The 72089-nt window shown below is 38.7% G+C and overlaps 1 long non-coding RNA gene across 3 annotated transcripts; it reads left to right on the top strand.

Annotated features, from left to right (window-relative positions):
* Nucleotides 1-47981: 47981 nt before the first annotated feature.
* LOC145110225 (uncharacterized) lies at nucleotides 47982-49930 on the top strand. 3 transcript variants are annotated; one of them, XR_013709622.1, is made up of 4 exons: nucleotides 47982-48187; nucleotides 48402-48459; nucleotides 48545-49334; nucleotides 49605-49930. It is a non-coding gene; the product is annotated as an uncharacterized LOC145110225 (long non-coding RNA). The 3 variants fall into 3 exon arrangements; XR_013709616.1 differs by having other exon boundaries at nucleotides 47983-48187; nucleotides 49446-49930; XR_013709610.1 differs by having other exon boundaries at nucleotides 47998-48187; nucleotides 48545-49930.
* The last annotated feature ends 22159 nt before the right edge of the window (nucleotides 49931-72089 follow it).

Genomic DNA, 72089 nt, shown 5'->3' with positions numbered 1-72089 from the left:
CTCTGATTTTATTTAAAAGCATAAAATTAAATCGGTCTTTTTTGGCCGTGATTTTGGGGATGTCACAGTTGGTATCAGAGCATTAGTTTAAGCGAACTAGGAATTTGTAGGATTTCTAGACTTAAACTGAAAATGCTAAGTAAAGATTATGAGATGAGTGTCTGTTATATTTTAGACACGAGCACTAGTTTATTTTAGGAAAGTTGCCTAAAATGATTTTATGTGCTAAATGTTATATGTTTGCCATATATGATTATATCTGTTCGGATCTATGGTTTGTTGCCAACCGGATCTGGAAACTTCATGTGTTTAGGATTCTAAGCGTAGGATTACAGTATTAGAACTAGCATGTAAACGTTTCGGAGTGATAAGGATGATTTGATTATCTATCGTGATTGAGGATCTAAATTCACCTTCTTCGGTGTATAGATCAACGATGGCAAGAACAAGAAGTGGCGTTGGAAACGCAGACGAAAACAGGGATCAACGGCCTCAACCACCAGTGATTGAGCAAATACTCGTTGTATCAGCAGCACCTGAGCCAATGACAATGGCTGGTGTACAATTGATGATTCAAACGATGTTGGATCGTCTGATGGAGGAGACCAGACGTCTGCTTCAGCAGAATCGTGAAGAACCTTCGATGCCGATTATGCAGCCGGAATTAAGTGAAGGGCAGTCGGAAGGAGGAAACTTCAGTGGGACTGTTGGTCAAGCCAACCCACCGATTGTTAGGCGAGTCAACCAGGATGGAGGAAATGATGGGCGTGGGTGTAAGTACAAGGATTTCATGGCATCAAAGCCACCATGTCTATCCGGAAGCCCGACACCGGTGCAAGTTATGGACTGGATCTCCGAAATGGAGACAATGTTTGAAAGTTGCGAATGCAGCAACAGACAGAAGACCGGTCTTGCGATCCCTTTGTTGAAATCTGGCGTGTTGAGTTGGTGGAAGCTGTTAGCTGACTCTATACCCAAGGGAGAAGCGAGCAAAATGTATTGGGAAGACTTTGTGGAACAACTGAAACTGCAATACTGCTCCGAGCAGGACCTTCTGGAAATCAATAATGAGTTTCAGAATTTGAAGAAGGGAAAATTGAGCGTTACTGAATACGCTGCTAGTTTCACAGAAAAGATGAAGCTTATCCCATATTTAGTTCCAACTGAACTCTCTAAGGTCAACAAGTTTGCCCTCGGACTACCAGCGGACTATGGTCCAATGGTTAAGCAAGCAACCACATTGAAAGCTGCCATCTGGGCTGTTAAGAATGTTGAGACTCAGATTAGGGAGAAGGGTCTGGAGAGATCAGAGGTTGGTGAGAAGAGGAAGGTTGATGGGCCTTCAGGTTCCAACAAGAAAAATAAATTCTCGAAATCTGGTTCGAGAGGAGCAGGAGGAGGCGAAGCGAAATGGTGCGACAAATGCAAGAAGAAGCATCATGGGAAATGTGACGGGGAAGTCACATGCTTCAAATATGGAAAGCCAGGGCACTATGCCAACGAATGCACCCTTACCAAGAAAGTTTGCTATGGTTGTGGTGAGGAGGGGCACATCTTGATGGATTGTCCGAAAAAGAAGGAGGCAGCAAGACCTAATATTCCACCAAAGCCAAAGGCGAGAGCCTTTCAGATGACACTGGAAGCTGCTAAAGAAGAAGCTGATGTCGCTTCAGGTACCTTTCTCGTAAACGAATTGCCTGCCCAAATTTTATTTATTTCTGGAGCCAACTACTCCTTTATTTTGCATGAATTTGGTAGAAAACTAGCTTTGCCTGTCAATAGACTAGATAATGCTTTATTAGTCGAAGTTTCTAGTGGCAAGTTTGTACCTGTTAGCCATCGTATGAAAAACATCTTAATTGATTTGAATGGGAATAAGTTCCACGAGGAATTATTGTCTATTCAGCTAAATGGCTTCGACATCATGCTGGTAATGGATTGGCTTAGCGCCAATGATGCCGAAATATTGTGTCGGAAGAAGATAGTAAAAGTAAACCCGCCAGGGAAGGAGTCATTTATGGTGTATGGGGACAAACGCAGGGTAAATTCTGGAATCATTTCTCTAATGAAATCCAGAAAGTGTTTGGCCAAAGGATGTACATCATATTTGGCATTCGTGATTGACGCAAAGAAGGAGAAAAAGGAGATGCAGAACATTCCTGTCGTGTGTGAGTATCCGAAAGTATTTCCCGAAGATCTTCCTGGATTACCGCCTGATCGACAAGTAGAATTCTGTATTGACTTGTTACCAGGAACGATGCCAATAGCAAAAGCACCTTACCGATTAGCACCAACGGAGATGAAGGAGCTGATAATGCAACTTCAGGAGTTATTGGACAAAGGTTTCATAAGACCTAGTTCATCACCCTGGGGAGCTCCGGTGTTATTCGTGAAAAATAAAGACGGGAGTATGAGAATGTGCATTGACTACAGAGAGTTGAATAAGGAAACGATAAAGAATAGATATCCATTGCCAAGGATTGATGACCTGTTCGATCAACTACAAGGTTCAAGTTATTTTTCAAAGATAGACCTAAGGTCAGGATATCATCAGCTGAAGGTGAGAGAGCAGGATATCGAGAAGACTGCATTCAGAACACGATATGGACACTACGAGTTTTTGGTTATGTCGTTTGGACTAACCCATGCTCCAACAGCATTCATGGATTTAATAAACAGATGACACTACGAGTTTTTGGTTATGTCGTTTGGACTAACCCATGCTCCAACAGCATTCATGGAGTTTTTGGTCAGGATATAATCTGTTCCTTGATAAATCTGTGATAGTGTTCATAGATGACATTATGATTTACTCGAAAAGTTAAGAGGAGCATGGCAGACACTTGCGAAAAGTGTTGGAAGTCTTGAAGAAGGAGAAGCTGTATGCAAAGTTCTCCAAATGTGATTTTTGGATTCGAGAAGTCCAATTCTTGGGTCACGTGGTCAACCAAGAAGGGATAATGGCTGATCCAGCAAAGATTGAAGTTGTGATGAAGTGGGAACAACCGAAAAGTCCCACGGAGATCCGAAGCTTTTTAGGATTAGTCAGATATTACAGAATCCAAGGCTTTTCTTCGATCGCTACTCCACTAACAGCTTTGTCCCACAAGGGAGCTACTTATGCTTGGAGTGATAAACACAAAGAAGCATTCGAGTTGATAAAGAAGAAGCTATGTGAAGCACCGATTCTTTCTCTACCCGATGGAATTGAAGACTTCGCTGTCTATAGCGATGCGTCTGGTGTTGGGTTGGGTTGTGTGTTGGCCCAAAGAGAAAAGGTGATAGCATATGCGTCTCGACAGCTGAAAGAGCATGAAAAGAACTACCCCACTCATGATTTGGAGTTGGCAGCGGTAGTATTTGCTCTAAAGATATGGAGGCATTACCTCTATGACTCTAAGTGCAAACTTTTCACTGATCATAAGAGTCTCCAATATCTCTTTAATCAGAAAGAATTGAATATGAGGCAACGACGCTGGCTAGAGTTACTTAAGGACTACGACTGTGAGATACTTTACCACCCTGGTAAAGCAAATGTTGTAGCTGATGCTCTAGTCGGAAAGTCAATCTTGAAAGAAAAAGGCCAAGAGTGTTGAGAATAGAAGTTGTCTCGACAATCGTGGAGAGTATAAAGAAAGCTCAAGAAGAAGCTTCTAAGAAGAATGACCGGAAGGAAGAACGTTTGGGCAAAACGTTAGTGTTCGATATAAACAATCACGGACTGAAGGTATTCCAAGATCGACTTTGGGTGCCTAAGTCAGGAGGAGTAAGAGATCTTCTGATGGAAGAAGCTCACAAAACCATGTACTCAATTCATCCTGGCAGCACTAAAATGTATAGGGACCTAAAACCCTATTACTAGTGGCCGACAATGAAGCTTGATATTGCGAAGTATGTGGCCGAGTGTGTGACCTGTGCAAGAGTCAAGGCACAACATCAGAAACCATACGGGAGTTTAGAACCTTTACCTATGCCTATGGGTAAATGGGAAGACAGTTCTATGGATTTTGTCACTAAACTGCCCAGAACAAAGAATGGTCACGACATGATTTGGGTGGTCGTTGATCGCTTCACTAAGAGTGCGCACTTCATAGTAGCCAATGAGAAATGGTCTATGGATAAGCTTGCGAATTCTTACGTGCAGGAAATTATGAGGCTTAACGGTGTTCCGTTAACGATTGTATCAGATCGTGACAGCCGTTTCACCTCGCGATTTTGGAAAAGTCTACAAGAGGAATGGGTACCAAGTTGTGTTTGAGTACAGCTTACCATCCACAAACTGATGGTCAGAGCGAACGAACGATACAAACACTTGAAGATATGCTGAGAGCATGTACCCTGGAATTCCAAGGTAATTGGGACGAACATTTACCTTTGGTAGAATTTTCCTACAATAATAGTTTCCACTCGAGCATAAAGATGACACCTTATCAAGCTTTGTACGGACAGAAGTGTCGTACGCCGTCTTGTTGGCTTGATGCTGGGGAAAAGCAGTTTATGGGGCCGGAAATAGTCCATCAAACTGCTGAAAATTAAAAATAATTAAGGAGAGAATGTTAGCAGCTCAAGATCGTCAAAAGAGCTATGCTGAAAAGAAAAGACGACCGATAACTTTTGAAGTTGGAGATTCGGTTTTGCTTAAAGTCTCACCGTGGAAGGGACTTATAAGATTTGGTAAAAGAGGAAAGTTAAGTCCAAGGTTTATTGGATCGTTTAAAGTTCTGTAGAGGATTGGGAACCAAGCTTACAAGCTCGAATTACCCGAAGAACTAAATGGAATTCATAACACTTTCCATGTGTGTTATTTGAGGAAGTTCACGGGAGAAGTTCCCGATATAATTCCAATTTATGAGTTAAGAATTGATGAGAACAAAAGGTTAATTGAAGAACTAGAGGCAATCGTTGACCGAAAGACAAAGAAATTACGATGCAAGATGGTCGAATTGGTGCTTGTCCGTTGGAAACATACGAATGGGCCAAATGTCACCTGGGAAACGGAGAGTGACATGATGAGTCGCTATTCGCATTTGTTTGTTGATGTGTGATTTCGGGGACGGAATCATTCTAAGGTGGAGAGAATTGTAACGCCCGTGTTTCTGGGCTAGACATTAATGTTGATGTAATAGTCTAGGTTAACCTTTGTAACTCATTTTGAAATAATAAGAATGTATTATTTGAGTATTATGTGATTTATGCCTAATTGTTGTGACTTAATTGAATTAAGGATAATTTAAGCGTTAAAAATAAAATGTTAGATAAACCCGATATCGATACATGAAGTTGTAGTGGTCGTGTCAAGGTTTCCGAATATATAAAGAATGCGGAAATCCGAGTTATAACGAAGAAGTTATGACCTGTCGAAGTTTCGCGACAGAACCGGCACGACGTTGTATGACGTAAAATACGAATTTAAGATAGAGCGATATTTAGCCTTAGTGATCTAAACGAAAGTCGTAGAATACATTAAACCGAGAGTGTGCATAAAAAGAACGTCTAAATCTGACTTCGTATGAGGAAGTTATGATTTTTCGAAGTTTCGACTTAGCAGTATGCAGCCCAAATCTCGAAATTGAGATCGAGTGATAATTGGCCGAAACAATCTAAACGAGAATCGAAGATCTCGTCGATAGTAGTCCAACGGTGAAAAGACATACAAAAACGGACGGCAGATGAAGAAGTTATGATTTTATAACGGAGTTTTCCTGTCCCGGCCTACTAAAAATAATATAATAAAAATAAGTTCAAAATTAGCCGACGGAGTCTAAATGAAAGTTGTAGATCTTAGTCTCACCTACGCGTGGATATAAAGAACGTCGAAAACGGAGCCCGTATGAGGAAGATATGATTTTCTGAAATTTTTAAATAATTAAAATATATAAATTTAATTATTTATTCGGATAATATCAGAATCCGTGACTCACCTGACCTGATCCGAAGGGTACGCCCAGCGTACTAGGTGTACGCCCCGCGTACATGTCAACACCGAAGTACGCCCTGCGTACGAGGAAGTTATGCGCAGCGTACTGCTGCATTGTGCGGTCCGAAGAAGAGCCACGTTCCACCACCGAGACTTCGCCACCTGGCACCTTATCCGAAGTACACCCAGTGTAGGGCCTCGGTACGCCCAGCGTAGTCCGAGGTCTCGGTGCTATAAATAGAAGGCCGAGGGCCGATCTTTTTTGCTCAAAATCCTTCTCTCTCTCTCCCATATTTCCTCGTTTTGCGTGCAAGAAATACCCCCGAAGCCCCGGTCTCATTCCCGAGACTCGAAGCAAGTCCCGAAGCCCCAAAGATCCCGAGAAGTAAAGTTTCCGAGCCGAAACTCTGCCCGCGAGAAGCCCGGTTTTCAAGAAAAGCATCCCGGTTTTATCGGAAACGATTGTTTTAAGAGATGAGGTGCTGTCCGATCATCGTCTTATCAAGTGAGTGCATATTCGTTTTCTTCTAACACATAGATATGAAGTATTCTTTATAAAATACGTGTTATGTGTTTATATATTATTTGTTTATTTAAACTAGTTGTTGAATGGATGTTTTGTACAGGTTTTAAGCTGTATATAAATATATATATTTTATCTACTAATATGTTGGGTAGAACATGGGTAGACAGTTGGTGTGTGATAACATAAAATGATGAGAGGCCTCGATGTTGTTGTTGATCTAGTCATCTAGCGGAGTATGGATGACGACCACAGACTATTTCTAGACAGTCCAGTGGAACGCTAGAAGGTTCATAACCTGTAGGTGTTTGTGAACGATGTGTTCACCGGTGTACTCTATCCCCCTCATGGTTGCCTTTAGGACATTTATTGTGGAGGAAACCCCTTCGCAGTAATGTCCACCCCGATGAAAATCCTTAGACTAGGTCCCTTGTGATAGGTGTTTTAGGGACGTAAAGTGAGGATAACGGGAATGGGTAATCGGGTTATTGTTGGTTGGTGAAATCAAATATAATTATTTATTGTGGGTTGAAAACCCTATATGCTCACCAGGCTCCCAAGCCTGACCCACTCAGTCTTTCTTTGTATTACAGGTAGTTGCACGAGAGCATAAGTTGGATGACATTGTCAAGATATTTTTTGGATTATAGACCAGTAGTTATATGTAACTGTTGTAAGGTCTATTTTGTATTGTTTATGCTTTTGGTCTGTATCGGAACATGAAATCCCGAGGTTTTGATATATAATGAAAATACATTTCTTTATGAAATGCTTTGATAAATTCTTATCATATTTTGTTTTGGGAACAAATTCCGCAACTCTTTTAATCAAAGGATTACTCTGGTTTTATTTAAAAGCATAAAATTAAATCGGTCTTTTCTGACCGTGATTTTGGGGATGTCACATAGTAAAACGATCCACGACTACTCAAATCATGTCGTGACCGTTCTTCGTCCTGGGCAGTTTAGTCACAAAATCCATGGTGATGTCTTCCCATTTACCCATGGGTACATGTAAAGGTTCTAAACTCCCATACGGTTTCTGATGTTGTGCCTTAACTGTTGCATAAGTTACGCACTCGGCCACATACTTTGCAACATCGAGCTTCATCGTCGGCCACCAGTAGTATGGTTTTAGGTCCCTATACATTTTTGTGCTACCGGGATGAATCGATTACATGGTCTTGTGCGCTTCTTCCATCATAAGTTCTCTTATTCCTCCCGTCTTAGGTACCCAGATTCGATCTTGGAATACCTTCAGTCCTTGACTGTTTGTACCGAACACTAACGTTTTGCCCAAACGTTCTTCCTTTCGGTAATTCTTCTCTGAAGCTTCTTCTTGAGCTTTCCTGATACTTTCCACAATCGTCGAGACATCTTCTATTCTCAACGCTCTTGGCCTTTTCTTTTCAAGGTTGACTTTTCGACTGAGAGCATCAGTGTAACATCCCAAAAATACAACCAAAAAATTTTTGTTTGAAACCTTTACTAAACCATAATATCAAATATTAAAAGATAAAACCATGAATCATGTATCTCAAAATGTCATAATAAATTTATCAAATCGAAACTAGTGTCAAGATCATATCAAAATATCAGAGTTTAACTCACAGGCTAAAACTGTGGTGTGTGCCATGCCATCATCCCGAGCCCTTCCCTTTGCAAGCTGAAGTACCTGAAACCAAAACTGAAACTGTAAGCACGAAGCTTAGTGAGCTCCCCCAAACTACCACATACCATACAATAACATATAAAGCACATACTGGGCCTCGCCCACTGCATCGGACCGAAGTCCGGAACTGACTAGGGCCTTGCCCACTGCATCGGACCGAAGTCCGGAACTGACTAGGGCCTTGCCCACTGCATCAGACCGAAGTCCGGAACTACTAGGGCCTTGCCCACTGCATCGGACCGAAGTCCGGAACTACTAGGGCCTTTCCCACTGCATCGGACCGATGTCCGGAACTGCATCGGACCGAAGTATGGAACTGACTGAACATAGCATAAAATAATCATCGCATATAATATGAACACATATACGACATACTGCATCGGGCCATAGTCCGGAACACATAACACATACCATGCCTGTATCACAAAGACACCAAGCATACTGAACTACTGCATCGGACTGTAGTCCGGAACTACTGCTAACTAAATGGGCCGGCATTGTGGCCGTAGACCCGTTCCTACTGGAAGGAAACTCACCTCCTAAGGCTGGCTGCTGAAATGCTGCTCAGGAACTGTCTGACTGCTGCTCCGGTATCTCCCCGGCTACAATTGCCAAAAGACACTTAATCAGACACTGATAACTAATCTTAGGGTAAAATGACTATTTTACCCCCTGGTCAAAGTCAACTATCCGTTGACCTGACTCGCCGAGTTGGGCCGCCAACTCGTCGAGTCCCTATCTTTCCTTCTACTCCCCTTCCCGACTCTACTCGTCGAGTTTAGCGAAGACTCGACGAGTTCTCCTTCTATAATAACATCAAGTCAACCTTTATCTGACTCGCCGAGTTGTATGAACAACTCGTCGAGTCCTCCTTCATCATATGAACACGTCCAGTCTGTGACTCGCCGAGTTGTATGAACAACTCGTCGAGTCTGTTCTTACGGGTAATGAGATTGACTTGGACTCGCCGAGTCAGGGCGTAGACTCGCCGAGTCCCTCTACACTCAGATCCATGTCTTAACTCACTGAGTCTTTACTCCACTCACTAACGGACTCGCTACTACTGAACACAGAATCTAAGACTCGCGACCGGACTCGCCGTGTCCGAAGAACGACTCGCCGAGTCCTTTGCATGCAGTTTGTATTCAGCCGATTCTAATCAGTTTCAGTGCATCCAATTCATAGATCTGGGTTTCTGGGACAATCTGAACACGTAAAGTTGCTAACTTTACGTGTATTTATGATGCAATGAAGCAATAACACTCAAACTTGGCTATAATGGGGTTTACTTGTCTAGAACAAGGCTATGGCTGCCAAAAGGTGGCCTTCTTGAGCTCCTGGAACTCAAGAGAGGCTAGATCCGAGATATGGCTTAATTACAAAGCTTCATCACTAGAGATTTGGGGTTTTTGAGCTCAAAACCATCAATTTGGGGACAAACTAGATATAGCAATACAATAACCAAGATGAAAGCTTTATTACCAGAAAAGATGGCCAAAGAGGAGTATAATCTGGATCTACTTCTTCTTCCTTGAGTTCTTCTACCTTCTCCTTCTTCTTCTTGCTCAACAATGCACCAAGATTCCTTCACAAGGGCAAAATCACTCACACACACTTTAAGGAGGCTAGGGTTTCGGGAATAAGTCTCTGAGAGGTGAAGGAGGTTGGTTTGGGGCTATAATGGTGTTTAAATAGGGTACACTCCCTAAAATTAGGGCTTCATCCAGACTGGCGGACTCGCCGAGTCCGGAATATGGACTCGTCGAGTCTCCACGCCTACTCCACGTGCTAACTCGCTGCTACTCGACGAGTTAGGGCCACTGACTCGTCGAGTAGCTTCTAAAATAAAAGAAAATTAATGTTTTAAATGCATACCAGGAACGGGGTGTTACAACTCTCCCCCACTTATCTTAGACTTCGTCCTCGAAGTCTGCTGCTACTGAATCTGAAAATAACTCCGAATAATGCTCCCTCATCTCCTCCTCGGTCTCCCATGTCCATTCCGAACCCTTCCGGTGTTCCTCAAGGTCTTCGTCTTCCGATCCAAGATCGCAACTGGTCTCTCGATGTATTTCAGGCTGCTGTCAACCTGAATATCCTCCAACAGTACAACTGATGACTCATCCACCAAACACTTCCGTAACTGAGACACATGGAAAGTGTTGTGGATCTGGCTAGGCTCTGTTGGAAGATCTAACCGATAAGCAACCCGAACCACCCGGGCCAAAACCCTAAAGGGACCAATGAATCTGGGGCCCAGCTTGCGCCTCTTCCGGAACCTGATGACACCCTTCCATGGTGACACTTTCAGGAGGACCATATCGCCTATCTGGAACTCCAAATCAGAACGCCTCCTATCGGCGTAACTCTTCTGCCGACTCTGAGCAGTCTGGAGCCGGCTACGGACCTGCTGTATCAACTCCGTGGTCTTAAGCACCACCTCAGTGCTCCCCATGACTCTCTAACCGACCTCGCCCCAACAGATTGGGGTCCTACACTTCCTCCCGTAGAGCATCTCAAAGGGAGGCCGGTCTATACTGGAGTGGTAACTGTTGTTATACTAAAATTCTGGTAATGGAAGGTACGTATCCCAACTGCCACCAAAATCTAGGACACATACCCGAAGCATGCCCTCGAGAGTCTGAATCGTCCTCTTGCTCTGCCCGTCCGTTTGAGGGTGGAAAGCGGTGCTGAAAAGGAGACGAGTCCCCATCTCCTCATGGAACCGCTTCCAAAACCTGGAAGTAAACCGGACGTCTCGATCTGATACTACTGAAACAGGCACTCCATGACGTGCCACAACCTCTCGCACGTAAATATCGACTAACTTCTCAGCCGATATGCTCTCCTGGATCGGTACGAAATGCGCGCTCTTGGTCAACCGATCCACTATGACCCAAATCGAATCAAATCCACGTGCAGTCCTAGGAAGCTTAGTAAGAAAATCCATAGTGATATTCTCCCATTTCCACACGGGAATGTCTAATGGCTGCATCTTGCCGTGGGGTCTCTGGTGCTCTGCCTTGACCTTCCTGCAGGTCAGACATCTCTCCACGTACCAAGCTACGTCCCGCTTCATGCAGGCCTACCAATAATCGGGTCGAAGATCTCTGTACATCTTCGTCGCCCCTAGGTGGATGGAGAACCGAGACTTGTGGGCCTCATCCATCAACACCTGCCGTACTCCTCCCAAGTACGGCACCCAAACTCTCCCATGAAGGGTCAACAATCCTCAACTGTCATAATCTAAAGAAGCTACTCGGCCCACGATCCTCTCGCACTTCTGTCTTTCCTCTTTTAGGCCCTCAACTTGTGCCTCTCTAATCTGCTCCAATAATGGAGTAATCACTGTCATCCTCAGACATATATCTCTGATCGGGGCCGTCATCGCCTTGCGGCTCAGGGCGTCGGCCACTACGTTGGCCTTGCCCGGATGATAAAGGATCTCACAATCATAGTCCTTAACCACATCTAACCACCGACGCTGCCTCATGTTTAGATTCGGCTGATCCATAAGGTACCTCAGACTCTTGTGATCCGTGTAATTGGTACAACGGACCCCATAGAGGTAATGCCTCCAAATCTTGAGGGCAAACACCACTTCCCCCAGCTCTAAATCGTGCGTCGGATAGTTAGCCTCGTGAGGCTTCAACTGTCTAGAGTCATACACTATCACATGCCCTCGCTGCATCAACACTGCTCCCATACCTGTGATCGAAGCGTCATAGTAGACTACGAAGTCATCCACTCCCTCTGGCAGGGTAAGAATCGGTGCCTCGCACAATATCTGCCTGAGGGTCTCAAATGCTGCCTGCTGCTCAGGCACCCAACGAAATGCCATCGACCTCCTGGTCAGTCGAGTGAGCGGAACTGCTATCTTGGAGAAATCCTGGATGAATCTCCTGTAGTACCCTGCCAAACCTAGGAAGCTCCGAATCTCAGATGGAGACCTCGGGACCTCCCACTGCATCACGACCTCTATCTTGGCTGGATCTACTAGTATACCCTTCTGGTTGATGAGGTGTCCAAGGAACTGCACCTTGCGCAACCAGAACTCACACTTAGAGAACTTTGCGAAAAGTTTCTCCCTCCTCAGTGTCTCTAGCACCTCCCTCAGGTGCTCCTCGTGCTGCTCCTGAGTCTTGGAATAGACCAAGATGTCGTCGATGAATACTATCACAGACCGATCTAACATCGGTCTGCATACGCGGTTCATGAGATCCATGAACGCGGCTGGTGCGTTGGTGAGCCCAAATGGCATCACCACGAACTCATAATGACCATAGCAGGTCCTAAAAGCGGTCTTCTGCACGTCCTCATCTCTGAACCGCATCTGATGATAGCCGGAGTGCAAATCAATCTTGGAGAACCAAGATGCTCCCTGGAGCTGATCAAACAAGTCATCTATCCTCGGAAGTGGGTAACGGTTCTTCACCGTCACCTTGTTCAACTCCCGGTAATCTATACACATATGGTGTGACCCGTCCTTCTTCTTCACAAACAGGATCGGGGCTCCCCATGGTGAACTGCTCGGTCTGATAAACCCCTTGTCTAGCAGCTCCTGCAGCTGCGTAGACAACTCCTGTATCTCGGGAGGAGCCAATCGGTATGGTGCCTTGGCTATTGGAGTCGCACCAGGAACCAGGTCAATCCTGAACTCAACCTGTCTCTCAGGAGGTATCCCAGGCAAATCCTCTGGAAATACATCCGGGTACTCGCGTACTACCGGTACATCGTCAACTGTCACCTTGCCCTTCTCCCGGGTATCTATAACATAGGCGACATACCCCGCGCAACCCTGCTGGAAATAGCGCTTCGCTATTGCTGCTGAACAAAGAATCGGTCCGCGTTGTGGCCTCTCGCCCTGAATCACTAACTCTCCCCCACCAATCAATCACTGCCCCATTGGGGCTCAGCCAATCCATACCCACTATAACCTTATTCCCTCGTATGGGAATAGGAACCAAATCTATTGAGAACTGCTCATCAAATAATCGCAGCGAACACCCCCTATGTACTCTCGCGACCCTGACGGTCCTGTCATCAGCTATCTCTACCTCAAGCGGGCAATCCAGCTCCCCTGGAGCGCTGTTAAACCGCTTGCTAAGTGCAAGCGAGACAAACGATCGGGTGGCCCCCGAATCAAACAATACTGTAGCTGAAATGTCGTTCACTAAGAACGACCCTGAATACAAACACATAATCATGATAAATAATCAATATTAAATACAGAGATAAGAGGAAAATACATACCCGTCACCACATCAGGAGTCGCCCGCGCCTCCTCTGCTGTCATCTGGAAAGCTCTACTCTTCGCCACTGGCGCCTCAGTCCGACCCTGACGACCGTTTGTAATCCTCAAAGTAGCAGGGGCAGGTGCTGCCACCTTCCCTGCTGCTGCTAAACTCGGGCACTGGGACTTTTTATGTCCCCTCTGATTGCAATGGAAGCAAATCAGATCAGCTACTATGGTGGTGGTGGCTGTACAATCTCTACTCATATGCCCGGTCCGACCGCACTTGTAGCAGCCGGAGATCCCTGCCTTGCACGCCCCATCGTGCAATCTTCCACACTTGCCACACCTACTGTGGCTCTGCTGTCCTCTGGATCTGTGATCCGATACCTTGGGCTTTTTGCCCGAACTCCCTGTGCTAGATGCCGCCTCTGGCTTCCTCTTCTTCTCCATCTCCAAATATATCTCTCTCTCACGCACCCTCGCAATCATGTCATCCAGCGTTTTACAGCTGGACCGGCTCACAAACTGTCTGATATCACTCCTCAACATCTCATGATAACGAGCCTTCTTTATCTCCTCATCAGCCGCATACTGAGGAACGAGAAGAGCCCTCTCCCTGAACTTGGCGGTAATCTCTGCCACTGTCGCCGTCGTCTGCTGGAGATCCTGAAACTCCCTCGCTAACTGCTGCACCTCGATAACCGGTGCAAACTCGGCTCTGAACCTGGTAGTGAAATCGGTCCAGGTCATCGCATCGAGAGCTACGTTATCTCCCATGACATGTCCGATCTCCTCCCACCAATCTTGTGCCCTGTCCTTCAGGAGACAGGATGCTAGTATGACCTTGTCCCCCTCGGGACAACTGCTGGTGCGGAATGCATTGGCGACATCCGCCAACCACCTGGTACGCGCAATGGGATCCCGCGCCCCATGGTATTCAGGAGCTCCACATGCTCTGAACTCCCTGAAAGTGAGGGTGCGCGACCCCATCATGGCCGCCACCTCAGCACGAAATGTGCTCAACTTCTCGTCCATCAGCTCCAAAATACCCTCCTTGATCGAACCGAAGATCACATGAGTCTGCTCGAGTATGATGCGAGTAACCTCTGAGGAGAGAAACTCCCTAGTCTGCTCATCCACATGCTCAGCCCCCGAGCCTGATCCCGATCCCTCACCGGCACCTGAACTGCCGACTGCTGGTCTAGGGCGTAAAACCACCATTCTGAAAACACATAATGACAATGTCAGGAATACAGATATATCTCGAGGGATCGCTACTACTACAAGTTTCCTGGTCTCACCTCAGCCTTCCTTGATTCGAGTACGGATCCTCTGCTTTCAGTAGTACGGGCCCATACTACCTTCCACATCTATCCGTACTTTCCTCAAGAACTGCCTTGGCTCCACCAAGTCCCTTTTACTACCACTGCTCTCTGCTACACTCATCCTAAGCTTGCCCTAGGGTAATCACCAACCCACTCTCCACTATCAGCTGCATAAGAAGTCCCGGCTACCTCCCCCTAACTAGCTCGTGAATACTATTACATATCACTAAGACTAGATAATTTTTCGAATGAGAGATCCTACCCTACAACGGTTGGACTCAGACAAGAGCTGCGCAATAGAGCTAGACCTAACCTTCTGAAATTATTTAATCCTCACAATATGTAACGTAAAATATTCATTTACTAGTTAGTGAAAGATAACTAAGACTCCTAAAAGGACAAAGCAAGCAACATTCGAGCATCGAGTACACATAATCAAGCATATACTACTCTGGCTATCATACTGACAATTTTGTACTAGCATGCAGTTTTCATAGAGCTGAAACACATATAACAGGCACATAAGGCATCCTTTCTAGATCCTTAGTCCTAATCTAGCATGTTGTTCTAATAAAGCTGATAATCATAACATAGCAGAAACTCGTATGGATAATTTGGGAGTACTTACTTGAGCTCGGCTGATTGCATGCACCACACCCTTTTTCTTTTCAAAGTTCTTTTCTTTCTAAAAATTCTTTTTACTTTTCTAAAACTCGTTTCTTTTGAAAACTTTATACCACTTCCTTAGTTTGAGTTCAGACACACCCGAAAGTGTGCCCGAATCCCTCAAACCAAGGCTCTGATACCAACTTGTAACATCCCAAAAATACAACCCAAAAATTTTTGTTTGAAAACTTTACTAAACCATAATATCAAATATTAAAAGATAAAACCATGAATCATGTATCTCAAAATGTCATAATAAATTTATCAAATCGAAACTAGTGTCAAGATCATATCAAAATATCAGAGTCTAACTCCCAGGCTAAAACTGTGGTGTGTGCCATGCCATCATCCCGAGCCCTTCCCTTTGCAAGCTTAAGTACCTGAAACCAAAACTGAAACTGTAAGCATGAAGCTTAGTGAGCTCCCCCAAACTACCACATACCATACAATAACATATAAAGCACATATTGGACCTCGCCCACTGCATCGGACCGAAGTCCGGAACTGATTAGGGCCTTGCCCACTGCATCGGACCGAAGTCCGGAACTGACTAGGGCCTTGCCCACTGCATCAGACCGAAGTCCGGAACTGACTAGGGCCTTGCCCACTGCATCGGACCGAAGTCCGGAACTACTAGGGCCTTGCCCACTGCATCGGACCGAAGTCCAGAACTACTAGGGCCTTTCCCACTGCATCGGACCAATGTCCGGAACTGCATCGGACCGATGTCCGAAACTGCATCGGACCGAAGTCCGGAACTGACTGAACATAGCATAACATAATCATTGCATATAATATGAACACATATACGGCATACTGCATCGGACCATAGTCCGAAAAACATAACACATACCATGCCTGTATCACAAAGACACCAAGCATACTAAACTACTGCATCGGACTGTAGTCCGGAACTACTGCTAACTAAACGGGCCGGCATTATGGTCGTAGACCCGTTCCTACTGGAAGGAAACTCACCTCCTCAGGCTGGCTACTGAAATGCTGCTCGGGAACTGTCTGACTGCTGCTCCGGTATCTCCCCGGCTACAATTGCCAAAAGACACTTAATCAGACACTGATAACTAATCTTAGGGTAAAATGACTATTTTACCCCCTGGTCAAAGTCAACTATCCGTTGACCTGACTCTTTCCTTCTACTCCCCTTCCCGACTCTACTCGTCGAGTTTAGCGAAGACTCGACGAGTTCTCCTTCTATAATAACATCAAGTCAACCTTTATCTGACTCGCCGAGTTGTATGAACAACTCGTCGAGTCCTCCTTCATCATATGAACACGTCCAGTCTGTGACTCGCCGAGTTGTATGAACAACTCGTCGAGTCTGTTCTTACGGGTAATGAGATTGACTTGGACTCGCCGAGTCAGGGCGTAGACTCGCCGAGTCCCTCTACACTCAGATCCATGTCTTAACTCACTGAGTCTTTACTCCACTCACTAACGGACTCGCTACTACTGAACACAGAATCTAAGACTCGCGACCGGACTCGCCGAGTCTGAAGAACGACTCGCCGAGTCCTTTGCATGCAGTTTCTATTCAGCCGATTCTAATCAGTTTCAGTGCATCGAATTCATAGATATGGGTTTCTGGGATAATCTGAACACGTAAAGTTGCTAACTTTACGTGTATTTATGATGCAATGAAGCAATAACACTCAAACTTGGCTATAATAGGGGTTACTTGTCTAGAAGAAGGCCATGGCTGCCAAAAGGTGGCCTTCTTGAGCTCCTGGAACTCAAGAGAGGCTAGATCCGAGATATGGATTGATTACAAATCTTCATCACTAGGGATTTGGGGTTTTTGAGTTCAAAACCATCAATTTGGGGACAAACTAGATCTAGCAATACAATAACCAAGATGAAAGCTTTATTACCAGAAAGGATGGCCAAAGAGGAGTATAATCTGGATCTACTTCTTCTTCCTTGAGTTCTTCTACCTTCTCCTTCTTCTTCTTGCTCAACAATGCACCAAGATTCCTTCACAAGGGCAAAATCACTCACACACACTTTAAGGAGGCTAGGGTTTCAGGAATAAGTCTCTGAGAGGTGAAGGAGGCTGGTTTGGGGCTATAATGGTGTTAAAATAGGGTACACTCCCTAAAATTAGGGCTTCATCCAGACTGGCGGACTCGCCGAGTCCGGAATATGAACTCGTCGAGTCGCCACGCCTACTCAACGTGCTAACTCGCTGCTACTCGACGAGTTAGGGCCACTGACTCGTCGAGTAGCTTCTAAAATAAAAGAAAAATAATGTTTTAAATGCATACCAGGAACGGGGCGTTACAATCAGCGACAATGTTCGCTTTACCGGGGTGGTAAAGTATCTCTCAGTCGTAGTACTTTAGTAACTCTAGCCAGCGTCGTTGCCTCATATTCAATTCCTTCTGATTAAAGAGATACTGGAGACTCTTATGAGCAGTGAAAAGTTTGCACTTCGTCCCATAGAGGTAATGCCTCCATATCTTTAGGGCAAATACAACCGCTGCCAACTCCAAATCATGAGTGGGGTAGTTCTTTTCATGCTCCTTCAATTGTCGAGATGCGTATGCTATTACCTTTTCTCTTTGGGTCAGAACACATCCCAACCCGACTCCCGATGCATCGCTATATACCGTGAAGTCTTCAACTCCATCGGGTAGAGAAAGAATCGATGCTTCACATAACTTCTTCTTTAGCTTCTCGAACGCTTCTTCGTGCTTCTCACTCCATGTAAATGTAGCTCCTTTGTGGGTCAAAGTTGTCAATGGAGCAGCTATCGAAGAAAAGCCTTGGATAAACCTTCGATAATATCCGGCTAATGTGGACTTTTCGGTCGTTCCCACTTCATCACAGCTTCGATCTTTGTTGGGTCAACCATTATCCCTTCTTGGTTAACCACATGACCCAAGAATTGGACTTCTCGGATCCAAAAATCACATTTGGAGAACTTTGCATACAGCTTCTCCTTATTCAATACTTCTAACACTTCCCGTAAGTGTCTGCCATGCTCCTCTTGACTTTTTGAGTAAATCAGAATGTCATCTATGAACACTATCACGGATTTATCGAGGAATGGTTTACAAACCCTATTCATCAAATCCATGAATGTTGCCGGAGCATTGGTCAGTCCAAACGACATAACCAAGAACTCGTAGTGTCCATATCTCATTCTGAACGCAGTTTTCTCAAGATCCTACTCTCTTACGTTCAGCTGATGATATCCTGACCTAAGATCGATTTTTGAGAAATAGCTCGAACCTTGCAGTTGATCGAATAGGTCATCAATCCTCGGCAATGGGTACTTGTTCTTAACCGTTGCCTTGTTCAACTCTCGTAGTCTATACACATTCTCATGATTCCGTCTTTCTTCTTCACGAATAGCACCGGAGCTCACTAGGGTGATGAACTAGGTCGAATGAAACCATTGTCCAACAACTCCTTAAGTTGTGTCATAAGCTCCTTCATCTCCGTCGGTGCTAATTGGTACGGTGCCTTCGATATCGGTGTTGTTCCTGGTAACAAGTCTATTCTGAACTCTACTTGTCTATCAGGTGGTAATCCGGGAAGATCTTTGGGAAAGACTTCCGGATAATCACACACCACTGGTATACTCTGCACCTCCTTTTTCTCCTTATTTGTATCGATCACGAATGCCAAGTACGATGCACATCCCTTGGACAAACATTTCCTGGATTTCATCAGGGAGATGATTCCAGAATTTACTCTATGTTTGTCCCCGTACACCATAAATGACTCTTTTCCGGGTGGGTTCACCCTTACTATCTTCTTCCTGTAAAGAATCTCAGCATCGTTGGCGCTAAGTCAATCCATTCCCAGAACGATGTCAAAACTGTTCAACTCTATGGGCAACAACTCTTCGTGGAATTCGTTTTCGTTTAGGTCGATGACGATGTTCCTAATACGATTACTAACAGGTACGAATTTGCCACTAGCAACTTCCACAATTAGGGTATTATCAAGTTTTTCTAAAGGTAATGCAAGTTTCCCACCAAACTTATGTGACACAAAGGAGTAGTTTGCTCCGAAATCAAACAGTATATTGGCAGGCAAACCATTTACAAGAAAGGTACTTGAAGCGACATCTGCTGCCTCCTTTGTAGCCTTGAGCGTCATCTGGAAGGCTCTTGCCTTCGGCTTTGGTGGAATGTTGGGTCTTCCTGCCTCCTTCTTCCTCGGGCAGTCCCTCGAAATGTGCCCTTCCTCGTTGCACTCACAACAGACCTTCTTAGTGAACGTGCACTCGTTGGCATAGTGCCCGGGCTTTCCACACTTGAAACAGGTGACCCCTCCGTCACATTTTCCTTGGTGCTTCTTCTTGTATTTGTCGCACCATTTTGCTTCGGCTCCTCCTCCTCTCGAACCAGGCTTCGAGAATTTACTCTTCTTGATAGACCTCGAGGATCCATCAAATTTCATTTTCTCACCAACCTCAGCCCTCTCCAGACCCCTTTCCTTCTGTTGGGTCTCCACATTCTTAGCTGCTCGAATCGTTGATTTCAGATTGGTTGCCATCTTGACCGTCGGGCCAAAGTCGGCTGGCAGTCCATTTGCGAACCTCTCAATTTTGGAGAGTTCGGTTGGCACCAGGTATGGAAATAACTTCATCTTCTCAGTGAATGTAGTAGCGTAGTCGTCAATGCTCATCCTCCCCTTCTTCAAGTTTTGGAACTCATTGTTCAAATCAATCAGATCTATCTCTGAATAGTACTGCATCTTCAGTTGTTCCAAGAACTCATCCTATGACATCTTCAGGGCTTCTCCTCGCGGCATTGTATCCGCCAATAGCTTCCACCAGCTCAAGACTCCAATTTTCAGTTGTCTTACTGCGAAGACAGTCTTCTGTTTTTCGCTATAGGTGCAGCTCTCGAACACCATCTCCATTTCGGAGATCCAATCCATAATCTCAACAGGCCTTGGGCTTCCTGAGAGACTTGGTGGCTTCGCACCCAAGAAATTCTTATACATCTACCCATCATTTTCGTTTCCCCTCTCCCGGTCATTCCTTCGTTCTCCTTGAGTCCCAACTTGACTCACATGGCGGCTATAGTTCCCTTCCTTCGATTGCTCGGGAATCAGCTCGGGTTGCTCAATGGGCATGGTAGGTTCGTCCCTACTTTCGTGCAACATCTGCCTCATTTCCTCCCTTTTTTCTGCTAACATAGCACGAATCATGGCTTGTACTCCAGCCATGGTGATTGGCTCGGGTGCAACTTCTACTACAACAGGTATTTGTTGAATCATTGGGGGTTGATTCCTATTCCCATTTGCATTCCCAGCTCCACTGTGGGTTCTTGCCATTTTGATCTATACACCGAATAAGGTGAATTTAGATCTTTATTTAGGATAGACGTTTAAATCATCCTTATCGCTCCGAAACGTTTACATGCTAGTTCTAATATCGTAGTCGTACGTTTAGAATCCTAAACAAATAAGGTTTCCAGATCCGGTCGGCAACAGACCATAGATCCGAACAAATAACAGCATATAAGTCATAAATCATTTAGCACATAAAGCATATTAGGCATACTTTCCTAAATAAGCTAGTGCTCACATCTCACAATCATCGCTTAGCATTCTAAGTTTAAGTCTAGAAATCCTACAAATTCCTAGTTCGCTTAAACTAATGCTCTGATACCAACTGTGACATCCCTATTTTCACGGCCAGAAAAGACCGATTTTGTTTATGATTGTTTGAAAATTAGAGTAATGGTTTACATAAAAGTGTTGCGGAATTTGTTCCCAAAATAAAAATATGATAAAGATTTATCAAAGCATTTCCGTAGAAATGTATTTCATTAAAAAGACTTGGGATGTCATGTTCGATACAGATCAAAAGCATAAACAGTACAATATAAGCCTTACTACATTATTTCATATCTACAGGCCTGTATCTGTAATCCCTCATCCAAAGCATCACATCTATGCTCGAACGCCACTACCTGTAATACATGAAACTGAGTGGGTCAGGCTTGGGAGCCTGGTGAGCCCATAGGGTTTTCAACCCACAATAAATAAGTTATTTAATTTCATCAACCAACAATAACCCGATTACCCGTTCCCGTTATCCTCACTTTACGTCCCTAAACACCTATCATAAGGGACTTAGCCTAAGGATCATCCTCGGGATGGACACTACTGCTAAGGGGATTCCTCAGCAATAAATGTCCTTAAGGCAACCATGAGGGAGATGGAGCACACCGGTGAACACATCGTTCACAAACACCTACAGGTTGCGAGCCTGCTAGCGTTCCACTAGACTGTCTAGAAGAGTCCGTGGTCGTCATCCATACTCTGCTAGATGACAGAATCAACAGCAACAACATCGAGGCCTCTCATCATTTTACCACACATCGTCTATTACATCTACCCATGTTTTACCCCAACATTTTTGTAGATATAAAATACATATACAGTTTAAATCATTTAAAACATGTATAAAAATCTTTCATCAGCATAGACAGCAAGTATTCAGACAATATGCACACATAGCACATAGTTTATATTAAATACTTCATATCTATGTGTAAGATGAATGTGACTATGCACTCACCTGGTAAGGTGGTGACTCGGTACTCGGACAGCACTTCGTTATCTCAAAACAATTTTCCCTTGAAAAAGACCTAGTATCAATACCACTAGGATTTAGTCTAACATTAACCGCGACTAATTAATAGTCTAGCTATTATTACTATTATATAAGCGTTAAGCAACACTCTTATATAACTCATAATAATAGCCCAAATAATTATTTTCCTAATCATGTTACTATAATTAATTAGAAGCTATATTAAAAATAGCGTAGGTGTAGCTCACTTACAGCGGGTTTTCTCGAAAACCGGGCTTCGCTTGGAGCAGCGTTTCCGAACCGAAAGACCCTTTTTCTTGGGACTCCGGGAGCCTCGGGGCTTCCTTCGGGTGCTAGGGGGTTAATCTAGGCTTAGGGGGGGTATGGGATCCTAGAGAGAGAAAGAAACTACAGAGAGAAGTGATTTTGGTGTGATTTCTTCGGCAGCCCTCGCAGCCTATTTATAGGCGCGAGCCTTGGGTCGTACGCTAGGCGTACAGCAGCACTACGCAGGGCGTAGTTCGGATAGGGACGACAGGTGGCGAGACCTCGGTGGGGCGACATGGAGCTTCCGAGACCAAGAGATTCCGAACGCGGGGCGTACCCTTTACACGGTGCGTATGCAAGGCCAGGTGTCTCCATCTGAAGCGAGGCCGTGGGCCGCAAGCGACGGCTGTGATTGTGCCACGTCATCAATTTCGCATCAGTCTCGTAATTTTCCTTCCCGACTTCTAAAGTTCATAACTTTCGCATACGAGCTCCGTTTTCAACGTTCTTTATATCCACGCGTAGGCGGAAACGTACTCTACAATTTTCATTTAGACTCCATCGGCTAATTTTGAGGTTATTTTAAAAGTTATATTTTTAACAGGCCTGGACAGGATCGGTCTGTTAAAAATTCATAACTCCTTCATCCGACGTCTGTTTTCGTCTGTCTTTTTATCGTTATACTACTATTAACGAGATCTTCGATTCTTGTTTAGGTTGTGTCGGCTAAAAACCGCTCGATCTAATATTTGAACTTCGGGTTGTATACTGCTAAGCCGAAACTTCGAAAAATCATAACTTCCTCATACGAAGTCAGATTTGGGCGTTCTTTTCATGAACGCTCTCGTTTTAACGTATTATACGACTTTCGTTTAGATCGCTAAGGCTAAAAGTCGTTCTATCGTAAATTTACTATTTACGTCTCCCGGTGCCGTGTCGGTTCTGTCGCGAAAGTTCGACTGGTCATAACTTTTTCGTTATAACTCGGATTTCGGCGTTCTCTATATATTCGGAAACCTTGTTTCGACTACTACAACTTTATGTATCGATATCGGGTTTATTCAAAACTTAATTTTTGACGCTTATTTTTATTATTTCTTTATAATTAAATATATAAGCACATAATCACATAATACTCAACTAATTCATCTTTATTACTTCAAAAAGATTAACAATAGTTGACCTAGACTATTACATCATCTAACAATGCTTAGCCCCGAAACACGGGCGTTACAATATGAACCTAAGACATCGAAGCGTGTTAATCTCAAAAGTTCAATATTATGTTCCCCGATAGAGATTTATGGTCACCACAACATACTGCACTGTTGATCCAATATCAACTCAGTTTGATCTTTTCCACGCGTTTGTTGTCAACACTAAATCTAATGGGCGCAGAGTTATCGATTATCCGTTTAGGTAAGAAGAAATAAATACAATTCGAGTGCATAGACCCTGCCCACTCAACATTTCATGCCTAGACATTCCCTTTATGGCTGCCAATTACAAACAGCATGGGAGAAGTCCACAACACAATAGATTGTATAACTAAAATCGCATATATCTCCGTTTGAAGAATATAAGATATTACCATCTTAGAATTACTCGTAATAGTTTTCATGAAGTAATCTCTAAGTCTGCGTTTGATGTATGATTAACCATATATAAAAATTGATCAAAGTTTCAAATTTATAAAACTGATTCTATCGTAGCTAAACTATAACACACATTAGGCGGTGTACCTAATCGTGAAACAGTGTAGTTCAGGAATCACCACAACCAAAACAATAAACAGGCATATTTATAAGGATTTTTACATATCAATATCTATTAATATAAAAATCGTGTGCAAATAAATAAATATATATATATATATATATATATATATATATATATATATATATATATATATATATATATATATATATATATGAAACATGTTTTCATAGTCAAATGAAAAATGTTTTTTTATAAATATAATATATATATATATATATAATATATATATATATATATATATATATATATATATATATATATATTAAATAAACAACAAATGTTAATCATAGTGTATATATGTTACATAATTATAACACTTCAACAACATTGATATATACATGCTTTGTATATGTATCCAAGATGACTTTAAAAATCATGACTTAATAAACTAAATAATACTAATACTTTCTAGCATATGGATTTCGATATATATATATATATATATATATATATATATATATATATATATATATATATATATATATATATATATATATATATATATATATATAAAAAGGTTCAAATAAGAACCATTAAAAGTTAAGAACCACTTCTATTAAAATATATATTTATTATTTCTATAATAAATATTTATGAAACTTATAAAAATAGTATTCCATATTATCAATAACAAAATAAAAAATGGTCGATTATAAACATCAAATTAGAACCCATTTTCATATTTTATTACATCATATCTACACTACACACACTCACCTGATCTTATTATCTATAATGCTCTAAGAAAAGAAAATTTCAACAAAAAACTATCAGACTTGAAGAACACAGACATTACCACCGACCACCACCCCATATTGTTGCCGCCTCTACCTCCGGCGATACGCCGCTGCCTCTAACCACCGGTAAACCACTGCCATCAGATCCACAACCTCCAATTGGTTCCAGATCTACAATTTCAGATCCGCAACCTACCGTCGACGACGTTGTAAACCTCCGTTGCTTCCGACCGTCGTCACTGGATCTGCTCCACCACCTCCTCCTCTTCAGACCGGTGAGGCCAGCTACGAGCTCCTATAAGCAACGAGATCTGTAATTTCCGCCACTGTCGATGTTCAGATCTGCAATTTCCGTTGACCACCGCTGCCGACCTATGTGCAATGCTAAACATGAGATCAGATATTTGAGTTCTAGATCGACTTTCCGATGTAATATCATTAACGTCTCGTAATTCAGATCTAGATCGACTTTCCGATGGAATATTGCCGGCAATAGCGTCAAAGCAGCCCTACAACCTACTAAATTTTCTGGAATTAGTTTCCGCCTTTCTGGAACTGGTGAGGGATGTGAATCCAACTGGTTCATAATTGTTAGTTACTGGCAAGGTTATAATCCAATAAAAATAAGAACTGTAACAACGTAATTTTTCAAACAAATTTTTCATTTTTAAATCACATAAAACTCATATATTATATATATCATAAAAAATCATAATTGTCTCAAGTCAACATAAATTCATGACAAAAGTCAAATCCTAGAATCCCCGATATAATCTCGAACAGATGTGTACAATCATGCTGGTGCCTTCCCGCGATCCTCTGAGGTACCTGAAACACATAACACATAACACGGTAAGCACGAACCTTAGTGAGTTCCCCAATATACCACATACAACAAATTAGCCACTCGAGGCTATAACTCTGTATGACCCTCCGGTCAATGTGTCTTAGTGGGACCCTCCAGTTCCACAACTCTGATGGACCTTCCGGTCCTAACTCTGTGGACCCACCGGTCCTAACTCTGTAAGCTCTGAATAACACATAGCATAAATCACCCAGACATAATGCAATAATATCACAGTACTCAAATAAACATATAAGACCCTCTGGTCACAAATACATACCACTCTAGGTAAAGTATAGTGAGAAGACTCACCTTGAAGTGAGCAAGCTAATACACCTCATACACGAATCACCGATCTAGCCTCCGCCTAATACATGTGATGATTATCTCTAATTAGACCATAATTCTAATAAACTCATTCTAGCCCCTCTTTAACTCTTGGTAAGGGCAAAAGACCCTTCTACCCCTCCATGGTCCCCATTACTCATATTTGGTCAAAACTCTAAAAGTCAACAGAAGTCAAACTTGAGTCAACAGTCCATGTTGACTCAACTCGTCGAGTGCACCGGGAAGACTCGTCGAGTTCCTTCGTTCCCTCAGGGACCTTACGAAGACCAACTCTACTCGTCGAGTAGACCCGCCAACTCGTCGAGTCATAGCGTGCTCAGACTTATCGGGACAAAACCTAAGCGACTCGTCGAGTCAGTTCATGGACTCGACGAAGTCATCCAGTCTATATTCCCATTCAGACGTTTTAGGGCAGATCCATCACTCCAAACTCTAGATCTAGACTCCTTATGCTCGAATGTCACGTAAAGCTTCGATCTTTACGTTCATGCATATCATATTTGCTCCAATATGCCATTACAAACTCCAAAGAAGGTTGAATGCTCATGAGCTTGCCCCTAGCTCAATAAAGCTTGACTCTTTGGCCTCTCAAGGCCTCCTATTGTCCAGATCTGAGGTCCTAACCTCAAACCATGCTCAAATAACTCAAAGACACAAGATGATTAGAAGAAAACCCTAAAAGCTACCAAAATGGGATCTAACAAACAAGAGGTCAAGATGATGAACCAATGAATCGAGTAAAGAATTAATCAGAGTATGAATTCAAGTAAGAATATGAGATTTGAACACAGGATGTAAATATGATCTTGTTATGCTCTATTATGCTTTCGAATTCTTTACAGAGTATAGTAGACAAGTCTGTAAAAGTTCTTATCTAACTCCAGTAAATAACCCTATTTATAGGGAACTAAAAGCATACAAAAAAATATACTAAGGCATTGACTCTAAAGCTTCGAATAAAAGCGCCCTAGTAAAATACATTACAAAATATTCGAAGAGTCCAAAACATACTTCGACTAATTACAACAATTCGACCCTTACAATCTCCCCCTTTGTAATCATAGTCGAAGTCTTCAATTTGTAAGAAGTGTGGTGGAATACAGTAATACTCTTCGAATCTCCGTGTACCAGGAGATAATCTTCTTCAGCTCTTTCTTGTCGCCTTCATTGTTCTTCTTGCAATGATTCATACGAACAATCAAGTTCGTATATTGAGATGTTGAATATCTCTCGACTTCACTTGCTTGGAATAAGAACCGTTTAGACTTTCCAGCTTTGTCTTTTCCTGCGAAGACCAATCCAAAAGGCTTCAGGCAAATTTCACCATCAGCATACTTCTTCAAATCCGCCTGAGTCTTCGTAGGAGCCATCAGAGCTTTAATTTCCATTCCTTTGGCAGTAGCTAATTCAACATCTGTTAGTGCCAAGCACTCATAATAGTTTTCGATAAAAATCTTGATGTGAGCTACTCCAAGCTTGAATTCATCTGGTTCTGTGTTTTGAAGGTATGAGAATGATTTGTCTTTCAAAAGTAATGCAACTTGTCTAACATCATACAAGTTCATTAATGGAAAATCTGCAACAGTGAATTCACAAATATTTCCATTTGCCCTGGCAACCACATACTTAACATTTTGGACTGTGTTTTCGAAAACCACATCCTTTTTCATACTTATGACCTTCTTGATTTTTATTAAAGACCAAACTTCCTCAGGGGCTTTTCCAAGAACAGCATGAAAACGAATTTTCATGTGTGTACCTTCATCTTTATTTTTAAAATTCCCTTCTGCTTTGAACTGAGGCATGATAAACATCATTTCGTTTATGGGAAAATCCAGCTGGCCTGCATCAGTATTTGTGACCAAATAACTCTGCTTTGGTTTCTTCTCAAATGAATACATGTGATTGAATGCAACCTTGGCCTCGATTGTTTCATAGTTATAGTGTTTAGTTGGATCCCCTTTATCCATTCCCTTCGGATCATTTGCTCGCTGAGCCATAATGCTTTGAACTATTCTGAGCTTTTCGATTTCAGCATCAACTTCAGCCTTCTTTTCTTCTTTTGATTTTTCCACAACAATCAATTTCCCTTTATCTTTCAATGCTTGATTGTCAGTTGTCTCTTTTGGTTTTGAACCACTCCCACCAGTCTCCGAAGATTTACCAATCACAAATCCTTTCGAAATTGGTCTTGCAATTGGCATTGTTGTTACGACTGTTGAAGTCACCTGTTCAGCAGAAACAATTATTGGTTTGTTGTAGGCATTTTCGAAGAAAAGACTTTTCCCACAACTTTCGCATCTTCTCCACTAGTCTTCGACACACTAGTTTTTCTTTCTCCCCCTTGCACCCCTGTGAAAACAGGTGGGGCATTTGTGGTTGGAAGAAGACTTGATATGCGAAAGAGAGGAGCAAGTTGCTTGTTGAGAATGGCTTCAAATTAAATAAACTTCTGAGATAAAAATTCAGGAGTAATCAATGGAGAAGAAACCGGCCTATTAGAAATCTCTTTTAACTCCTTGAGCAACTTAAGCACTTCTTCAAAGCTTGCACTTTCGGATGTTGAAAGTTGAGTAATTTGAGGACTCAAATTTTCATACAACTTAACAAATCGAGTGACTGCGTCACAAATGATATCAACCTTTTGATGCAATGATGCATAGTCATGTTGAATAGTTGCTATTTCTCTTTTCATATCTTCACGAAGTTCGTGAATTTGCAAGTTGACATCCTCTCGAACTTTCTTCACATCTTGAATAAAAAGAACATGTCGTTCCTTTGCAACATTCTTCAATTCTTTCAGATTACCAGCAAACTTCGAACTCTGAGTATTGATCCGAATTTCATTGTTTTGATCATTATGATCAATCTTCTCCAAGACTCGAGATTCAGAATCTTTAAGCATCCCCGATACTTTACTTATGATTCTGGATTCAAACACCTTCAGCAACGAATCAACTTCAACACTTGAAACAGACGAACCAACCCCTAGATCTGCTTGAGATTGAATGACAGAATTCAACTTTTGATTTAAAATCTTAAACTGCTTCATGGTCATCAGCATGTGATCTGGAAACTGCTCTTCTTCTTCATGAAACTCCAAGTCTTCAAACATACCGCCAAACCCCTCATTATCAGTCTCTGTCTCCATACAAACAGTTTCTTGAATAGGTGAAGTAGTTTTGGGTGGCTCAGTAGATTGAGAAGAAAAAATAGAAGTAAAGGGTTGATCAAGAATGTGTTCGAATGTTGGGGAATCTGTTATTGAAGTAAGAGGAGTAGAAGATAACGGTAAAGAAACAAAACTTGCAAACGGAGCAGAACTAGATGGACCTGTAGCTTCATTTTTCGAACCTCCTTCACCCATATTGACATTTGCATCCGTATCAGATACGTGTGCAGGGATGCCTGAAGTTCGAACCTCCTCAGGAACTGATTTGGCAATCGAATCTTCAGGTGGTATGACAACTGTCTTCTCAGGAGTGAAACTTTCTGTGATAAGAGTAAACTCTGGAGTTTCGGGAATTCTTTCACTATCCTCATTTGTTGACTCAGTAGAGATTACAAGTTTTTGAGTCTTCTTCTTCTTTTTCTTTGACAAATGCTTTGCCATGTCTTCAGCCCTTCGTTTCTTGGACACCGGTGAAACAGGTGCAGGCACTTCCCTAATTAAAACGCCTTGATGAGTGATTTGAGGTTCGAATCACTTGTTGTGTGGGAGACTTGCGTTTATGGGTTGACTTCATTTTAATTCTTCGAAACATTCCAGTCTTCGAAGGAATGATAGCATTTTCTTGGGTTTCTTCAAGAATAGGCTCAATCACTTGAGTCTCAGCAACAGACACTACATCAGTTTCAGGCTTCTGCTTTGGAGATTTCGAAGATTTTGACTCAGTTTCATTCTTCTTCGTCTTCTTGGATTTCGTATCATCTCTCTCCAAGATTATGCTAGTTTTGATTGAAGAATAAATAGTCTTCAAATATGCCACCAATACAGAGTTCGAAGGATCAACTCTTTTAAGCATAGCATCTGGAATACGAGCAACTGATGGAAAAACTTCAGCACTATCTGTGACATCCTTCGGATAATGGTATGATTGAAAAACTGCTTTGTCTTCATCATTGGGTACCAAAATCCCTTCCTTATTGTAAAAGTGTTGCAAAATCAAACTCTAGTATCTTGCACACGAAATATCATGAATAGCATTCGTGTGTTCTACACCCTTTTGGAATTCCTTCCACAACTGTGTAGAATAATCTACTTGAAGATCATAGTAGATGCCAGCAACCATGGCATAAACCTCCATTCTTCCTTTATCAAGGCCAGCTAATCTCCCAGTCAAGCATCGTAAAAAAATACCAAATAAGAAATTCCAGATTCGTGGAAGTCCAGATTTCTTAAAATCACTAATCTTGGACAATGGTGGCTGATATCCCATCTCATTAAACATGTGAACGATTTGTGGAAAAGTAAAGGAAACATATGGAGGCAAATTCGGAATATCAAGAATTTGGCAAAATAGTTTCTTGGTTAGCCTGACCTTTTTGTCGTTCACCAAATGAAAAGTAATCGTATCAGATGCTTTGTTGTATGTCGCAGTTGATCCTGCTTGAGAAAGCCAGGACAATGGAACAGAGAAAGAGTTGAACATCGCTTTAGCCAAAACCGAGTTCTTCAAAGCAACTATGAGCATCTTTAATTCTTCTGGGTATTGAGAAACTTCACCCTCCAAGTAGTAGTTTGTTGCTTGAATCTTCATTATTGGTAATGAAGAGGCATCTTTGGTGGTATGAGAATCAACATGAGCAGAAGTCGCCATTGTTAGGGTTTGAAGATGATGATGAACAGACAATTTTGGGAAATTTGCTTTTTGATCGCGTAAACTGACAATGAACCCATGGAATTCCCTTTTATATGTAACCCTTGAATTTGAATTTGAAGCGGGATATGTATTTAATGATATCCGACGTGGCACCTAGAAAATCGGACCATTACTGCGTAAAAGTAGTCATGCGTCAAAAAGTAGCTGTCACATCGCCTTGAGAAACGGACATAATACCATACGTCATTTATAAACAGCCTGTCTTGTAATCCCCAAGAAAATTGTAACCGTCAGAACCCTTCGAATGGAAGCAAGGCTCTTTCACTTTTGGGATGAAAAGCGAAGTCATACGCCAGAAGTTCGAAATCATCAGCCTGAGTTGGTATTACTCAGAACCTCAAGGATTTCGTGAGTGCTGTGTTCCAAAGAATAGAGACGTTAAACAAATATAAGAAAAATATGGGATATTGTGATGTCAAACCATTGACACAAAAGCAGATGAAATCCCGGGCAAAGATTACTTCATTAATCATTAAGAAAAATGATCAATAGCTTGTGTGGGTTCCCGTGAATTACAATCGAATACTTGTTGATAAGTATCAAAGGGGTTCTTTTATAATGCTTCGTGGATAGTTCAAAATTTCGTTACATGTCATCCTAAACATAAGGTGAGAAATTGTAACATAAATTACTTGTTTGACCAGTGTAGTCAGTGACAAGTTGGCATTGAAAAATTTTGAAATGCTAGGACATTCGAATGAAACTCACACGGAAATCATATTCAAGAAAAAAAATTTGTGTTCTGGATCTTGTTGGGTAACAAACAACGTGGGTTTCGAATGTTTGATCAAGACCACTCATTCGAAATGAATATGATTTGGAGTTTCGAATTTTGGTACAGAAACAAAAGTTTCGTGAAAATCTGGAACTTAGTTCCCCGTCAATTCCTTAAAAAAGATAATGAGAATTGGGTTTCACTTTCATCACGGTCTCATGATGTCAGATCATAAACACAGAGTTTTGATATATCTAAGTCTCGATGGGTTTGATCAGAGACCTCTCGGACATATGTCTTCGTGTGTGATCGTGTAAGAACTTTATGGATGAAAAAGATTGATGTAAGACACGAAAAGTACCTCTGTTATGTTTGGACCAAACAGTAAACTCTTAACTCATTTTGAGAAGAGTAAGGTAGCTCAGAGACTAATGTGAATATAAGCCTGATTGGGAAGAAATCTTCGTATGAATAATTTCATTAAGGCTTTCGTACACACACATTGAGTCATGGAGGCTTTGGTCAACATACAGCAGCATGCTTCTAGGGACATCCTAACTAGTTCGAATGATGAAAAATTTATCGATTCATACGAAAAATGTACCTTACCCGAGTACTGCAAGCATAATCTCCTCTGTATCTTCATGAGAAAATGCAACAAAATACTAAAAAGAAATAAGAATCAAAATATTTTTGATGTTTTGATTTTTCGAAAATAAAGACAGAACAAACGAAAATCTTTTTGTATTTTTAAATTTTAAATTTTTCGAAAATTAAATGACAAAATAAACGAAAATCTTTTTGAATTTTTTAAATTTTTCGAAAATTAAATGACCAAATAAACGAAAATCTTTTTGGATTTTTCAATTTTTCGAAAATTAAATGACAAAATAAACGAAAATCTTTTTGGATTTTTAAATTTTTCGAAAATTAAATGACAAAATAAACGAAAATCTTTTTGGATTTTTGAATTTTGTGAAAATTAAATGACAAAACAAACGAAAATCTTTTTGGATTTTTGAATTTTCGAAAATTGAAATAGTACTTGATGCAAATATGCAAAATTTTATCATCCCCTTATAAGTAACAAATGTACGAATTCGAAGAGGTCGAAGCGTTGACTATGAACAGTAACAGCTGAATCAACCCTTAAAATAAGTAACAAATGTGCGAATTCGAAGGGGTCGAAGCGTTGACTATGAACAGTAATCTCTGAATGTTGAATGACTGTGCCTTGTCTTTTATTAAGCGCCTCTGATTCATTCCTTATCGTGCATCATTCTTCTTTTTCGCATGGAACAGAATTTCCATCGATCATTCCAAGTCCCTCTATAATTCTCACAAGAGATTTTTCATCTAAAGCTTTCGTGAAAATATCAGCTAACTGATCAGTTGTTTTCACGAAATGTACTTCAATATTTCCATCCTCCACGTGGTCTTTGATAAAATGATAACGAAGAGCTATATGTTTAGTCTTCGAATGCTGCACAGGATTATGATAAATTCTTATTGCACTTTGAGAATCACAATATAATGGAATCTTTTTCATATTTATTGCATAATCACGCAATTGACTTTGGATCTATATTATTTGTGAAGTGCAAGCAGCAGCAGCCACATATTCTGCTTCAGCTGTTGAAATTGATATGCATGTTTGCTTTTTCGACTGCCAGCTTACCAATTTGCCATCAAGAAATTGACATCCACCACTTGTGCTTTTTCGATCAATATTACAACCACCCAAGTCTGCATCCGAATACGCTTGTACATAGAACCCAGTTTTCGAAGGATACCACAATCCTAACGATATTGTTCCTTTAAGATAACGAAAGATATTCTTTACAGCAGTGAGATGTGGTTCTCGTGGATTAGACTGATACCTAGCACAATTACACACAGAAAACATGATATCAGGTCTACTAGCTGTAAGATAAAGTAATGAACCAATCATGCTCCTATATAAAGTTATGTCAACGGCAGGTTTATCTAACGAAGATGTAAGCTTTATGCCCGTTGCCATTGGAACTTGTAACTTCGTGCTATTCGTCAATCCAAACTTTTCCAACAGATTCTTCGTATATTTTTCTTGATTAATAAAAATTCCTTTGCTGTTTTGACGAATATTCAAAACCAAGGAAATTATTGATTTTTCCCATCATGCTCATTTCGAACTTACTCTTCATCAAATCTTCGAATTCTCTAGACAAAGCAGGGTCAGTTGAGCCAAAAATAATATCATCAACATAAATTTGAACAAGCATTAGATGATTCCCCACTTTCTTTCGAAATAATGTGGGATCAACTGATCCTTGTTTAAATTTAGATTGTTTCAAAAATGAGGTAAGAGTTGCATACCATGCTCATGGTGCTTGTTTCAAACCATAAACTGCTTTATCTAAAATATAAACATGATTTGGAAATTCTTCGTTAATAAAACCTGGGGGTTGTTCCACGTAAACAGTTTCTTCAAGCTCTCCATTTAGAAATGCACACTTCACGTCCATTTGATAAACATCAAAATCTTTGTGAGCTGCATAAGCCAGAAATATACGAACCGCCTCGAGTCTTACGACAGGGGAAAAGTTTCTTTATAGTCGATTCCTTCTTGTTGTGAATATCCTTTAACAACAAGTCTAGCTTTGTTTCGAACAATATTTCCATCTTTGTCGGTTTTATTTTTGAAAATCCATTTTAACCCGACAATCGAAACATTTTCAAGTTTAGGAATTAACCTCCAAACCTTGTTTCGTTCAAATTCAGACAATTCAGATTGCATTGCAACAACCCAATCTGAGTGTTCCATTGCAATCTTAACTGTTTTTGGTTCAATCTTTGAAATGAAAACATTGAACATGCAAAATTCTTGATGAGTATTCAATACCTCATTCTTTGCACGAATTTGAGCTCTTGTTAAAACTCCCTCTTGTGGATTCCCAATTACTTGATTCTTCGGATGATCTTTTGTCCACTTTTCCATTGGCGGATATGCCGGATCAAATTCCAAAGGTGCATCTTCATATATATCATCGTTTTCTGAGCCTACAATCGAACAAGCATCATCAAAATCATTATTATCTTCAATATTTTCTGAATGCTCCCCCTCAACATTATGCTCCCCCTCAACATCATGCTCCCCCTCAACATCATCATTCATCCTTTCTTTCTCCCCCTCGAAAGAATGTTGTTCATCATCTAATATATGCGAATCTAAGTGCTCCCCCTCCACTGGATTGTTTTGCATACTTTCGCCTTTTTCTGGAGAATTTGATGTTGAAGCATCATTAAGCTTTGTTAGTTCAGAGATATGATTATCACTTGCATTTATTTCAGCATCAGCAGCATGATCTGAAATTCCAAAAATTAAATCATAATCAATATCTAATGTTTGTGAGGATTCAGATTCATCTTGTATGTTTTTCAAAATTGTATGATTTTCAAACTGAGATGTTGTTTGTTTAATGTAGTAATCATCAAATGTAAGATTAAAAGTTTCCTCAACTTTTCGTGTTCTTTTATTCAACACACGATATGCAACTGAATTATGCGAATATCCCAAGAAAATCCCTTCATCTGCTTTTGCTTGAAATTTCGTAAGATTATCCTTGAGATTCATAATGAAGCACCTGCATCCGAAAACATGGAAAAATTTGACATTAGGTTTCCGATTGTTGAGAATTTCATATGGAGTAATGTTAAAACGACGATGAATGAACGATCTGTTTTGAGTGAAACATGCAGTTGATACGGCTTCAGCCCAAAGATATTGTGGAAGATTCGCATATGCCAACATAGTCCTTGCCGCTTCGCATAGAGACCTATTTCTTCGTTCAACAACACCGTTTTGTTGTGGTGTGTATGGAGATGAAAAATTATGCGAAATCCCTTTGTCCACCAAAAATGAATCAAGAATATTGTTCTTAAATTCAGTTCCATGATCACTCTTAATTTTTCGAACAATCTTCTTCAATGTTGTTTCCATCTTTTTGATAAAGTCAATCATGATTTGTGCAACTTCAGATTTAAGCCTGAGAAAATAAACCCACGTAAATCTTGAAAAATCATCAACAATCACTAAAATGTACCGTTTCTTGTTGAGAGTTGAAACAGTCGAAGGACCACACAAATCAATATGTAAGAGCTCCAGAGGTGCAACTATTTTCGAATCAATCGTAATTGCATGACCTTGTTTATGTTGCTTGCCAACTTCACAAGCTGCACATAAAGAATCATTGTCAAATTTAAGTACAGGTAAACCTCTTACCAGATCTTCTACCACAAGTTTATTGATGTTTCGAAAATTGAGATAAGAAAGTCTTCGATGCCAAAGCCAACTTAAGTCTGATGTTGCCTTCGAAAGAAGACATATAGCAGGTTTCCCTACTATCGGATTGATGTCCAAAGTGAACATGTCACCTTTCCTTTTGGATTTCAGTAACACCTCTTTTGTTGTGACATTCGAAATAATACTTCCTTCTTCGTTAAAAAGAACTTGATTGCCAGTGCCCACAACAAGTTGAGAAACACTTATCAAGTTATGTTGAAGACCTTCAACATATGCCACCCGATTCACTGTGAAATGACCATTCGTGATCTTCCCATATCCTTTGACTTGACATTTTTGATTGTTCCCAAACTTCACTACTCCAACATTTTTGAGACTTCGAAAATCACGTAAATTCTCCTTCTTCCCAGTCATGTGACGAGAGCAACCACTATCGATGTACCACTTGTTATCATATTGCTCATCACATAGTACCTACATTCAATGGAAAATTTTAGGTACCCATGGCTTTTTGGGTCCTTGAAAATTAGATTTCAATTTCGAATGTAATGAAGAACTTTTAACCCAATCACAAACTTTTGTTTTGAGACTATCAATTAAGTTTACTTCTTCATTTAAAGGAACCGAAACATAAGTTTTTGATGGTTTCGAATGTTCACTGACATTACCCTTCGAATTCTGAGTTTTTGAATGAACATTCTTTGCTTTTATTACTGGTTTCCATGCTTTGACTGAAATGTTCGAATCCTTAGACGATGAACTGCCATTTGATGAAATATTCACATACTTTTCATATGCTTCGTGAATTTGCTCCTTTGAAAATGTATTTGACTGATACATCTTTCCTTTTCCTTCAAGCCAATGATCAATGTTCTTCCTTGACGTTATTCCTTTTTCTCGTGAAGTTTTCATAGTTTCTTTCTTCGTTTGATTTGGAAAATTTGCCTTTATTGGAACAAAATCAACTTTTGGTTTTGTTATAAAAGATTTAGCATATAATGTATCAACTGTTGATTTAAAATGTTGACGTTGAAAGAATTTTTGATTTGGTTTTGAGTTATTTGAAAATTTTCTTTGAATATTAGTTTCTAAAACTTTCGAAAACCTTGGTTGTTTATTCACTTCAGACTTTGAATGATTTGATTGAGATGAGTGTTGAGGTTTTGTTGAAAAAGATGAATTTTTGGCTTTGAAAACATTTTTGGGTGATTGTGATTCAGACTTCTTTTGAGACTCAACATTTTGCCAAAATATTTTCTTTCTTGCTTGTCTTTTTGAAATGTTGTTTTCCTTTGAAATTTTGTCAATTTGATCTTTGAATTCCTTGGAGTTTAATTTGACAACTTTTTCACATTCCTTTTCAACTTGTTTTGAATTCTCTTTTTCAATTTCTGATTTTTCAACCCATTTTTATTGTGGTTTTTGACGTTGAAAAACATACGAATTCTTTGTTAAGTTATTTTCAACTGTGCTTTGATTTGCGAAAAAACCTTCATCAGTTGTTTTTGAATTATCCTGTTCAACTAACTTCTTTAATTCTGGTTTGATTTTCTCAACATTTCCAGTAGTTACGAAAACTTGATTTGGAAAAATGACATTATCTGTACGTTTGAAATTTGGATAAACCACTGAATTCGTTTCCAGATAGTGTTCACCTTTTTCATTCATCACTTTTTCGAACTTTTGTGTATTACCATACACCTGATCAACCACAATTCGAGGAGTTTCTTCTTCCTTTGAAGATTTCTTTTCCTTCGAAATGTTCACTTCATCTTCATCATCACTATCATCAGTTTGGTTGTCTTTGAGATCCACGAAGTTCATATCATAAACTTTCGAAGTTGAGGGTATATCAGTTTCATTTTCAACCATCAAATCCTTAACTTTTTCTTTTCCTTTAGATGTTGAAGCAACATTAACAACAGACAACTGAGAACAATCAACATCTTCAAGTTCACTAATTTCACTAATATTGTCAGAATTATCTTCAATATCAGCAAAATTAGATTGAGAATCAGATGTTGAATTCTCAGTCTTTTTCAAAATTTGAATTTGTTCAGATTTAGTCAAAGTACCATTCACTATGTTAACTAATTCATTCGCATCAAGACATTCATCAATTTTGACAATTCCATATTTATATCTATCATCAGGAACTTTGTCAAAATCAGCTATTATTTGCTCGCAATCATACGAAATATTATCTACCTTGGCTCTTTCGAATGCTAGGAAAGGTAGTAATTTTCTATGTTGCTCTTTACTTATATCACATGAATGATGTAAATCAGTTAATTTGCTATAAAGTCGTTTAGCAGAATTACAATAGATGTTTCTTTGAGCTAGCAAAAGTTTAACATCACTCGATAACCTATCCCTATCACACATTATATTTGTCATTTGTAATTCCAAACATTCAATTTTGCTTATTTTCAAGTCTAATCTCTTTTTGACCTCTAACAACTCCATTGACAACTTGTTGGCCTCATTGCTAGCAGACACAACAATTGAATCAAAATAAGTAACCGTCTCATCAAAAGAAATTAGTTCAGAGTCATAAGCATGTGTAGGAATATTAAAAGATTCGAGAATTTTACGTACCTTTGTTGTCATTGGAGATTTGTCAGCTGCTTTGGATACGAAGCATCGTCCCCTCACTTCGAATTCCTCATCATCTGAGTCCTCCTCCATTTTCGCATACAACGCTTCATGCGTTGGATTCCTCATTTCTTCATCGTCTGACCCGGATGACCAGATTTGATAAGTTCCATCTTCATCCTCATGCTCACCCTTTGCAACCAATGACAAATTCTTTGCTTTAGCACGAACCACCTCAAGCTTCTCTGCATAGTATGCCTCATCTTTGACTTTATTCTTCCTCTCATCCTTCTTTCGAAGCATACAGTCATTTGCAAGATGATTCGCACCGTTGCAATAATGACAATCTATTCCAGCATCACCTTTCAGCTTCTTCTCACCCTTTCCATCAGCTATCTTCGAATCTTGCTTCTCAACTTTCTTTTTCTCCTCAACAACATTTTTACTCACAGAATTTCCTTTCACCTCAGCAAGCTTAGTCTTCGAATTGAACGGCTTTTTGAAAAATTTCTTGACACGATTATTTGAGTAAAATGCTATTGCTTCATCATCCGAATTCATGATGAATCCTTCTTCTTCCTCAGAATCACCATTTTCAGCTTCTTTCTCAGAAATCTTCGACACAAGAGCTAATGGACCTCCCAAATTCAACTTCGATTCCTCAGCAATTTCATTTACCTCAATTTCGTGTGTTTTCAGCTGATTGTACAAATCATTGAGAGTTGATGTATCAAAACTTTGCTGATTCTTCACCATCATACTCACACTTCTCCATTCTTTTCGAAGTCCCATTACAAAGATGAGATTTAATTCCATTGAAGTCCTGGTAATTCCATAACGATTGCACCGATAGATTAACTCGTTCAGACGATCATAGTAAACTTCAATTGTTTCTCCTTCTTTTTGTTTGAAATCTTTCAACTCAACCAAACACTGTTTAACTGAATTGATTTTTGTCTTATCACTTCCTTGAAATTTATCTTTCAGATTGTTCCAGACTTCCTTTGCAGTTGTGCAACTCCTAACGTAATTGTACACAACTGGAGGTAATGCACCTCGCAGTTCCCTCATACACCTCTTCTCCAGTTTCTTCAGACGATCGGTTTGATTATCAACTCCAGAATTTGTAGAAGATGATCCAATTGGTTGAACATTCACTAGAACATTGACATTTCCAGTGATACATGACCATAATTGTTCATCCAGACCATTCAGATAATCCTGCATACGATCAGCCCACTGATCATAGTATTCAGGGATTAGCATTGGAATTTTGGTTGATGAACCTAGCAGATGTGAAAACGAGGTCATCGAATGAGATTGAAACTCGCCATTGTTGTACGGAAGAAGATTTTGAGAAGTTTGAAAAGATTTGAGAATTTGAAAACAAACTAGATGAATCAAATTGAATTGATGAGAATAAGACTTGATTCAACAATTCAAATGCAGAATCGAATCACAGACTAAGATCTAGACAATTTTTCACTTTCAAAAAGTGCGGAAACTTTTGAATCAAAAAGTTGATTCAAAAACTTTTTGAACAGCGTGAAAATCAGATCAGATATATGATTCCTGCTCTGATACCAATTGATGAACCAATGAATCGAGTAAAGAATTAATCAGAGTAGGAATTCAAGTAAGAATATGAGATTTGAACACAGGATGTAAATATGATCTTGTTATGCTCTATTATGCTTTCGAATTCTTTACAGAGTATAGTAGACAAGTCTGTAAAACTTCTTATCTAACTCTAGTAAATAACCCTATTTATAGGGAACTGAAAGCATACAAAAAATATACTAAGGCATTGACTCTAAAGCTTCGAATAAAAGCGCCCTAGTAAAATACATTACAAAATATTCGAAGAGTCCAAAACATACTTCGACTAATTACAACAATTCGACCCTTACACAAGATGAGAGCTTTATACCTCTGAATAGCAGCTAATGCCAAAAGAATGCAAGATCCACAGCCTCCTCTTGATTAGATTCACCAACTCTTCCAATCTTTCCTCCAAAAAGCTCAAGAATGCTCAAGATGGCCTCTCTCTCTCTCTCTCTCTCTCTCTCTCTCTATATATATATATATATATATATATATATATATATATATATATATATATATATATATATATATATATATGCACGAATAGGGCAGGTTAGGGTTTCTCTCTGGGGAAGGTGGCCGCAAAGGAGGCTATAAGTGCCTTTAAATAGGTCTCAAACCCGGGGATCTAGGGTTTTCCCTCCCAGCGCCTACTCAGCGAGTCTACTCCCGGACTCGTCGAGTAGATCATTAAACCCACGTGGCCATCCCGTCTCTACTTGGCGAGTTATAGCACCAACTCGTCGAGTAGGTCAATAAACCTCAAAAATAAATACTTAAAATAACATACCTGGGAATACGAATGTTACAATTCTCCCCTACTAGAAACAGACTTCGCCCTCGAAGTCATGCTCCGCAAACAACTCTGGATGCTGCTCACGCATCTCTGACTCCGACTCCCAAGTCAAATCGGACCCTCTCCGATGCTGCCACTGGACCTGAACCAGGGGCACGTCCTTGTTCCTTAGAACTTTCACCTTTTGATCCAAGATCGCGGTCGGCCTCTCAATATAATTCAGGCTCGCATCTACCTGAATGTCCTCCAACGGTACCACTGTCGTTTCGTCGGTTACACACTTCCTCAACTGGGATACGTGGAAGGTGTTATGGATCTTACTCAAATCTGCCGGTAGCTCCAAACGATACGCTACCCTACCCACTCTGGCGGTTACCCTAAAAGGGCCGATGTATCGGGGCTCAAGCATGCCCCGTTTCCTGAATCGGATTACCCCTTTCCAAGGGGATACCTTCAGAAGGACAAAGTCTCCAACCTGAAACTCGAGCTCGGATCGTCGCCTGTCTGCGTAACTCTTCTGGCGACTCTGGGCCGTCAGTAACCTCTGCTTGACCTGCTGAATCTGCTTGGTCGCCTTGAGCACTATCTCAGTGCTACCCATCACTCGCTGTCCCACCTCTCCCCAACAGATAGGAGTCCGACACCTCCTCCCATAAAGGAGCTCGAATGGAGGCATACCAATGTTGGAATGGTGACTGTTATTGTAAGAAAACTCAGCCAAGGGTAAGTAAGTGTCCCAACTTCCTCCAAAATCCATAACACATGCACGCAACATGTCCTCCAGCGTCTGAATCGTTCGCTCGCTCTGCCCGTCTGTCTGCGGATGATACGCGGTACTGAAGTGTAACTGGGTACCCAACTCCTCATGAAACTTCTTCCAGAATCTGGAAGTAAAGCGCACGTCTCAATCTTACACTATCGAGGTCGGCACTCCATGCCGAGCTACCACCTCCTTCACATAAATCTCGACCAATCTCTCTGCAGAAGAGCTCTCACTAATAGCAAGGAAGTGAGCACTCTTCGTCAGCCGATCCACAATCACCCAAATCGCGTCAACTCCACGTGCAGTCCTCGGTAACTTGGTGATAAAGTCCATAGAGATCTGCTCCCACTTCCATTGGGGAATCTCTAAAGGCTGCAATTGTCCATGTGGCCATTGGTGCTCTGCCTTGACCCGGCGGCAGGTCAAACACCTCTCAACTATCCAAGCAACATCCCTCTTCATACAGGGCCACCAATAGTCTCTCTTCAGGTCTAAATACATCTTAGTGGCCCCGGGGTGGATCGAGAACCTCGATCTATGCGCCTCCTCCATCATTATATGCCGAGCTCTGCCCGAATAGGGCACCCAAATTCGTCCTCGGAAAGTCATAAGTCCTCGGCTGTCCGTCACAAACTCGGACACCTGTCCAATCACCCGCTCCCTCTTGCGGTTCTCTGGTCTCACGGCCTCTACTTGGGCCTCTCGGATGGTATCTAAGACTGGAGTCATCACCGTCATCCTCATACACACATCTTGGATCGGAGCACTCTCTGCCTTGCGGCTTAGGGCGTCGGCTACCATATTATCCTTGCCTGGATGATACAGGATCTCGCAGTCATAGTCTTTCACCACATCCAACCATCTCCTCTGTCTCATATTCAGGTTGGGCTGATCCATGAGATACTTCAGGCTCTTGTGGTCCGTGTATATGATACACCAAACCCCATACAAGTAGTGGCGCCAGATCTTGAGGGCAAACACCACCGCCCCCAGCTCTAGATCGTGGGTGGGATATCTCGTCTCATGAGGCTTTAACTGCCTTGATGCGTATGCTATCACGTGTCCCCTTTGCATTAGCACCCCACCCATCCCGGATATAGATGCATCACAATAAACCATACAGTCCTCCATTACCTCGGGAAGAGCTAACACCAGGGCTTCGCATAACCTCTGGCGAAGAGTCTCAAATGAGGTCTGCTGCTCGGGACCCCAAGTAAAAGTAACGCCCTTCCGGGTCAATCTGGTGAGGGGGACGACGATCTTAGAGAAATCTCTGATAAACCTCCGATAGTAGCCGGCCAATCCCAGAAATCACACTTGTAGAATTTGGCATAGAGCCTCTCCGATCTCAAAACTCCCAGAACCTCTCTAAGGTGCTCCTCATGCTGTTCCCTGGACCTCGACTACACGAGGATATCGTCAATGAACACGATCACCGACCGATCCAGCATAGGTCTGCATACCCCGTTCATGAGGTCCATGAATGCTGCCGGTGTGTTGGTGAGCCCGAAAGGCATCACCACAAACTCGTAATGCCCGTAACGAGTCCTAAAAGCTGTCTTCTGAATATCCTCCTCGCGTACTCTCATCTGATGATATCCTGATCTCAAATCAATCTTGGAAAAACAAGATGCACCCTGTAGCTGGTCGAATAGATCGTCGATCCTCGGAAGTGGATAGCGGTTCTTGATCGTCATCTTGTTTAACTCTCGGTAATCAATGCATATCTGGTGTGAACCATCCTTTTTCCTGACAAAAAGGATCGGCGCTCCCCATGGCGAGCTACTCGGTCGTATAAAGCCCTTCCCCAATAGCTCCTGAAGCTGCGAGGATAACTACTACATCTCGGGCGGCGCAAGGCGATAAGGAGCCTTGGCAATAGGCGCCGCTCCCGGAACCAAATCGATCCTGAAATCCACCTGCCTCTCGGGAGGCACCCCCGGTAACTCCTCGGGAAAAACATCCGAAAACTCACTCACTATCGGAACCTCAGCTATGGAACTCGGCCTCTCAGCAATAATCCGCGTATCCATCACATACGCCAGATAGCCCATGCAACCCTGCTGTAAACTCTGTCTCGCTCGGGTAGCAGACCAGAAAGCTGATCCAGATCGGGTACCCTCGCCATATACTGTAAGCACTCCCCCACTAGGGTCTCGTATGGTCACCAACTGACGCTCACAGTCAATTACCGCTCCGTACCGGCTCAACCAGTCCATGCCCACAATGACACAGACATCAACACCAAAAATCTTGGGTACACATCCCCGGATCACATCAGTGGCAAACACTGCATGCTCATCGGCTATAGAAACTCTCAGAGGTCGACTCAACGACTCACGTCTGATACTGATGTGGTGACTAAATGCTAATGATACGAACGATCGACTCGCACCCGAGTTAAATAACACTAAGGCAGGTACATAACTCACCAGAAAAGTACCTACGCATATCACAATATAAGCACAAATAACTCAAAATAAAATAACAAAAGAATACATACCGGCCACAACATCGGGTGCTGCGCGAACCTCCTCCGCTGTCAGCTGAAAGGCTCTCCTGCGAGCCTTCGGTGCCTCGGCCTTAGCTGGCCGACTCTCTGTAGCTCGAATAGCAGCAGGTACAGCTCCCTACGCTGATCCCTGGAGCATCTGCGAGCACTCGGCCTTCCGATGGCCAGTCTGGTTGCAGTGAAAACAAACTGCAAATCCCTTGGGGCAGTCCTTCGCCATGTGCCCCTCCTTGCCACACTTGTAGCAAGACCCTGCTCGACATATCCCCTCATGACCCTTGCCGCACTTTCCACAAGTGCGGCCCTTCTGACCTCCTGATCTCGAATCAGCAGGCTTTGCCCACTTGGCTGCCGGCTGAGACTGTGCCAGTCGCCGATCCCTCCCTTGAGACTCCGCCTCCTCCCTGGACTGAGTCTCTAGCTCGATCTCCCTCTTCCGGGAATTTTCCTGAAGCTCAACAAATGACCGGTAAGACGATTTCGCCACGAACTCACGAATATCCCTCCTCAGAATGCTCAAATACCGACTCATACGTGCCTGCTCGGTAGACACGTGCTCAGGGCAGAACAACGCCCTCTCATGAAACATCCTCGTAATCACTGTCACAGACTCTGTCCTCTGCTTGAGGGACAGGAACTCCTGGGCCAACCGTTCCCTCTCCACCGGGGGAACATACTCATCTCTGAACATCATAGTGAACCTCTCCCAATTCACGGCAGTGTGCTCTGCAGGAGTAAAATGAGCTGTCACAAACTTCCACCAATCCTTCACTCCCAAGCGAATCTGGTTCAGTGCGAGCCGTACCCTCAAGTGATCTGGACAAGAACAAGTGTAGAAACACCCCTCGATATCAGAAATCCATCTCATAGCAGTAATCGGATCCTGCGTCCCATCAAACTCTGGTGGCTTCGTGTTGCTGAACTCCCGGAACAACAACGAGTCACCTCCCTGTGGCCTAGCAACAGTGACATCTGCTGTGGTGGCAGCAACAGTAGCCTGAGTGACAGCAGCGTATCGCTCATCAAATGTCTCAATCAGGGTGGTCTTGATAGACCCAAACTTCTCGGGAATCTCTGCTCGAATGGCTGCGACTACCTCCTCATGAATCATCCTCCGGATCTCATCGTCACTGGTACCACTGGTACCACTGCCCCTGGGTTGTGGCGCGTACCCACCATGATGTGTCTGTAATACAACACAAAAGTAATCAGAGACTCGCTCGAGTATACTCACACTCGATCACTCCCCCTACTTGTTCCCTGGCATCCCAAGGATTCTTACTTGGACTGCTCACCGAGCCGGTGCTTCTAGTAGTACGGGCCCAATACTACCTTCCACACTGCATCGTTAATCATCCCAAGTCCTCCTCCTAGGATTCCGGATAGCAAGTACTCTATATCTCGTCGGACCCAGACTACTCTCATAAGCTCATTTCCGCTACATACTCGTTCTCGAAAAAATCACAGGTAGCAGAACTCCTAGGCTAAGGCATCACAAATCAGGCCACTCTAGTCCTAAAATATGAAATACCTAGCCTACTCTCTAGCATGCATAATATATCTCATAATATCTCATAAATATCTCATAACATAACAAGTAAGGGTATTTTGGGAAATCACCGTTCGGGCTCTGGCTGATTGTACACATCGCTCTTTCTCGTTTTTCTCTTAGAACTCTTGCTTGTTTTAGAAAAATCGTTTCTCTTGGAAAAATTCTCTCAAATCCTCAGTTTGAGTCCAGACATACCCGAAGGTGCATCCGAATCCTTCAAACCAAGGCTCTGATACCAACTTGTAACAACGTAATTTTTCAAACAAATTTTTCATTTTTAAATCACATAAAACTCATATATTATATATATCATAAAAATCATAAGTGTCTCAAGTCAACATAAATTCATGACAAAAGTCAAATCCCAGAATCCCCGATATAATCTCGAACAGATGTGTACAATCATGTCGGTGCCTTCCCGCGATCCTCTGAGGTATCTGAAACACATAACACATAACACGGTAAGCACGAAGCTTAGTGAGTTCCCCAAAATACCACATACAACAAATTAGCCACTCGAGGCTATAACTCTGTATGACCCTCCAGTCAATGTGTCTCAGTGGGACCCTCCAGTCCCACAACTCTGATGGACCTTCCGGTCTTAACTCTGTGGACCCTCTGGTCCTAACTCTGTGGACCCACCGGTCCTAACTCTGTAAGCTCTGAATAACACATAGCATAAATCACCCAGGCATAATGCAATAATATCACAGTACTCAAATAAACATATAAGACCCTCTGGTCACAAATACATACCATTCTAGGTAAAGTATAGTGAGAAGACTCACCTTGAAGTGAGCAAGCTAATACACCTCATACACGAATCACGGATCTAGCCTCCGCCTAATACATGTGATGATTATCTTTAATTAGACCATAATTCTAATAAACTCATTCTAGCCCGTCTTTAACTCTTGGTAAGGGCAAAAGACCCTTCTACCCCTCCATGGTCCCCATTACTCATATTTGGTCAAAACTCCAAAAGTCAACAGAAGTCAAACTTGAGTCAACAGTCCATGTTGACTCAACTCGTCGAGTGCACTGGGAAGACTCGTCGAGTTCCTTCGTTCCCTCAGGGACCTTACGAAGACCAACTCTACTCGTCGAGTAGACCCGCCAACTCGTCGAGTCACAGCGTGCTCAGACTTATCGGGACAAACCCTAAGCGACCGTCGAGTCAGTTCATGAACTCGACGAGTTCATCCAGTCTATATTCCCATTCAGACGTTTTAGGGCAGATCCATCACTCCAAACTCTAGATCTAGACTCCTTATGCTCGAAAGTCACGTAAAGCTTCAATCTTTACGTTCATGCATATCATATTTGCTCCAATATGTCATTACAAACTCCAAAGAAGGTTGAATGCTCATGAGCTTGCCCCTAGCTCAATAAATCTTGACTCTTTGGGCTCTTAAGGCCTTAGATAGTCCAGATCTGAGGTCCTAACCTCAAACCATGCTCAAATAACTCAAGGACACAAGATGATTGGAAGAAAACCCTAAAAGCTCCCAAAATGGGATCTAACAAACAAGAGGTCAAAATTAGAGCTTTATACCTCTGAATAGCAGCTAATGACAGAAGAATGCAAGATCCACAGCCTCCTCTTGATTAGATTCACCAACTCTTCCAATCTTTCCTCCAAAAAGCTCAAGATGGCCTCTCTCACTCTCTCTCTATGCACAAATAGGGCAGGTTAGGGTTTCTCTCTGGGGAAGGTGGCCGCAAAGGAGGCTATAAGTGCCTTTAAATAGGTCTCAAACCAGGGGATCTAGGGTTTTCACTCCCAGCGCCTACTCGGCGAGTCTACTCCCGGACTCGTCGAGTAGACCATTAAACCCACGTGGCCATCCCGTCTCTACTCGGCGAGTTATAGCACCAACTCGTCGAGTAGGTCAATGAACCTCAAAAATAAATACTTAAAATAACATACCTAGGAATCCGGATGTTACAAGAACAAATGGTGGTGGTGGATGTAATCCAGTCGCCATATGTGTACAAGTAGCTGGAACGACGCAAAGGAGGTAACAACTTGTTTTGATTTCCTGAATTTAGGTCACATATTATGTCTCACAATGGGCTAAATCTTATTGCGTTAACTGATGGGCTGATTTTAGTTGGTTAGCCTATACTAATGAATTAATGTAAATAAAGCTGATCTTCTAACCTAATAAATGAAAATGATTTGTGCCACATGTCATATTTTTCTTGCATTTGGCACATGCAATTTTTTGAGATATTTGAATTTTCTGATTTTTTTTCTTTTTTTTGAAGTTAAAATACACAATTGACTAAATATTTATATTTATATAAGTAAGGTGTTTAATCAAATTAAAATCTCAGAATAATTATTCTAGGAACCTTTATTTCCTTCCTTTTTTAACGGGTTTAGGAGATTCAAAATTTTAATTTTACTAACGAGATTCAGTTTTGAAATCCTTAATTCTCGCCCCCAAATCTCGCTCTTTCTATATATCTAGATATTGATGTGAATGAGCAATTGAACAAAGAGAGTGTTAGGGAAGAAGCGCAACAAGGATTGGTTGCTGGAGGAATCTAATCAGCTGTTATTGTCCTTATTCTCAAATCCATCGGTAAGTTTTCCTCAAATACTCTTCTTTTTCATATATTTTATGTTGATATTGATTGCTCTCCGATGGCCATGGATTTTTGATGAGCATCGAGTGATCTTATTCTCTTCCCTTTTTTTCTTAATCCCAGGCAACTTTTGCTTAATGTGATTCTAACAGCCAACAGGTTTTGATTCTTTTTCGTATGAATTTTCATCATGTTTTATGTTGTTTTCAGGCTTTTGATTCTTTTCCATGGCTGATATGGTTAAGGCTTCCTATTTGAGACCAAGAAGGTATTTTGCGTATATTTTTTGTTTATGTGTGTACGTTTCGTTTATGTTTTTTGGTTGGGTTCTCTAATAGTTTTTGGCTTTTTAGGAAATCTACTTATAGAGCACTTGGTAGGTGTAAAGAGGTAAGCTTCAAGGAAGCATCTGATAGTTTTGGGTAAGAGAAAGAAAAAGCTTGACATTTTCATATGTGGATCATTTTTTGTATTCAGTTTATTTTAGTTGGAAAAGAGATAGTCGTCTATCATCCTTCAAAGATTTAGGTTTCCCAGGTATGTGTTTTGTGTGATTTTTGGGGTTGTGTTCCTTTATTAGGTGGGTTATAGGTCGATATGTCTGTTAAAGCATATGAATCTTGATGAATGGGTTTTTATGTTCATTTGGAGCTCTTTTTTAGGTTCAAAATGGGCAATACTGTATGAGTTGTTGCCTTTATTTTAGCTTGAATCCTGGTTTAGAGCTATGTTTCAGGTTTAAAATCGATTTTTAGTTTTGTTTCAAGATATATAGTATGCTAATCCACAACTATCTTATTCATAATGTAGAAATGTATGAAATGGATGAAGGGGTTCGAGTATCATTATTAGGAAAATCATATTCTTTAAGAATGTTATTTAGGCTTTTGAATGTTCCATATCAAGTAGATTAATGACCGTCATTGTTGATTATGATCGTTTCTTATGATGTAAATAGCTGAATTTTCACTACTGAAGTTTAGGTGGCAATGTGTAGCTTCCCAAGAAAATTGAATCCCATTGTATGTTCCTGTTTATAAACGACCATTATTGTGTTGATTCCGAATGTTTTGAAGACATGTGTGATGGAGAGTTGAAGGAATGAGTGGCGTTTCACCATATTTGGGTTAAAAGATACAGAAGGTATGTTAAGTTAATGCTTATTGTTGTATTTTTTATGCTTGATAACTTAATTTGTTCATTTATTATCTTAGATTTATTTTGCAAAATAAGCCTAATGGATTTAAAACGCAGGGTTAGTATCGTCAATTAGAAAGCAACCATCAGAAAAGATGAACGTGACTCCACTAATACCTTTTTGTAGTAGTTTTACTCTTTGTTAAGTCTACTGTTACCTTTTTTATTGTAGTTTTTCCAAGTACTATAATTTTATTACATATTCTTCCATGCAAGATATAATATGTATGGGTTTGGATAGTTGAGAATGATTTGGACAGCCGAGATGCTTAAACCACTAACGGATAGCCGAAAAAAGCATAATGAGGAGTGATGTTTGGTATGGAACGTAGAAAATTACAGATTGTTTAGTTGATTTGTGTGTGTGTGTGTATGCCAGAGAGGGAAGAAAAGTTTAACTTTATTCTTTGTTTAGTTGTTAATGCTAGTAACAATCCGTTTTTTATTGTTAGGGATTGGGGTCATATTTAGGCTTAATCCTGCTATCTTATTTATGCTTAGTCATGTTGTCGTCTATTTAAATAGTAATTGTAAAATGCATGTTTTTAAATCAGGTACAATGAGTGGAAATAATGTTTTTCATTTACTCATTAGTTAATTACTTTTTGATTTTGACATGTTTAAAAACAATGTGAAGTTCCTTATATTAAAGAGTTGTGGTGAAGATAGTTTTGTAGATTTTAATATTTATATTTTCTTGATGTACTTTTTGAACAATAGTTGGTTTTTTGTTTTTTCTTATTTTAATTTGAACAATATAGTAATTTACATATTTTTCGTGATTTAATTTAAAAACTGTGGCTTTGTTTGTAATATCTTTAAAATTTTTATACATTTTTAGTTTTCTTTAGTATTATCAATAAAAAACGCAAATGCAAAAAATCTCAAAATAAAAAACCCTAAAATTGATATAGAAGATAGATCCCAACTTCTTGAGTAGCTTTCATTGTTGGCTGTCCAAAAATTTGTTAAATGTCACCAACAAAATTGCATAACCAAAGTTTAAAGCAAAATTTTGATAAAAAGACAAAAATCATCTGGGGATAAGAACACCATTAATGATCTTCAATAAGATGCTTAGTAGATATATTGAAATACTTACTTTGATCATTAAATCATTTGTATTTATATAAAAGTATTACTAAAACAATATGTTTATAATATACTAAACTTTACATTAATTTTTTATTTTAAAAACCCGTGTAATACACGAGTCTCACACCTAGTTACGTAATATTTTCAAAAGTGGTTGTTAATGAATTCATTTAACTTAATTAATTAAAATAACAAGTGACATGTTATTAAAATATAGTTTGGATTTATTTTCAAATATAAATTAGTCTAATTTATTTATGATTATGCGTTTGGCCTCTTAAGATACTGTAAAGAAAAAAGAGGTTATGATGTGAATGTATAATATTTTTATACTAAATTATGAATTTGTTATATTAAGTTATGAATTTTGTGTATTAAACCGTGAATTGATTGTATTAAACTGTGAATTTACTGTATTAATCTGTGAATTAATTATATTAAATTGTGAATTGACTGTATTAAGTTGTGATTTTTTTTATGAATTTTGTGTTTGCTTCTGAAACATGAAATGAAAGAAGCATTATACAAAAATATGATTTTCTCTAATTTTTAATAAAGTATGTCAAATTTAACATGCAAATATTGTGTAAATAAACTTTGAAAAAAACATTACGCTTAAGATCTAAAGGTATAAATGTAATTTTAAGTTGAGAATATGGTTATAAATGTATAAATTTTGTGTATTAAACTATGAATTGATTGTATTAAGTTGTGAATTAACTGCATTAACCTATGAATTGATGGTATTAAACTATAAAATGACGGTATTACACTGTGAAATTTCTATGAATATGTTTGTTTCTGAAATACGAAATGAAATAAACGTTATACACATGTCTAATTTTATCTAATTTTGAATAGAGTATGTAAAATTTAAATTGTGAATATTTGTGTAAATAAACTTTGAAAGAAGCACTAAGATATAGATCTGAAGGTATAATGTAATTTTTAAGCTGAGAAAATGATTATGAATGTATGATTTTTATGTATTAAACAGTGAATTTATTATATTAAACTATGAATTTATTGTATTTAGCTATGAAATTTTAATGAATTTTATGTTAAAATATTAATGATTTTTGTATGAATGTTTGTAATAATTTTGTTGTGAATATATATATTTTTTGTATTTGTATAAATATGTAATAATATATTAGTTTTCATAATTATTTTGCATTAAACTGTGAATTAGTAAACTAATTGGTTTATTAAACTATCAATATAAGATTTAAGTTGTAACTCCATGGTTTTATGTACATATATGATTTGGAAGGAATGATGATCGCGACAATGACATAAGTGGTTGATGGTGGCGCGTGGTAGTTGGTGGTGGTGGTGATGATAAAGTTTGAGTTTGACTTCCCTGAATATGTGAATTAATGTATGGTAGATTGTATTAAGTTGTGAATTTATGTATTAAACTGAGAATGGACTGTACTAAGTTGTGTATTTTTTATAAATTTTCTGTGAAATTATAAATTAATGTATACATGAGAATAATAGATTGTGAATTAGTGAATCAATATGTTTATTAAATTGTGAATATGGTATTTTTGAATTATGGATATATTTTTTAAAGAGGTCTACAATTTAGCAGAGAGAAAATTGAATTGGTTAATGCATAATTCTATTTTTTTTAATAAATTTTATAGATTTAACAGTAAAAATGAAAATGTATGTGTTCCAAAGCATTACCAGAGAAATTTGAGTTATAATGTTTGTTTTATTAAGTTGTGAATAGAAATAAGAAAAATGTCACTGAATTTGTTCTTAGTTCGGCAGTGGTCCGACAGCGGTCCGATGGCGCTCCAATGACAAGTGACAAATAATTGTACATTACGTAATGAAAAGTTTGATATAATATTACTGCTTGGTTTCTTCAAAATGTCCTTAATGAAAATTTAAAAAAAAATGGTTCTTAGAGTTTTATTAACATTTTTTGGTTCTCATTTGAAACACTATATATATATATATATATATATATATATATATATATATATATATATATATATATATATATATATATATATATATATATATAAAACTCATAAAATATGTATATTCCTAAAGTTTTGGAAGGTATAAAAGAATTTTTTTTCCTTAAAGTCTTGAATAAATACACGTATTTTTACAATGTATAAATCTATCTAGTACTTTTCTTTCCAACTTTTAACCCCTCCATATCTCCATTCTCGTCCACCCTCACCTCATACCCACTCTCACACAAGAAATTACCCTCACCTCATACCCACTCTCACACAAGAAATTATAAAGAAAAACGTTTACATAGATTGTGAGTTTCATACATACATCGTACGATTCAAGGAGTGTAATACTTGGTCAAAAAAATAGAAACTGCATTTTATTTGTATACAAAATACACTTATACACCAAATTACTAAATTATACACAAAATACACTTATACACCAAATTACCAAATTGTACAGCCAAAGAAAAGGAAAAGTATTCCTACATTCTTCCTCTTCTTCGTTTTTCTGCCATAAACACAACATTGAGGTGTGTTCTTTTTTATCGATACCAAGAGGGCAGTAGCCCAATTTTTGTGTTTCCTATCCTAGCACACAAACACCCCTGTGATCATTGTGTTGATCTATCTTCCTTTCCTGCAATCAAAGATCAAACCCAAACACCTACTTAAGCCTATCGAATTCTGCCAAAAAAAAAGAAAAAGAAGAAAGAGTAAGGGAACTGCTGATGCAGCCCCACCACCCTCTCAAACCTTCCACTTACCTGCCACCAACCGGAGCAAAACACCACCGAAAACTCGCTAGCTCCACCGTTGCTGCTCACGCCGCTGATTGCTTTGTCCCATCAGAACCACTCATTCCTACTGGTTGAACCTCTGGCACATATCCCCTTCTCCGGTCGAGAAAAACCTCCAAAAACCTCGCCTGCTTCAAAGCTATTGCTTCTTGTGATGCCTGGAATTCGCTCCCGCAGCCGAACGAGAAGAGGGAAGCCTCGCTGCTTCACCCACCTTCCCCTTCGGCCTCGTTGAACCCCCGGAGACGAGACTTCCCGTTTCCTTCTCGTCGTATGCTAATAAGTACTTTTCTGATGCTTTGATTAGTGAGTGCATCTTCTTCTCTGATGCAACTCTAGCAGGATCAACATTGGACATATGCAAATTTAACTAACAAGGCCTTCTATGATACTTCGTAGAGTTAGCTCCTTCTTTATGTAAACTACAACTCCTATATTCATTAGGAAACATGTTATGGATAAGTAGTAGCAGTTCTTAATCTTGGATTCTATGATTTTGAACCACATAAAGTTTGATAAGACAAGTGAAATTCATTTGGATTTAGAACTAAAAGAAACAAATTGAGTACCTGAAATTGTAGCATAATCCCAAAACTTGGAAAAGATTGCCAATTGTGGCAATGATAGCAACCAATGCAGCCCCATTTATCTTGTCAAACAATTCATACAAATTTAATTAGAAAACCTACAAAGAAAATCAGAAAAACCCATAGGTAAAAATTGGGATTTTGGTGAAAGGAAGTTTTCTTGATCTCTTCATACACATTATACCCTCTTAAGTTCTACCAACTCTTGGTTTTATGACACTCAATCACATGATTCAATCCTTAAAAGCCAATTATTTTATAACCCATTAGATGAAAAGAAAGATTACAAGAAGTAAAAAGGTGCAAGATCCAGCAAGAGAGAAAGTATCGATTTTTAAGCAAAACAAGAAAAGGGTTTGCTTTCTCTGTATCTTAATTAAAAAAATAAAAAAAAAGAATAAATAAATAAACTTTTCATGAAAATCATCGTCCCTTTTAGTTTTGCAGGATGAATTGACCATATCATTGAATACCCATAAACCAAAAGTTGAAGAAAACATAGTCCTACATGAATAAGGTGAGAATCGTTAAGAAAAAAAGTGGGGCCTTAAAGTAGAAAAAGATTGGTATGTTATTAATCATGGTCAAGAGAATAATATCCCACATGAGGTTTTAATGATCGATAGTCAAGTCATTTTGTTAAATCAAACCTTATTCTGTGTTATAAATTCGGGATAATAAAAGGCTTGGAAATTCTGAGAATTGTGTATACACTTTCAGATTAAAGTATTTGGGTGGTACTCCCAACCTTTAATCGGATAAGACTCAGAAATGAGAGCAAGAACAGAAAATCTGGGTGTTATGAATTTCGTGTGTACCATCAAATGAAGACCAAAATTAGTTAAGTAATTTTTCTATCAGAAAACTATCACCTGACAGTTGTATGTCTGAAAACTGTCACAAAAAAACAGTTTAATGTCTGAAAACTGTCACTAATCCAGGTTATTTATATAAGGGTCAAAACAAAGTAAAAATCGGGTTTATTTCCAAAAATTCAAATTTCTGATGCATTTTTAATATAGCAATATAACCCGAGCCAAAAAGTCAAAAACCGAGTTTATTTCCAAAAATTCGACCCCAGCCAAGGGCTCTGCCCCTTGAACCCCGCTCCTAGGGGTGCTACCCCCGGATCCCCGTTCGTTTAGGGGCTTCGCCTCTACATAACAGTCTGCTTTAAATTTTGAATGAACTTAAACCAGTGTGCACTCCGCACCTTCCTTACTTGTTTAATATTCATCAAGATTGATTTTTTGTCAACAAGTCAATCCATTACACTTAAATACACATTGATGATACAAAATCTGTAACATCCCGACTCCCAGGTATATGAATTTTATCTAAAAAGGACATTTTTACTTGGAACTTGTCGAGTTGATGGCCTCAACTAGACGTGTAGGAAATTCTCTACTCGACGAGTTGAGAGGCAAAACTCGGCAAGTAGGAGCTGGAAAATAAAACCCTAATTTCTAGGGTTTTGCACCCTATTTAAAGGGTCATTAGCCTCCCTCTGCCTCCCTTACAGTCCCCCTTGAGCTCAGAACCCTAAATCATATTTACTCTCCATTTTTGTGTGTTATTAAGCTTGGAAGGTGGATTTTGTGAGCAGAGCTTGAAGTCTAAGGAGCTTGGAGCAAGGAGAAGTTGTGGATCCGATTTCTACTCCATCTTAGCATCATTTTCACGGTAACAAGTTGTTACATTGACTCTTCTTTAGTTAGATCTCTTCATGCTTGGGATTAGGGCCATTTCTAGTGTATTGTTGAGATATTTCTGGTTTTGGGCATGATATATGGACTCCTCTAGTCCTTATAGTCACAAAGTTCTATTCTTTGGCAAGCTAAGGCCTTCTCCTTACCTAAAACTTCTTCTTTAGCTTGGTTTTGGCCCTTAAGACCTTGCATGCACGTAAAGTTTGCAACTTTACGTGGTAACTAGGCCCTAAGAGGCTAGATCTACAACGTGGAGCTTTGGAGTAACTTAAAATCGTCTGAATAAGAAATGGACTGCATGAACTCGACGAGTTGAATAAGCCAACTCGACGAGTTGCGACAGGTTTTCCCGTTTTCTGGATTCTGCATGAACTCGATGAGTTAACAAGATAACTCGACGAGTAGATAGGGTTTTTCCCGACCTTCTGGACGTTGCATGGACTCGACGAGTGGGATAGCCAACTCGGCGAGTCGACTCAGATTTTCGCGACTCTCTGAGTTCTGAAGGAACTCGACGAGTCTGTAGGTAGTACTCGACGTGTTGGGTCAACATTGACTGTTGACTTTGACCGTTGACTCTGACTTTGACCAAGGGTTGACCAGTTGACTTATGAGGGCATTTTGGTAATTTTGGAATTTATGGAAATGGACCACTTGTGGTTATAGGTGTTGGTGTTTGGAGTCGTGTTTCAGGAGTTGATCTTTTGCAGTTCAGTTCGACAGTGCGAGGTGAGTTCTCCTCACTATATCAACAGGGTCTAAGGCACCAAGGCTGTCCCTTTTTGGATTTGTATTCGGGTTTATTGCATGATATGCTTATTGATTTGCATCCTGGTAGTTAGGATGGTGTTATGATTAGTGAACTGTTAGATCTGTTTGACTTTTGCGCATGCTAGCTAGCTTTTGATATATATATATATATATATATATATATATATATATATATATATATATATATATATATATATATATATATATATATATATGTTGATTGTGTGACTGTGGTTGGGTTGAGGTGGTCCTGTTGTATGCAGAAGGCTAACAGACCCAGGGCGGCCCGGATAGGCTGAAGGCCCGGTGCGGGCGGTCCAGTCAGGCCGAAGGTCCGGAGAACGGTCCAGACAAGCTGTAGGCCTGGGAAGGGTGGACCAGACATGCTGAAGGTTCTGAGAGTGGGCCTGATAGACTGAAGGCCCGGTGAGGGCGGTCCAGTCATACTATAGTCTCTATATGCATACTGTTTGTTATGATATTGTTCTGGTTTGTATGGTGTTGGTATTTTGGGGGTAACTCACTAAGCCTTCGAGCTTACATTTATCGATTATTGTTTCAAGTACTTCTGATGACCGCGGGAAGGCGAATGCGTGACCATACACTTCCTCGATTTATGATTTTGGTTTCTGGGAAAACTCTGATATGGATTTATTTTGAAAACAATTTGTGAACTATATTGGTTTTGGATGATTTTGTAAACAATTTATACACTTGAGTTGGTTTTGAAAAGTTCAAAATTTTTGAGAATTTTATGGATGTTACAAAATCACCAACATTTTGTTGTACTTTCGAACATATATTTTTAGTTTAGCACGTATATATTGAATAATTCTACTTTGTTCCTAGTTGGATTATATGATCGACACGGATTATAAAGGGTAAAACAATAAAAGGTAAAAGAGAGTGGCTACATAGTGAGGATGAAGATGTGTCGTGTCACTAAGAATTGTTTTAACAACTGTTTGGATGTTGGATGATGTGTAAAACGTGATAATTTGGTGTGCATAACTGCAAGAGAGAATGCAATCAAGTAAGTTTTTATGCAACATAATTTTCTCTAATCATTTACATGTGAATTATCTTGAAGATTTACAATCAAAAGTTGCCAGGGTATTGTGGGCATACATATTAAAAACTAGAAAAGTTATTATAAATTTCAACTAAACCTTTCTTGAAACGGGCATATAAATATAGTTTTTTTTTTAAACCACAAACATGTATTAAAAGGAAAAAAGTTACACACCCAACGAGAAGCTAAATATGAACAGACAAAGTATAAAAGGGTTTAAAAACAATTTAGAGAACTCCGATCCCCTCTTACATGATAATATTCTACATTTGTATATATTAACTGTCGTTCTCCTTTACATTAGTACTCTTTATTTGGTTTTTATACATTTTCCCTTAACTCATTTTGATTTGGTAGTTTTCATCAATTATAATTTTAAATTAAATTATTTGTATTTTATAAATTGCGATTTTGACCCCTTACGATTTTGATCACTTATATAATTTGCTTTTGTAGTTTTCGTTTTTATTAATATTACTTTTTATTATGATCATTTTTTAATTATTTGTTATTAGCGTATTGTATGAAGTAAGATACATTTTCAAACCTTATTTTTGTCCACCTCTTCCATACATAATTTTTTGGATCGAAACTTTATTGTTATACTTTTGTGGTTAGAGATGGCAAAAAAACTCGTACCCGATGGGTACCCGAACCCGAATTGACCGGGTAAATCCCCGAATTGATCGGGGATGGGTACGGGTACAGGTATTACCCGAATGCAAAAAACGGGGATGGTTCTACCTATCGAGTACTCGAAACCGTACCCGATGGGTACCCCGATATATATATATATATATATATATATATATATATATATATATATATATATATATATATATATATATAATTCATTTATGTTATATTTTTAATCAATTCAAAAATCTTGTAATGCGTCGCCGACTCACCTCACTGTGAATTGTGAAACTAAGTCAAATAGTCAATAGGGTTTTTTTTTATTCCTTAATCAAACTTGTACATCGCTATGGTAAATCATAATTCATAGATTCATAGTCATCGTCTCTTCAAGTCTTCGTCGAGTCCCGCTCCCGCTCCTGTTGTGACGCTGTTTGCCCTCGCTCCTGCCTTCCTTCATCTGCGAGACTGCGACTCTGCGTTTCGACTTCCAAGTTCCAACCGGCGTCCGACAACCATCTTCATTCTCCATCGACGTTGTACTGTACCACGACTCCAGCGTAACCATCAAACGACGAGTAATCGGCGGTCAATCGAGTACATTGACGTTCAATCAGGTTTGTCCATTCGATTTTTAACTTACTCGATTTGTAACTTTTGAGTCTGGTTGATGATTTTGCATCAGTCGATTGTGTATGAGTGTATGTGTATCAGTGGAGATTAATTGTTGTATATTGTGAATGTCTATTGTGTATTTGTGTATGAGTGAATCAGTGAATATCTATTGTGATGAATGTTTATATGCTGAAGTGTTGTGTGATTAATTTGTTTTGGGCGGAAAAATGGAAAAGATTGACTCAGGGAGTGAACAACCTTCAACACCAATTGGTTCTACAAATTTTGATTTTGAACCTGATAATACAAGTCCAAATGTTCCTTCCTTTGAATCCTCCAAACAAAAGACAAAAAAGCATTGCTTGGGATCAATTTTTTATTATTTCTATTTGTTTTTAATTTACTAAATTTTTTTGTTCTATTTAGATGAAGGTGTGCAATTTACCTCGGATAATCATGCAACTATTTTTGATGATTACGACACGGACAGTGAAACTTGATGGTAATAATGAAACAATTTTTTTCATGATTATAATCGATTAAATTAAAGTTTTTTGTTTCATACATTTGTTTATACTTTGTCTTTGTTTTGTTGGTAGGTGAATATATGATAAATGATGGCTCAATGCGAAAGTTGGAATTGAAATTTGGTGAACTTGATTGTTATTGTTTGGATGATAGGCGATGTTTGACTACTTTTTGGATGACTTTTTATGTTTATGTTTTTTTTTTGTTGCAAAAAAATAGTTTAATTTGTAAACTTGAATGTTATTGTTCGTTTTTGAATACATTCGATGATTGAAGTGCTTTATATTATTTCTATAAGTTTTTTTGTTTGTTAATATATAGCTATGACTTATTTTTTCATAAACTTTCAAAATCTTGTAATGGGGAAAATTCTCCGATTACCCATTGGGGATCCCCATTCCCCATTGGGGATGGGGATGGGGATGAATTTTTAATCCCCGATGAGGATGGGGTCGGGTATGAGTATGGGGATGAGGATTCGGGGATGAGGATGGGGAACATGAAACCTGGTATACCTGTACCCATTTGGTTTTTATACATTTGTATATATTAACTGTCGTTTTCCTCTTACATGATAATATTCTACATTTGTATATATATTAACTGTCGTTCTCCTTTACATTAGTACTCTTTATTTGGTTTTTATACATTTTCCCTTAACTCATTTTGATTTGGTAGTTTTCATCAATTATAATTTTAAATTAAATTATTTGTATTTTATAAATTACGATTTTGACCCCTTACGATTTCGATCACTTATATAATTTGCTTTTGTAGTTTTCGTTTTTATTAATATTACTTTTTATTATGATCATTTTTTAATTATTTGTTATTAGCGTATTGTACGAAGTAAGATACATTTTCAAACCTTATTTTTGTCCACCTCTTCCATACATAATTTTTTGGATCGACACTTTATTATTATACTTTTGTGGTCTACTTTGCAAAAGAGCTATCCACCACAACGTACAAATGTCTAAATCCTAGTTTGTCCAAAACCTCAACAAAAGTGGCTATATTCTTGTTTATGCGACAATGACAAAGATGTGATTTGGAACTTAGAATGAATAATTAGATGAAACGAGTAATTCTTGCACATTATAACATATTTTCAACGTTTCAAATTGTTAACATTGTTCATTAAATTCATAGTTAAACAAATAAGTATGCAAAAACTTATAAAATATAAGTGTTTATAAAACTTAAACGGGTTGACGAACATGGGAGGCGTTGGGGGGGGGGGGTGTAACATCCTAAAATTTAAGACTAGGTTCTTAAATCAATAAAGTAAATAAATGAAAGAGGATTTACATAGTTAAATCATCAAAGATTAATCGTACCATTAATTGACATGAAGTTTAGAAAGCTAGAAGTGAAAATAATAACATTTTAAAGTTAAAGGGTCAAAAGTGTCAAATTGGCAAAGTGAGTTGACCAAAAGGGTTGACTTAGTTAGTGGAAAGGACTAAAAAAGTTATATAATGGATGGGGAAGTGCTTACTATGCCAAAAATTAAGTTAAAATCATAAATATTGAAGTTTGGTAGGTTTTAGCCAAAGCAATGAAACTTGGAGGACCAAATATGACAAATCTGAAAATAAGAATGCATCCTCTCCATTTCAGCCAAATACGAACGATGGGAGGAGAAGATAGGAAGTGAAATGGTGATTCACGCTCATGAGAAACCCTAGGAAATCGATCTCAAGCCTTCTTGGTTCAGTTGGTGCAATTTATGAAAAAAATCAAGTGGTTCAAGGTATACTTTCTTCCTTCCTTAATGTAGAATTCGAGTTTCATCTATGGATTGGGAGTTATGTACGATTTTCATCTCATTTGAGGAGTAGGGTTTTGGTTTCTAACCTTAAGTTGTTTTGATGATCCTAATCTTAATCCAATCATCCCATTGATGGATTTGAGGATTTGGGTGAAACTTTCATGAACCCTAGAAATTCAAATTGGGTATTTCATGTTTATATGCTAGATTGGAACGGATTCAATGACCTAGATGATATTTTATAGCAATAAAACCAATTGGAATGCTCAAATTCATCCATGATGGTAGAATCAAGCATAAAGATGGGTTTTAGATGGTTATGTGAGAAATTGTGATGAATACAATGAAATTCTTGGAATGTGAGCATTTTAGGAGTATATGATACTCATAATCATGAGTTGGTACTAACAATATGATTTGAATGCAATAACATGAAGGATTGAGTGGTCTATAGTTGAATTTATGGAATAATTGGCCATAAGGGTATTTTGGGAAATATATGGATTATTACATAGATTTTGACATATTAGAAGTGAATGACATTTATGAACATGAATTAACATTCTAGGTATGTTATTGGAACATTAACATGAGGGATTGCTAGTGAAGTTCTAGTTGTAATGATTGTTTTGACCCAACGGTAATTTGGGAACATGGAATGGAATTGAGGATTCCATAGTTGGATGAAGTACTTGCAATGAGATAAATTGTGGTTCTATGTACTTAACAACACCCAATGATGTATTAAATGATCTGGGAATAAGTCATATTGGTTCAAGAGTTTTTTTAAGCAACTTGAGCTCTTGACTCTTTCATTTGAGTGATAGTAAACATTAAGGTCTTAATGATTAAGTCATAATGTGGGTAAGGGTTAACTGAGCATTTGAGAATTTTATAACCTTTATTTAGTCCTTAATAACCGTTTGGTAAAGTTTGGTAGCCATTGGATGTATAGGGAACAAGTTACAAAGTTTTTAGCAAAATTCTGCACAAAATGGTGACCTGCAGTTTTGACACGGGGGTGTGTCAAAATGACACGGGGCGTGTCAAATAGTCTGTTAAATGTATTCTTTTGGTGGAAAACCTAGTAAATGACCTCCAATTGCTGTCAAACTTTATATATAAGCTAATAAGAAGTAAATAAGCTTATGGGGGATATCTATATGATAAAAATCGATGAGGGGTATTTTGGTCATTTTAATGACTTATGTTCATCAATGTTATATAGGAGGTGATTGAAGTGTTGCTCTAAGGAAAGGAACTAGAAGAGGACTAGCAAGCCTTCTTGTGGTTGAGGTGAGTACGTGTTGACATTTTCCCCACTTTGGGGTACATGGCAAAATGATTTTATGATAATGAAATGTAATTCTTTGATATATGAAATATTTTGAAAAGAAAGTGTTAAATGTTTTTGAAATAATTGTTTTGAAAGAACGCCTTGAAGGAAAGAATGTTTTTGAAGGAAATAAAGTTTTGGAAGAACAAATGTTTTGTTAACGTGTTTGAAATGTTTGAAATATAGACGCTTTGCTTTTTAAATGAGTATTTTGATACTAATGTATGAACTATGTAAAGCATGAAAAGTAATGACAAGAAATGTAAAGTAATGAAAAGGAATGGAAAGTAATGAAAGGAATTAGAAAGTAATGAAATGAAAACTGCCCGGTCCATGATACATCGTAAGAGGTACTAGAGGAATCTATCAGGGTGTCGCCTCCCCTTCGCGAGATAGATGTCCTAATGGAAATGATACCTTGGTGGATTGATTTGTTCTCTACACCTTGGCCTAGACTTGGGAGTGGTTCCTTTACTGGACGTAGACCCTAAGTATAAAAATGGCAACAGTATAATACCGGAATTAGCCCTTAATGATAAAAGAAATTGAAATATGGAAATATGGCTTTTGAAATGGAATGAGAAGATATGAAATGATATTTATGACATGTATGAAATGAGTTTTCCTTGACAATGATTGAAATGTTTTGTGGTATTAAACTATGTTTTGTAAAGATGAAATGTTTTTGGTAAAAATGTGATAAATGTTTTAGGTTACAAACCCACATAGCTCACGAGACATTATTGTCTTACGTATCTCTTTTTAATGCCATGTATCTCAGGTTACCTTTAAGGAGAGAGGATGATAGATGAAAGTTAGAAGCCAAGTTATAGAGAATGGAGTGGAACTTGATAAGTTTCTTATTATCTTGTATTGATGTAATTCTTATTTGCTTGCTATGGATTTATTGATGCTTAATGGTAACACTCAATGTTTTAATTTATAAAGTTTTTTGTGGGACCGATTTTTGTTAAATGTGGGTTAATACCCGAATGTTTTTAGAAGCATAGCATGAAAAAGTTAAAAAAAATTTGGGGTGTTACAGGGGGGGGGGGCAATGTGGACAGCTGCACATCGCTTAATATTTTTTTATTATATATTTTTATTTAAAAATAAAAACTTTTCATTCCTCAGGACCGACCCTGTCAGACCCGATTTAGGAGGGGGCAAACTGGGCTACTGCGCAGGGCCCATAGCAACTTGGGGGGCCCAAATTTATATTAGTACGTATATACCTATTCTAATAAATGAAACCTGAAAATGTCATGTGTCCATTTTCTAGCATTCCCTTTTGACACATGACAATTTTCTATGATTTCTATAATTTTCTCTTTTTTAGCAACAAATCAACTTCAATTTAAATTTTAAAAATACAAAATCTTATTCATAATAACATTTTCGAAATTTATAATAAAATATTATGTTTATTTTACGTAACAAATTTATTATTTACAATCAACAATACGCCGAATGTTTTTTTACATTAATTATATTTTTATCTCTTTATCTATATAAGAATTTGAAACATGCTACCGTGGTTTCCACGGATAATAACCTAGTTTACTAATGTGGACATTTGCATAATGCAAAATAGTCTTCAGCACACTTGCTATAAACATCTTCTATCAATTGAGATACCTGGGTTCAATTCCCTACTGTAGCATTTTTTTTACTCCTTTTGTTTTAATCTTTGACATACAAAAAGAATAAGAATTCTAGTATCTTACAAGCTCACTTGGTAAGATGAACCTTTTTTTTTTAATCTAGTGAGAGTTCAAATCCTTAATTGATTTTTTTTTTCTATATTTCCTTTGTTTCTTTGTAACGTATATTAAAGTTATATCCTATAAACAATCAAAAAAATAATAACACATAATCCAAATGGTTTAAATGCTTGATTTTATTAGATTGTTATGGGACAGTATTGATTTTGACATATTTTTGATTATTTTTTTAAATTCATTTGAAATTATTTACATATAAATCTACACAATTATAATCTTTTGTAATAAATTACTTTTATTTAGAATCCAAAGGGGTATTTTTTTTGTTTTGTCCCGGGTCCCAAATATCTTAGCACAGGTCCTGATGATAGTTTTAGGATAATATCTTTCTTACATCTTTGCTTTTATACATATATTTTATCGATTTTTTCAATTTCACAAATTAAGTTTTTGGTTGGGAATTGTTTATAGACATATTGACTTGAATGTGGGGTCGACTGTATTTTCAAACGAACACAAGGTATTGCAACATGTAAGATGCAAACCTTAACTAACAATATACACCAAATGTACCTTAAATTTAGTACCAAATTCTTTGATCAAACTAGAGTTATTGCCTTATTAGAATCAACTAGATTATATCCCGCCTTAAACGCGGAAACACATAAGAAACATATAATTGTCTACAGATATTGCATAATGATTATAAAAATATATATATGGTTATTGGTATTATTGAAATGTGTAGAAAATACATTGAAAACGATAAATATCTATAATCATTGAAGGACCTCTTTGTACACAACATTTTTTGTTATATTAGTTGAACTACATTCCTCGTCTTATATAGTTATGATATTGTTATATAATTATAAGCATTTTAATTAGACGTTTCTTCCATAATAAGGTTACATAATTTAAACATATATTGACAACCAATATACCGTTTTTCCACTGCATTAAATATTGACAACTATTTCATTTATTCAAATAAAGTCATATAATATAATTTATAGAATGTTAAATGTTATATGAATTTTAATTTTAGTATATCATCAATGGAGATTCTTTTCTAAATCATGGTTGGTTTATTTTAAATTGATTATGAATATAAGTATTAGCTTTTATGTTTGTTCTTATTTATTTGGTGTTCGCAAAAACTTTGCATTAGTTTTGGCGCAACTTTGAATAATTTTAGTATATCATCAATGTAATTTAGTATATCTTTCAATTATATGAAATATCAAATGACATTTCATTACTATTGTGATAATTAAGTTTATATATTGTATTTTTACTAATCTTAACGGTCTTATTTTTTTTCTAATAACCGTAACGCTTTTACTAATTGTACTTTTTACAAATCTCCTAATATCTTATAATTTTTATCTTACTTTATAATTTTTCATAAATATGTTAGTTTTAAGATTGACTGTCTTAATAGTTTTTTTTCAGTCTATTCAATTTTATATTTCATTGTACAACATCATCGTTTGTATGTATTCTGAAATTTCATTTTAAAAATGCTTAGTGTTTACGTCTTGATATTAATTTTTTTAATAAACCTGTATAATAATTATGGAATATATATCTCGTTTTAATTAACATTTATTTCCTTCATTAAATCAAATTCCACATTAAACGAATATATTTTTGGAAAATAATAATTATAATGGGACAGGATTATCTAAGACGTAAATGTTTGATATACTTTTGGAGGAAAAAAATCAGGATCATTAGAAAATTTTATATAAAGAAAATACAAATTTAAATTTGGTGAAATTATGGATGAAATTACTGGCGAAAATTATTTTGGAGGGAGTTGTATTTTGTAAGATATAATAACATTACAAAATTCGAAATATGTATATTTGTTGTGTAAATTTATAAATTTTATTGTTACTATATAAAGATAAAAAAAAGTAGGTTGGTATGATATACAAAAACATAATAATTTCAATGATATTTTAAAATCATGCAAAAATTAACCGGATTCTTATGACATAAAAATTTAAAAAAAATTCATAATCATCTCTAATATATAAAAGTAACATTTTCGTAATTAATGTCAGTTCCCAAAATAGTTAATTTCTATTTTGTTAAAGGTACGTAATATCTTTTCCTGTTTATTTGAAAAGTTTCAGAAAAGTAGTTAACTAATTTCATATAATTTGTGATAAAGAAAATCGAAATATATGAATACATATATTTGATATAGGAACAAAAAAATAATAGAAAAAAAATATAAAAAGCGAAAGAAGGTACTGATCTTCTAGTGCACAAGAGCGGATGTTTGAAGTAGAGAATGATGATGTAAGTTATAAGCAATAAGAATGATGTTGTAGGAGAAGGTTTGAAGAAAAGAAACGATTGAAAATAAGTGTGAGCCGTGGATTCAAGGATGAATCGTATATGTATGTGATAATTTGAATATGATTTTTTGGTATTAATGATTTACTAATAAAAATAGATTTTAGATTAATGGTTTACTAATATAAACGGATTTATATTAATTGTTGATATTAATGCCTTGATTGAAATGGGTTGTTAGTAATATGCTTTTAAAATTGACCATATTAAAATCTTGATAACCGGAAATTCAAGATGTAAAATATGGAAAACTTTTATTGGAATTAAATACATTCCATTTCAACGAATGTAAGTTCTTGTTTGACGACTGGAAAACATTTATTGGAATTAAATACATTCCATATAGGGAAGATGATGTCAGCAATTTGATCTAAGGATGGAAAATAAAATTGAAATACAATCAAGGGTTCAGATTATTTAAGATGATGTCATAAGGTTTCTTTTTTAATAATATTTAGAGATGTTTGGCACGATGTCAAAATTGTCTTTACGGTGTTGAAAAGTGATGGGATCATGAACGGACTCATAATTTCTCACTTTCCAAAAAAAATCATGAACGGATTAATGATTTCTCACATTTCAAAATAAAATAAAATTCATGAACGCATTGGTGTAGCCTTTGCAATGGAAACAACGAACGAACCCACTTTCATCAAAATCCGCTGTCTAATAAAAAAATATCACTTTTAGCATATTAGAAACATAATAATACAAAATGCATATTTAGCTCATACGATGTGGAGACCATTTGGGCATGTTAGGATTCCACCATTGTAGGAATTCAATATAAAACTCTGAAACAAATATAAAACAATAAACATATTGGCCATTTAAGACAGTTTTGATATGATTCGAAGTCAATTGTTAAAATTCCGAAGTTCGATGCTTTTATATAGCCAACATGAATCTTATAAAAAAATTGGCCATTTAAGACAGTTTTGATATGATTCGAAGTCAATTGTTAAAATTCGGAAGTTCGATGCTTTTATATAGCCAACATGAATCTTATAAAAAATTGGAAGCCAATAATCAAGAAATTCCATTACAAACTATCTCTATGGAAGGCCAAAACCCTCTGGTTTGGGGGTACACTAACGTTAATTAAGTCAGCTCTTGGTAATCTTCCCACCTACTACTTATCACTATTCAAGGCTCCAATGGGTGTATTAGATGAGATGGAGAAAATCAGAAGAACTTTTTTTATGGGGAGGGAGTGATGAAAGGAAGAAGATACACTGGGTCTAATGGTATAAAGTCCCGGCAACTAAAATTGACGGGGGATTGGGGGTGGGTTCTATACAAGCCTTAAATATTGGGCTACTTGTGAAATGGTGGTGACGTCTAAAAAATGAGAAACAATCTCTTTGGGCTCGAGTAATCCATGGGATTCATAACTTGTCTAATAAGCCCTTTGAATACTTATCTAGACGAAATGGCAGTGGGGTATGGAACACCATTGGGGGAATTAAATAGGATTTGTTGAAGCATCGATTGGAAGTTAGCGATGTTTTCAAGGTGGTGGTTGAAGCAAGAAACGAAACTCAATTCTGGTACGATTCATGATTAGGCTCAGGCAACTTAAAAGCAAAATACCCGTCCCTATTCGAATTAGAATCTAGAAAAAAGTGTTCGGTAGTTGACATAATCTCTGGATCAACTATCTCATGGAACTGGAAGTCTCGCCCCTCTGATCTTGGGTTAGAGCCTGCTGTCTGTCAGAGCACTTACCAATGACATCTCTGGCATTCGCCTAGGTCATGGAGCAGATCATTGGGGATGTAAGTTAATTGGCGATGGTATGTACACTATTAGCTCTCTTAGAAAGATTATCGACAAACATCCTATTAACATTCCAGGCTCTTCAATAATACAATGGAGTAAGGTGGTCCCAATCAAGGTGTTAAGCTTCATTTGGAGAGCAGCACAAGGTAGAATAACTGTAGCTGTCGCTTTGAAGACTAGGGGTATTAAGGTCAATTCACTGCTGTGCAATTCTTGTATCGGTCATCCGGAGAGTGCAGACCATGTTCTGATTGATTGCCCTTTCGCGTCTATGATCAGGAACAATATCATGAGCTGGTGTGGTGTAAAGTTCGATCAAAACTCAATAAGAAATACCGGAGACCTTCTTCATTCTGTAGCCACATGGGGAAGTTGTCCGAAGAAAAGGAAAAGGCTAGATGTCATATGCTACGGAATGTTATGGAATCTATGGCGGTTCAGGAACAAACGACTATTTCAAATGGAGGGCATATCATCGCTACACGGGACTAAATGCATTAAGACTATGGTCTTCATTTGGTTTAAACACAGGGGTAAAAATGTAATTTGTAACTGGGATGAGTGGATAGTCTCTCCATTTATTGGTTTGTAATCGTCTAAACTCTTATGTATGTTGCTATTGGTCCCTCATTTAGTTCCTTGCTAGGTGAGGGTCCTCTCTTATAATATATTTTCAGTTTCCAAAAAAATTTAAAGGGTTAACGTCAATCATATAATGGTTTTCAATAATTGTTAATTTGGTTTTTTAAAATCTTTTAGTTGTATTTAATAGGGTAACAAACTACTTTAGATATTTCGATTAATCCATAGAAGTAGATTTAACAGTGTAAACTAATACATAATCTTACGTGTCATCCAATATGTCACCAACTAAAAAGGATTATGGTTAAGTAATATCAGACAACGTTTTCAAGATCGGGATATTACCTAAGATCGTAATCATAAGATTCTACCAAAATTAACTTATATTCAAATTTGCTCGTACGGTCTTGGTTGTTTAATTACGTTATAACTTGATATCGATAAAGATGTTTATAGGAAGTCAACTTTAACTGTTTAAACATGAATAATAATTTTTGTTGGTACGAACCGTAAAAATTAGGAAGAAAACATCTTAATTACAAAAAGAACAAGATCATTATGATCTACAACTAAAGGATAAAGATAAAAAATGAAATATCATGAGTGTAACATGCCTAATTAGAGATGAAGTGATGAAATAATCATGTTCTATATGACTTTTTGCAACTTGAAATGCTCAATTTCAAGTTGAATACATAAATTTTTAAGGCTCGACTATATAATAAAATTAAAGAGATAGGATCAGATCGTGTTAAGATCTTAAGATCCTAGTCTGGATCCTAAAATCTGACTGTATATCATGCTTTAGAAAAATTCTAGTGAAGTCGGGATCGTTTTTGGCTCATACTATCTTAAAATCGTAACATTTTAAGATCAAGATTGAGATGTTAAGAACCATGGACTTTCAGGTGTTTATTTTGGTTTTTTTGAGATCGAAGGTTCAAATCACATATGAGATATAAGCAAAAATAAAAATAGTTTACGAGTATATTAGATTTGCGGTTCAAAAAAAAAAAAATAATAAAAACAATGTTTTCAAATATAGACAGAAAGTGTATAATTATTGCCACATTAGATGCTCTACACTACACCAAAAAATAAATAAATAAATAAATTCACACATTGGATGCCTGAAACGTCCCAAAAATGCGGTCCAAAAATTTCGTTTTGAAACTTAATATAAAATCCATAAATCATCCATAACCATAAAAAAAATCATGTATCATGTATCTCAAAAACATCATATCAATACTGTGACAAAATCAGATGAGAAAAATATCAGAGTCTAAACATCCCAGGCTGAAACTATGGTGTGTGCCATGCGATCATCCCGAGCCCTTCCCCTTGCTAGTGGAAGTACCTGAAACCAAAACTGAAAACTGTAAGCACGAAGCTTAGTGAGTCTCCCTACACTACCACATATCATACACATATAACATGCAACTAGGAGATTCGGGCCCCGCCCATACTCCGCTACCTCAGAGATTCGGGCCCCGCCCACACTCTGCTGTCTAAGATATTCGAGCCCCGCCCACACTCCGCTGTCTAGGAGATTCGGGCCCCGCCCTCACTCCGCTGTCTAGGAGATTCGGGCCCCTCCCACACTCCGCCATCTACGAGATTAGGGCCCCGCCCACACTCGGCTACTCTGAGATTCGGGCCCCGCCCACACTCAGCTACTAACATGCATACAAGTATCACACAGACAACAAGTATCTCTAACTCTATCAAGCAAACACATAACTATACTCAAATACTGCTACGAGATTCGGGTCCCGCCCACACTCGGCTACTATGAGATTCGGGCCCCGCCCACACTTAGCTGCTATCATAATCATATATACGGGCCGGCCTTGGTGCCATAGACTCGTTCCTACTGAAGGAAACTCACCTCGCAAGGCTGAATGCTGAAAACTCGAGTGAGAAATCGCTGTTTGCTGCTCCGAGAACTCTCCGGCTATCAAAATCACAATAATACTTAGTCAAAATCTTCTAATCCTTCTTAGGGTAAAATGACAATTTTACCCCTGGTCTAAGTCAATGTCCTGGTCAAAGTCAACTCCCAGTCAACCTAACTCGTCGAGTCTTCTCCCAACTCGGCAAGTTCTATGCTATCAGACCCGATGGTAAACTAAGTCAACTTGCCGAGTCCCTTCACAGACTCGACGAGTTCCATCTATACAAAATCGGGACAAAACGAAATCACTCGTCGAGCCCCTTCACGGACTCGCCGAGTTCTTTAGCTTCTTGGTCTAAATCTTGTCCATCTGGTTGAGTTTCTTCCCAACTCAACGAAATTCAATCGGGAAACAGAAAAGGTTTGGGGACTACGACCCGACTCGCCGAATCCCATGAACAACTCGTCGAGTCCCTTGCATGCTAAAACCATACAGTTGATTCTAATTGATTCCAATGCTTCCAACTCACAGATCTGGACTCCTTAGGCTAGCATAACACGTAAAGTTGCTAACTTTACATGCATGTATGATGATATAAGGCCAAAACACTCTTTACAAGCTAGAATAGAGGTCTAAATCATGGCATGTGGCTATGGCTGAATAAAGGTGACAACTTTGAGCTTCTCAAGCTCAGTAATGCCCAGATCTGAAGTCCTTTCATCCCCCAAGGTTCAAATCTCGGAAAGACCTTGGAAATGAACCAAAAAGTGACAATAGCTAGCCTACATGAAGATCTAAGTGGATAGAAGCCAAGGTATAAGCTTTATACCTTTAACAAGTCTGAGATGTCACAAAAACTCTAGATCTTCTGCCCTCATCTTGAGTCTTCACTCTTTTCCTTCCTTATCCTTGCTTTAAACCATACAAAATGCAAAGAAATGGCTCAAGAAAGCACAAGATCGATTAGGGTTTCAAGAGTGGGGTTGGGAGGTGATAAAGAATGGAGTGGAGGCTGAATATGATGCTTAAATAGGGTGCAAAACCTAAATATTAGGGTTTCCTCCAGACGGACCTACTCGTCGAGTCAAGGTGTCGACTCGTCGAGTAGACCACTTAAACCCCGCGTCCAAGCTGGTATCTACTCGACGAGTTAGGGCTACTACTCGTCGAGTAGCTTTTACAAAACGAATACTTTAACAACTCAAATGCGTTGTAACACCCAAAAATTTCGAACCAATTTAAACTTTTAAAACATGTCAAGTTCACCAAACATTACAACTTTGTTTCCAAAATATTACTTATCAGAGTATTCCCAGAAACATAAATATAATATGAGGAGCTGTACGATCATGCCTTCGCCTTGCCGCGATCCCCTGATGTACCTGAAACAATAAACTGAAACTGTAAGCCCGAGAGCTTAGTGAGTTCCCCCAAAAT

This window comes from Lactuca virosa, chromosome 1, assembly GCF_052849685.1.
Source record: "Lactuca virosa cultivar CGN04683 chromosome 1, Lactuca_virosa_CGN04683_v6, whole genome shotgun sequence".
Classification (NCBI taxonomy): Eukaryota; Viridiplantae; Streptophyta; class Magnoliopsida; order Asterales; family Asteraceae; genus Lactuca; species Lactuca virosa.
The sequence above is the reverse complement of the archived record's forward strand: the minus strand, read 5'-3'. Positions and strand labels throughout refer to the sequence as shown.